The sequence below is a fragment of the Phoca vitulina genome, unplaced genomic scaffold (genome assembly GCF_004348235.1).
Source record: "Phoca vitulina isolate PV1807 unplaced genomic scaffold, GSC_HSeal_1.0 scaffold2, whole genome shotgun sequence".
Taxonomy (NCBI): Eukaryota; Metazoa; Chordata; class Mammalia; order Carnivora; family Phocidae; genus Phoca; species Phoca vitulina.
The window spans coordinates 70,180,481-70,252,569 of NW_022589705.1; the positions used below are offsets into that span (position 1 = coordinate 70,180,481).

Consider the following 72,089-nt stretch of genomic DNA (forward strand, 5'->3'; position numbering starts at 1 on the left):
GTCAAATGCTTTTTCTGCATCAACTGAGAGGACCATATGGTTCTTCTCTCTCCTCTTATTAATGTGTTCTATCATATTGCTTGATTTGCAAATGTTGAACCACTCTTGCATCCTGGGGATAAATCCCACTTGGTCATGGTGGATGATCTTTTTAATGTATTGTTGGATCCTATTAGCTAGGATTCTGTTGAGGATTTTGGAGTCCATATTCATCAGGGATATCAGTCTGAAATTCTCCTTTTTGATGGGGTCTTTGCCTGGTTTGGGGATTAAGGTAATGCTGGCCTCATAGAATGAGTGTGGAAGCTTTCCTTCTGTTTCTATTTTTTGAAACAGCTTCAAGAGAATAGGTATTATTTCTTCTTTGAATGTTTGGCAGAATTCCCCAGGGAATCCATCAGGCCCTGGACTCTTGTTTTTTGGGAGGTTTTTGATCACTGCTTCAATCTTGTTACTGGTTATTGGCCTATTCAGGTTGTCAATTTCTTCCTGTTTCAATCAGTTTATAGGTTCCCAGGAAGGCATCCATTTCATCCAGATTGCTCAGTTTATTGGCATATAGTTGTTGATAATAATTTCTAATAATTGTTTCTATTTCCTTGGTGTTAGTTGTGATCTCTCCCCTTTCATTCATAATTTTATTAATTTGGGTCCTTTCTCTTTTCTTTTGGATAAGTCTGGCCAGTGGTTTATCGATCTTATTAATTCTTTCAAAGAACCAGCTTCTAGTTTCGTTGATCTGATCTACTGTGCTTCTGGTTTCTAATTCATTGATCTCTGCTCTAATCTTAATTATTTCTCTTCTAATGCATGCCTTAGGCATCGTTTGTTGCTTTTTCTCTAGTTCTTTAAGGTGTGGAGTTAGTTGGTGAATTCGGGATTTTTCTTTTTTTTTTTTAAGATTTTATTTATTTGACAGAGAGAGAGAGACAGCGAGAGAGGGAACATAAGAAGGGGGCGTGGGAGAGGGAGAAGCAGGCTTCTGTTTTTTTGAGTGAGGCTTGGATGGCTATGTATTTCCCCCTTAGGACCGCCTTTGCAGTATCCCATAGGTTTTAGACCGATGTGTTTTCATTCTCATTGGTTTCCATAAATTGTTTAAGTTCTTCTTTGATTTCCTGTTGACCCAAACATTCTTGAGCAGAGTAGTCTTTAGCTTCCAAGTGTTTGAATTTCTGCCAAATTTTTTCTTTGATTGAGTTCCAGTTTTAAAGCATTATGGTCTGAGAATATGCAGGGAATAATCTCAGTCTTTTGGTATCAGTTGAGACCTGATTTGTGACCCAGTATGTGGTCTATTCCAGTGAAAGTTCCATGTGCGCTCGAGAAGAATGAGTATTCTGTTGTTTTAGGGTGGAATGTTCTGTATATGTCGATGAGATCCATCTGGTCCAGTGTGTCATTCAAAGCTCTTGTTTCTTTGTTGATTTTCTGCTTAGATGATCTGTCTATTGCTGAGAGTGGAGTATTGAGGTCTTCTACAATTAACGTATTTTTATCAATATGACTCTTTATTTTGGTTAACAGTTGGCTTATGTAGATGGCTGCTCCCATGTTGGGGGCATAGATACTTACAATTGTTAGATCTTCTTGTTGGATAGACCCTTTAAGAATGATATAGTGTCCTTCTGTGTCTCTAACTACAGTCTTTAGCTTAAAATCTAATTTGTCTGATATAAGAATTGCTACCCCAGCTTTCTTTTGAGGTCCGTTGGCATGGAAGATGGATCTCCATCCCTTCACTTTCAGTCTGGATGTATCTTTAGGTTCAAAATGAGTCTCTTATAGACAGCATATGGATGGGTCCTGTCTTTTTATCCAGTCTGCAATCCTGTGCCGTTTTATGGAAGCATTTAGGCCATTCACATTGAGAGTGATTATTGAAAGATATGAATTTATTGTCATCATGTTGCCTGTGAAGACCTTGTTTTTATAGATTGTCCCTGTAAATTTCTATTGTATATCACTCTTGGGGTCTTTCTCCTTTTATAGAACCCCCCTTAATATTTCTTGCAGGGCCAGCTTAGTGGTCACATATTCTTTCAGCTTCTGCCGGTCTTGGAAGCTCTGCATCTCTCCATCCATTCTAAATGACAGCCTTGCTGGAAAAAGTATTCTTGGCTGCATGTTCTTCTCATTTAGTACCCTGAATATGTCTTGCCAGGCCTTTCTGGCTTGCCAGGTCTCTGTGGATAGGTCCGACGTTATTCTGATGTTCCTCCCTCTGTACGTAAGGAATCTCTTCCCCCTAACTGCCCTTAAGATGGTTTCCTTGGTTCTAAGATTTGCGAGTTTTACTATTACATGCTGGGGTGTTGGCCTGTTTTCCTTGATCTTGGGAGGGGTCCTCTCTGCCTCTAGGGCATGAATGTTTGTTTCATTCCCCAGATTAGGGAAGTTCTCAGCTATGATTTGCTCAAATATATCTTCTAGTCCTCTCTCTCTCTCCACCCCTCTGGGATTCCAATAATTTTTTTTTTTTTTTTTTTAAGATTTTATTTATTTAATCATTAGAGACAGAGAGAGAGAGGCAGAGGGAGAAGCAGGCTCCCAAGGAGCAGGGAGCCCGATGCGGGACTCGATCCCAGGACCCTGAGATCATGACCTGAGCCGAAGGCAGACGCTTAACCATCTGAGCCACCCAGGCACCCGGGATTCCAATAATTCTGACATTGGAACGTTTCATAGTGTCACTTATTTCTTAGATTCTATTTTCATGGATTCTGAGTTGTTTTTCCCTGGCCTCCTCTTTTCCCTTTTTATCTATTAAATTGTCTTCCAGGTCACTAATTCATTCTTCTGCCTCACTTACCCTAGCTGTTAGATTATCTAGATTAGATTAGATCTCATTAATAGCATTTTTAAATTCTGCCAATTCAGCTTTCATTTCTGCCCTTAGAGACTCTATGTTGCCATTACTCGATTTCTCCATTCTAGCTATTGTCTTCACAATTGCTAGCCTGAATTCCATCTCCAACATCTTGGTTATATCTGAATCCATTTATAAATCTGTGGCATAAATCATAATCTCTGAGTCTTTCCTATTTTGGGGGTTCCTCCTCCTAGTCATTCTGTTGAGGGGTGGTTGAGGGAATGTATAGAGTCCAAATTATTGTCACAATCCAAGCAAGATGCACCTGTTTTCTAGGGACCTTAGGGTTGCTGGCCTCTTGTTTTCCCAGCCTGTCTTCTGGGGGAGGTGCCTGCCGCGCTGTTACTCAGGCAATCCTGTTTGGGCAGAGTTGCCCTGCCTCCTGTGGTGGGGGATGGGCTCAGTGGAAACCGGTTTTTGGGGGGCTTTTGTTCTCTGGCGGCTTTCCCTGGTGGCTTTCTGCGTCTCTTCTAAGAGTCAGAGCAGAAGAGACCGTTTACAACCCTCTGCCTCAGAGCAGAGAGATCGCAGACTGTTCTTCAGTGAACTCTCCAGCCACAGTCTCTCCGTTTCTGTCTGTGCTGCTATAAACTGCAGGGTCCTGGGTTGTGCGCCCCTCCGCAGAGCTCCCAGTCCTCGCCTCCAGGTCGGGGCACGTCTCTGCCCTTTGTGCTTCTAAAACCGCCAGCCACCCCCAGTTCACACAGGCGACCTCGCCACTCGAGAGGCTATCACTCACCGGCGGTGCAGGATCCCCTTGGCCAGGCTCCCTCCCACTGCCATTTATCCTCTGATATCTGCCCACAGAATCACGGCACCCCGCTTCGAACCTCGAAACCCACCACCCGCGATATTCTGTTTGTAGAGATCCAGATCTATCTTTTTACATCTGATTTCGTGGGTGTTCAGCTGGTAGATATCCAGCTCAATTCTGGGGACCAGTTGGAATAGGGTCCCCTACTCCTCCGTCATCTTTTTTCCAACCTCTCTCCATTCCTTTTTTTTTTTTTAAGGTTTAATTTATTTATTTTGACAGAGACACAGCGAGAGAGGGAACACAAGCAGGGGGAGTGGGAGAGGGAGAAGCAGACTGACATTAAATCTAAAATCTGTATTAGGTGCATCCATATTAATAAATACCACCATCTTTCTCTTCTTGATTGAACACCCTCACTATTTTCGTATGAATGCATTTTCTTTTTGCCAGTGACTGTATAAGCCCCTTCCTCTGTATTATTTGCTGCCTGGTGTGATATGATGTACCCAAAATAAATTATGAGATATTCCTGCCAACATATTTAACCTGAATCTAATTGGACCTCTAGACCTAATTTTCAGTTTCCAGGTAGATCAAAAATGTAGAACTTTCTACCAATTGGCTTGAGCCCTTCAAAAAGTTGATGGCATGGGGAAAAAAGATGGCACTGTTCCAAACTAAAAGAAATCAAATAGACATAGTAATCAAATGCAATGCACAAACCTAGATTAGATCTTGTTTTTTTTTTTAAAGCAACAAAAGACATTCTTGGGATAAGTGGCAAAAATTGAAAATGGACTGAATTTTAGGTGATATGGAATTATTTACAATGGTATGAAAATGGTGGTTATATAGACTGTATCATTCTTAGGAGGGGCATGCTCAAATATTTAGGGATGAAGCATCAGTATGCCTACAGCATACTTTCAAATGATATAGTGAAAAATGTGTTCAACCTGAAGTTTGTGAGATTCCTCTATGTGGTTGTATAGAACTGTAGTGGTTGTATAGAACTGTAGTTTGATCATTTCCATTGCTGTTTAGTATTCTGTTTATGACTATACCACAGTTTATTCATTTTTCTGTTGATGGACATTTGGACATTTGGGCACTTGTATCCGTTAGTACTCCCACCAGTTGTGTAGGAGAGTTCACCAGTTGTGTAGGAGAGTTGCTCCACATTCTTGTCAACACTTGGATTATCTTTTTCCATTTTAGCCACTCTGGTAGGTATTTAGTAATGTCTCACTGTGGTTTTATTTGTATTTCCCTAATTACTAATGAGATTGGGCATCTCTTCATATATTTGTTAGTCATTTGGGTCTCCCCCTGAAGTGGCCAGTCAGGCCTCCATTGCCTAGTTTTTACTAGGTTGGCTCTCTTTCTTATTTTGCAGGAGTTCTTCATATATTCTGGATACAAGCCCTTTATCATGTGTTTCAAATATATTCTCTAATTCTGTGGCAAGCCTTTCCACCGTCTTAATGGAATCTTTTGATAAACAGTTCTTATTTTTAATCTAGCCAACTTTATAAATCTCTTCATGATTAGTGCTTTTTAACTCCTGTTTCAGTGTTTTTCCTTCTGCCATGAATAAGATATTCTCTATTACCTTTTAGGAGCTTTACCATTTTAATTTCACATTCAGATGTGCAATCCACCTAGAACTAATTTTCGTTATGGTCTGAGGAAGAGGGTCAACTTGCACTTTCTTTCTATCTGTATATCTAATGTTCCAGCCTCCTTTATTTGGATGACTTTTCTTTCACTGCTCTGAATTGCCACTTCCATAAATCAATGTGTATCAGGCTGTTTCTGGGTTTTGTATTCTATTCTGTTGGTCTGTGTCTATTTTGTACCAGTTCCACCCTGTCTTACACTACTTTCATAACAAATCTTAAAATCTGGTAGTGTAATCTCCCCAAATGTTTGTTCTTTTTCCAAAATCATCATTCTATTTTAGGTCCTTTGCATTTCCATATAAATTTTAGAATCAGACTGTCAGTTCCTACAAAAAAAAGCCCAGTGGAGATTTGTTTTATGCACTGGTGGTAGATTGGCTCTTTCTCCTTGAAGTTCTATAAATTTTTGCTTTATTTTGAAGTTTTAAAAATGCATACTGGTTTAGAATTATATTTTCCTTGTGAATTGAACCTTTAATTATTACACAGAAATCCTGTTTCTAATAATGCTGTCTTAAAGTCTATTTTGTCAACATATTGATCCCTGCTTACTTTTGATTATTTGCCTGCTTTCTTTTTCCATTCTTTTATTTTAAACATTTTCTGTCCTTATACTTCAGGCAAGACTCAAAGAGACTTTCACTAAAGGAACTTCAAAGGATATACTTCAGTTGAAGGAAAATGGTCTTAGAAGAAAGGTCTAGGATGCCAGAAAATGGATTTTAATTATCCAATCTGACAACCTCAATATCTTAAATACTCCATTTATTGTATTTTTATTTTTATTTGTTCCACTTTTCTATGCTTACTTTGTAAATAAGATTTTATTTATTTATTTGAGAGAGAATGAGAGAGTGGGGAGAGGGGCAGGGGGGGAGAAGGAGAGGGAAAGAATCTCAAGCAGACTCCATGCTGAGCACAGAGCCAACCTGGGGCTCAATCTCACGACTCTGAGATCAGGACCTGATTTGAAACCAAGGGTCGGATGCTTAACCGACTGAGCCACTCAGGTACCCCTCTATGCTTCTTTTTTATTCTTACTTTGCCTGAAGCTTGCATTTTCTTATTTCTTATTCCAAGGTTCCCTCTTCTTTGGTTTGTGATTTACACACTCTATTTCTATTCTTAAGAGTAACTCTTAAAACCTGCCGTGTATATTGAACTGAATAGAGCCTGTTTCTCTACTTTTTCAACTCCTACAATTCACTCTTTAACCCACCATTCTCTGGCTTCTGGTCCCACCATTCCACTAAAACCGCTTCTGCAGAAGTTTCTAAATGCTGAATTCAATGGTCCTTTTATCAATCTGTATCTCAATGGATTTCCCTGCTAATTTGATATTTGTGATCATCCCTCCTTCTTGATATTCTAGTCCCCAGGGATCCTTGACATTGCACTTTCTTGCACTTTCTTGGGAGTTTTTTGCTTTGCTTTGCTTTCCTTACTTCTCTGACTCCTCCTCCTCATTCCCACACCACCTCGTCTCCTTCTTGGGCCTTTCCTCCTTAACCCTGATTAGAAATGAGTATTTCCCCCAAGATACTGTGTCCAGCCCACTGCTCTTAATTTAAAAATCCATCCTATATGATCCCCTCCACCCCCACGGCATCAATTACCAGCCTCCATGGGGCTGACTCTCAAGTTCATTTCTCCATCTTAGCTTCTTCCTTGAACAAACCTGAGATTCAAATCCATTTCTAGCTGGTCAACCAGACCTGGATATATCGCAGGCATTGCAAATTCAACATGCTTAAAACCAAATTTCTAATTTTCTATATCTCCCCTCTGAAAGGGAAAAGCCAGCTTCTCCTCCTGTAAATTCTCTCTCACACACGCTAGAAACATGGGAGATTTGATTCCTTCCTCTCCCTCCATCCCACATCTCATCTCCATTCTACTTCCTAAAATATTTTTTCTGGTTGTTTTTCCCAAATAGTATTCTATAGTTATTAGGTATTCCAGAAAAAAAAAAAAATTGATTTCATGGAAAAATAAGTCTTGGTAAATGCTAGAAAAGCCATGAAAAAAGGGTCTTTACTAATGAGAATGAGAAGACAAGCCACAGTCTGGGAGAAACTATATGCAAAAAAACAAAAACAAACAAAAAAACACCTCTGAAAAAGGACTGTTATCCAAAATACAGAAATAACTCTTAAAACTCAACACTAAGAAAACAACCTGATTTTTAAAATAAGCAAAGACCTGAACAGACACCTCACTAAGGAAGGTATATAGATGCCAAGTAAGCATCTGAAAATATGTTCAACATCAGGTCACTAGGGGATTGCAAGTTAAAACAATGACATACCACTATGCACTTATTAGAATGGCCAAAATAAAAAATACTGACAATGCCAAATGCTGATGAGGACGCAGAGCAACGGGAACTCTCATTCATTGCTGATGGGAATGCAACATAGTTCAGCCACTTTGGAAGAGTTTGGCAGTTTCTTACAAAAGATATCATACTCTTAATATATGATTCAGTGATCATACTCCATACTATTTACCCAAATGACTGGGAAAGTACTCCATACTATTTACCCAAATAAAAACCTGCACTTGGATGTTTACAGCAACTTTACAATTTTCAAAACTTGGAAGCAACCAAGATGTCTGTCAGTAATTGATAAACCATGGTATATCCAGACAATGAAATACTATTCAGTGCTACAAAAAAATGAGCTCTCAAGCCATGAAGAGATATGGAAGAATCTTAAATGCATATTTCTAAGTGAAAGAAGTCAATCTGAAAAGGCTACATGTTCCATGACTCCAACTGTATGACATTCTGAAAAAGGCAAAACTATGGAGACAGTAAAACAAAAACAAAACCGTGTGTGTGTGTGTATCTCAGTGGGTGCCAGGGGCTAGAGAAGAGGGAGGGATGAATAGGCAGAGCACAGAGGATTTGTACCACTGTGGCATGGGATGCCAATAGTGAAGGAGGTTGTGGGAATGGGGAATAGGGGGCATATGGGAACTCCATACTTTCCACTCAATTTTGCTGTGAACCTAAAACTGCATTCAATAAAGTCTATTAATTTTTTAAATTATTTTTCATATCATTACTATGTGGATAATATATTCTAGATGCACAAGAGGTGACAGAACATGCAGTCTTTCCCAAACTTATTTCAGCGTTTTTGTGGAACACCTTTTAGCATCTCACATGCCTCATAAGCTGCTTATGAGCTGCTGCTTTGAGCCACTCCATTCTCCCCTACCCCCACCTACCATGGCCCTAGTTCAGTTTTTGCCTTCTGTCTGCTCCTCTAGGCCTGGTCTTGTTCCCTCAAACACATTGTTCTCCACAATGCAAGGGTGACCTGCCTAAAACTCAACTCTGACAATGTCACTCCACCATTCATAACACTAAGGCCAAACTCCCTCCTAGGGTATATAGGAAGCACCCATGATCTGGCTTGGCCACACCTCAGTCTCCTCTCTCCCCACACCAACTCACATCAGACCTTACAAACATTGCACTGCTTGTGCTTCCCCAAATGAGTTGTGTTCTTGCAGATGTCATCTTTGTTCCCAGGGTACTATCTGTCTGGAATACTCTTCTCCCCACTCCCATCCAACCTGCTGGTTAACTCCTACCTCTCCTTTAGGACTCAGCTCAACGCCCTTATCCTTAGAGAGTTTCCCCTGATTGGGCTAGGAGCCCCTTAGCTCCCATAATCCACCATCTAAGCAATTCTAAGTCTGTTGCCCTGTGAGACTGTGAGCTTCTTAAGAGCAGGAACAATGTCAGATTCATTTTTCCTGATCTGTTGTTCCCGAATTCTAAAAGCTGATGGGCTCCCAAGGCTCAGTCCTCTTCTCACTATGCTTTCTCCTTAGGTATTTCATCTGATCTCATGGCTTTACATACCATCCATACCCTGATGACTCCCAGACTGATAGCCCCAGCCAAACAATTTCCAACGCAGACATTTACACTTGCTCTATTCTTTTTCCAGATCTCCACATGAGTGGCTGCTTATTCAGGTCTCAGTTCAAATGTAACTTTCTGACTACTCATTCTTAGCGGTCCCACACCCACTCTCTCCCCTTAACTTGTCTTACCTTGTATCTGAAATTAAATAGTTTACTTGTTTATTGTCTGTCTCTCCCACCATACCATCCCATGAAATTGGCAAGTATTGATTCATTGCTTTATTCCAGAGCCTATGACATATTTGGCACATTGTAAAAACACTTATTAAATACTTGTTGAATGAATTAATGCCCAACATAGGTCTGGCACATAATACTTGTTGACATTCGAATGCTAAGGGTCCAATACTGTGCAGAATGTACCACAGGAATTGCTTCATTTGACCTTAAATATGACCATTAGCTCCATTTTACACTGAGACCCAAGGGTTCAGTAGCTTGCCCGGGAAGGAACATGAATACTGGCAGCCTGATCCAGAGCTTACTTTCTTCACCACTGCGCTATCCTCTCATTTACCTCTGGAAGTATTTAAAAGATGTACTCAAAGGAAAGAAGGGAGGGAGGGAGGAAGGGAGGCAGGTCTCAGCTTCTCTATCTGGTGGGGGAGAAAAGGACTTCTAGTTTCGATGTTCTGTGGCTCTAGCAGGAGCAGATATCCACACTTCCCTCAGCTCACAACTCTAGACACCACTGGACAAAGGACAGGGGTCCCCCTTCTGACTGCCTGAGCCTGGTCCCAGTCCTTGGGCATCCCCAGTATAAAATTTTTTAAAACACAGGAAGTGGGGGAACTGCTCCTGGAAAGCAGAAAACCAAGATGTAACTCAACCTCCTCCATGAGTGATACACAGTAACAGCCAAGCAAAGGGTCCTTCCCTGCAATATTTATTAAGGAATTTACACATACACAGGAGAAAGGCAACCAGGAATTGTGGTTCCCACAGGTGAAATCTTTTAAGCAAAGTTTTCTCGTTTTAATTTTCAGGTAGGGTGAACAATGACTGACAGGAAAGCTGTCCAGGCTCTCTGCCTCACACACCTGGAGAAGGTGGGGAAACAGAGCAGCCTGGGATACACAGGCATGAAAGAGTGACTGGCAGATTGGGGCGGGGGGGGGGGGGGAAGGGAGCTATGCATGAGATTGCAATTTTTTTTTTAACTATATGAAAAAGTGGCAACAGTTTTAGGCTGTTGATAAATTAACTCCTCTCTGTGTAAACCTAAAACAAAAACAAAACACCCAGAGCAGATGGGGAAAGAGTGGGAGGTGAAACACACACACACACACACACACACACACACACACACACACAAGCAGTACACACATTAAGCTGTGCATTCCCACTGGAGGGGCTGGTCCTCCAGCCATAGAGCCAGATCCCACTGCAGGTAGGATGGAGGCGGGGCAGGGTGTGTGTTCTTGTGCAGGACCTTTGTAAAGTCTTTGGTGCTAATAAAGGCTGACTGAAGCCATGAGTCCTGAAGCCTCAGGTCCAGAAAGCATTTCAGGGCAAAGTAGAGTAATATTTTTGCTCATCCTCACAGGAGGGGGTTTGCCTCAGCCCAGGGCTAGGGCCAACCTGATCTAAGACCCAAGGAGTATTTAATTTGATTTCAGTACTTTCTTCATTCCCATAAATTATGGGAGCACGATGTCTCCCTCTTCAACCAAAAATTTAAACATGTAGAAATAGCTTAGCAACACATTCGGAAGTACCTCTGAACCCTCCCCCCTTTGCCTAAAAGACAACACGTCCAGACCTGAGAGTCTGATGGGAGGTTTAACCTCAGGGGAAAGATACTCAAAGGTGTGCACCTTTCTCCCAGTTTAAGTGCCTTCTGCCAACAATTCCTAAGGTGCTGGTACCAGGAGAGGACGGGTTGAGGCTGCAGAGGAAGTCGGGATGGCTAGGGGACACGTACAACATAGAGCAACAGAGAGGTCTGCGTGTCCGGGAAGCGGCTGGGCTGGGCAGAATGCCAAACCCCAAACAACAGATTGAGCAATTTCTAAACCAAACAGAGAGGTAGGAAAAGGGGATGGGATGGGGGAGTTGGGGAAAGAGGAAAACTGGGAGAGAGAGGGTTGATGAGAGTGGTAGCCATACAGGTGTTTTGTTTTTACTTCCACATCTGAGGGCTGAGAGTCTGATTTGCTGCCTGTCCATTTCCGCCGCTCATCGACTGTCCATAGCTCAGCACGCCATGGGCTCCACAGAAGTTCATCCCAGCCATCTGCTGGGTCATCTGAAAGGGAGAGAGGAGACTTTCAGACCAGGCTGTGGGCATGCAGCCAATTACTGCAAAAAGGCAGGGGAGGAGTCTTTCCGTCTGCAGGGAGGGGTTGAACAGGACAAAGGGAAACTGTTATGGTACAGATCTGCCCTGAACCTTAATAGATCATTTTGAGGGCTCCAGATCACGTAAATGAAGGACTTCTCAGAAGGGAGGTGTTGACAGAGACTAATGCTCAGGGAGGGAAAGGAGTCCTGGAGCTAGTCAACATCAAAGCAGCATGAGACGTTATTCTTTTTCCTTTCTAGTCTCTCATCCTAAAAAGAAGGGGCCTATTGTTAACTTGCCAGCCCCGAGAGTATGCAGACGAGCCCCCAGAGCAGCGCTCCTGTCTTATGTCCAGGAGAGTTATTACTGTCAGTGCCACTGAAAGTGGTTGTGCATGCTCAAGCCGAGAGAAAAGGAAAAAGAAACTGGACTGTTTGGAATGAACAAAGGAAGGCAAAAAAAAAGAAAAAGAGAAAAAAGACCAATGGGTCTTCGGTGTGTGAGAGCGGAAGTTGCTGGGAGAAAAGAACCAGTGGAATAAGGTCTGGATGGGGCTGGGGCCTCTTTATGAATGAGACTGAAAGACTGGCCTCTGGCAGTGAAGAGAGGGAACTATTTATCAAGAAAAATGCCTTAAATTTCCCAAGCCCGGGACATTTCTGTGTAAGTTCTTTTTCTTGAGGAGAAGGGCTATTTTTCTCCCACCAAATTTTTTTTTTTAAGATTTTATTTATTTATTTGACAGAGAGAGACACAGTGAGAGAGGGGACACAAGGAGAGGGAGAAGCAGGCTCCCCGGCTGAGCAAGGAGCCTGATACGGGACTCGATCCCAGGACCCTGGGATCATGACCCGAGCCGAAGGCAGATGCTCAACCGACTGAGCCACCCAGGCGTCCCGCCCACCAACTTTTTAAAAGAAAACCTCAAGCTTATAGAAAAGTTGAAAGAACAATATAATGGAACCCATGTATCCTTCCTTAAATTCACAACTGTTAACAGCTTGCCCCATTTTTTCTCTGAGATCTATATATCTTGTATGGGACCTTCATACATATATATGTGTACATGTTTGATGTGCACTGAAAACTGCAGATGTCCTGACATTTCACCTTTTAGTAAGTCAGGAGGCATCTCAGAAGAAAGAACACTTTCCTGGACCCACAATACAAGAAATTTAATATGAATACAATACTCTAATATAGGTTACATTTCATTTTCATATCTCCTTAGTCTCCTTTAATACAGAAAAGTTTCCCCACCACTTTTTCTTTCCTGACATTGTTTTTGGAATCCAGTCCAATTATTTTGCAGAAAATCCTTCCATTTGGATTTATCTCACATTTTCTCATGATTGGATCCAAGTTAAACATGAAGTGATATCGTGTCCTTCTCAGTACAAGATACCAGGAAGCACGTGATGTTCATTTGTCCCATTGTTGGTAACCTTACATTTAAGCACCCGCTACCACGGGTAGTATCCACCATGGTTTGTTTGTTTTTTTTTTATTGTAATTAGTAAGTAATCTAAAGGGTATTTCTTTGAGAATATGTGAATATCCTGTTCTTTCTACAATTACCAGTTGCCATTTTTCTGTAAAGAAGGCTTTCCCTCCCTCTTTCCTACACCCATTTCAAAAAATGTATCACTATGGACTCATGGGATTCATTTCCTTTAGTGTTATAATCCATCAGTGTCATTCCTATTGATGTTCAACTTGTCCCATATTTGGACAGTGGGAGCCTCCAGAAGTTGGCTCATGTGTCCTTTTGACATGTTCTCACCAGTTTCATAGCACTTCATTACTTATACAAATAAACATGAAGGACTGAAAATAGCAAATTAAAATCCCAACTATGAAAGCTAGAAAAAGAAGATCAGAGTAAGTCAAAAGGCAGATATAAAAGGAAATAATAAAGATAAACCAGAAATTGAGGTCAAAAACAAGCAAAGAAAAAATGTAGAATAAATAAAACAAAATCCGGTGGGTTTTTTATATATGTATATGTATAATTAACAAAATAGACCACTAGTTAACCTAATAGAAAGGGCAAGGGAGAAGGAAACCACAAACATACAAAATAAGACATGACAAGGGAGAAATAACCATTGAAACAGGAAACTTTAAAAAATCATGAGACAGACTGCTTGGCTTAACCTTTGATAAATGAATTTGAAACTCCTGATAAATTAGCTAATCTAGGTAAACAGAGTTTTCCAAAGCTGACTTTCATAGAACAAAGAGAGAATGCTATCAAAGAATTACTACATAAAAAAGCAGAAGGCCTGCACAATTGCACGTGGGAATTCTACCCAATCTCCAAAGACCTTTATTATATAAACTCTTCCAGACTACAGAGAAAGGGAAACATGAAAATAGTTTTTATACAGCAGGTGAACATTGTCACCCAAACCTGAGAAAGACAGCATGTGCACGCATACGTGTGGGCACGCACACATGCCACTCCGACTCTTTGCCCATCTTTGTGTTCAGACTTTAAATCACTTTGTTTCAGTGGATTTTTTTGTATCTAGTATAAAATTAGGCATTGCTTTGTAAGCCAATTTAAACATCTTTTTCTTTTCATAGAAGAGCTACCTGTTGATATGACTGATGTTTGGTCTTAATTCTATCATGTTACATTTTTACTGTGTTTGTTGTATTTGCTGTACTTCATAGTCTATGTATTCCATTTTGTTGTAAAGTATTCCTATGGTATTTATAAAGCTTCATTTTTTGTTCTAGTGGTTACCTTTATACTAATAATTTCTGTCTTTTGCTTCCTTTATTCTGTACTCAAGCTTCTACCATTTGGCGTGTCAGCTTATTACACCCTTTAACTTCCACCTATTTCCTATGCAACCATCAATTTATCCTACCTCCTCCTTTTTACCTTCTCCTCCTCTTTTTTTATCTTCTCCTCCTGTTACCATTGTTTGTTCTGAGTAAAACATATGATTTTCTATCCTTGTCATTACCTTAGTTTTAGTCTTAGATTCTCAATTAAACATTTATTCACCATCAGTCCTTTTGCCAAAATGTCCCCACTCATCTCTTAGATGGATGAAGCTTATCTTCTGGTAGATTGCACAGGAAAGATTTATAAGTATGATATTCTCTGATTTCTTGCATGTTTAAGATTTTTTAAATGCCTCAATCCTTGAAGGATAGCTTGTCTGGCTGTAAAATACTTGTCTCACATGTATGTGAGTATCTTGAAAATACTACTCCCATTGCTTTTTTTTTTTTTTTTTTTTAATGTTGCTGTTAGAAGTCTAATGTCAAGCTGAGTGTTCTTTTTTTCTTTAAAAAATGGCAGATCTGGGGGGATGGGAGGTAAAAAGAGGGTTGGAGCCCTGAGAATTTTTCTTGTTCCATAAAATCTAAAAGTTTACTGGGATGTATGTTAGAGTTGACCATTCTGGGTCAGCTTTTCCATACACAGTGGGCTCCTTCAATATTATATTGAAGTCTTTTATTTATAGGATATTTTCTTGTATTATAGATTTAAATATATTAATTCTGCTCCACTATTTAGTTTTTCTTCTTTGGAGTCTCCAAATATATTTATGTTAGGCCTTCTTTGCTTAATTTCTACATTACCTTCTCTTGGATTTATTTTCCTGCTTCCTATATTTAGTTTCCATTCTCTGACCTGTGTCATACCTTTCTCCAATGGCAAATATATTTTCAGTTGAATCTATTCTCCTTTGGCTAACTTGTAATTCAGACTTTATTTCTAAGATAATTGTGTCTTTCTTCAATTTCTTTCCTGAATTCAATAAAGTTTCATTTCATAACTTCCAGTTTTTTGTCCATTTTGGTTCTAAGTTTTTAAATTTCTGATTCAAGCTGTTTCGTCTTCAAGTGTTAAAGGACATTTCATTCACGTTGGTGGCTTGTGTAACAGTTTTCTTCTGTTCATGGATGTTTTGGGAGGGAGAACTTTCATTTCTTGATATGTTTTGATTTTCATTTTCTATTTTCTTCTCATAGCAGTTTGTATAAATGTCACCTGCCACTTTCTATTTATTTTGTAGTGCCTTATTTTTCCGAATCAGGAATAATAGGTGTGAGAGTTCCGGGAGGCTTACTAGATTTCTTAGTTCAAGAGCACCCTCTTCTGTTGGTATAGTGAAATTATTTGGAAGGAGGGGAGAGGATGGTTTATCTTCTCATTTTGTGATTCCTTTTTCCATTTCTCATTTCTTACTTTCCCTTCACTACCAGGTCCCCAAAGAGCACCTCTTCCTTCTAAGTCACCCCCATAGGGGAGGCCTGGGTGGCTCAGTCGGTTAAGCATCCAGCTCTCAGTTCTGGCTCAGGTCATGAGGGTCGTGAGATCAAGCCGAGTCAGGCTCCACGCTGGCTGGGCATGGGGCCTGCTTAAGATTCCAAGTCACCCAGGGCGCCTGGGTGGCTCAGATGGTTAAGCGCCTGCCTTCGGCTCAGGTCATGATCCCAGGGTCCTGGGATTGAGCCCTGCATTGGGCTCCCCGCTTAGTGGGGGGCCTGCTTCTCCCCCTTCCTCTGCTTCTCCCCCTACTCTCTCTCTCTGTATCTCTGTGTCTCAAATGAATAAATAAAAAAAAATCTTAAAAAAAAAAAAAGATTCCAAGTCACCCCCATTACCCTAGAAACAATGCTTTTCCAGAGCTACCACCTTTAGCCCCATATATTTCAAGCCCCTCATTTTCGATTCTCCACACAACTAGAGTTCTAATTGCTAAGTCTCAGACCTTTTCTCATCATGCCTCTAATCAGGGTAGGTCTTCTTTCCAGGGAGTGATTTTATCTATGTTCTGTCACCTCCAGGCCCTGCTCCCTCTGCTCTTTCCAGATAGTCACTCTTATGCTGGCTCTGCCGGATTTGGGTGTTTACTGCCATGTAATTTGAAGTTTGCAGTATTCTGTCTACTAGATGTGGCAGTCATGGGTTATGAGTGGTTTTATTTGCATTCCTTATTTACCTATATAGGGTTTTTAAAATTTTTTTTTTGAGGAATGTGTGGAGAAATTTAGATTGAGGCAATTACCCTCATTCTACAGTAACCCAGAACTCCTCAGAAAGTCTGACATTAGGTAGACCTTCTAGGAAAAAAAAGGGTGGGGAAGGGTGGCAAACCTAAGAATGTCTCTGCATTATCTCCTTTATGTTATAAGGGTTCAAAGGATAAGGGAGTGATGACGTGAGACAGCCTTGAGGAAGGCTCAAAACTCTTGTCCCGAGGAAAATGGGGTAGCTTACCTGAGTAAGGTTCCACTGCAGCTGCTGAGCTGGCTGAACCCCATACATAGTCTGCGGCACAGCTGCCATGCCTGCCATGTAGCCAGCCTGCTGGGTGGTCATCATTCCGTTTGGCACACCCATCATTGAAGCCTGCATGCCACCCATATAGCCTGCAGGCATGGCCATGGGGGCAACCATGCCAGAAGCTCCTGGCTGAGCTACCATGCCTACTGGCGGGGGCATCATGCTCCCCATTATGCTGTTAGGAGGTGTGACCCCAGGGAAGCTGGGGTAGGCTGTGGGATACGCCATCTGAGCCGGAGCCATGAACATTGCTGCCAAGAAAACAAACAGAGAACTATTTAAGAGGAAAGTGTACCAAGTCAGTCCAAACCCACTGGCTACTCCTTTCTGGCTAAAATTTCTCAGTAGCATTTCTATTCAACTCAGAATGCTCTTTTACATAGCAGAACACTTAGATTCCCTACAAGACTTGCAGTGGCTTACCAGTGGACTGCTGACCTAGCCACTTTCCTTTCAGAGTCTGGGTCCAGACCTTGAGTCAGACTTCATAGAGGTGTGACACCAGACCCCACAAAAGTATGGCTCTGAATTACATTAATATCTACCTCCTGACACTTTGTAGCTTCACAAAGAATGTCATGTTCAGGCCTGTTTAGGGTATAATGTCCTGGGCCCCCAAAGCAACTACCCTCTATTACAACAAATAATTCCTGCACATAAGTCCTCATGTCTCTATCTAGTATAATGCCACCACCCCCATGAAACCTACCTTGGGCAGGCATTTGAGGTGTCTGGGATCCATACAGTGAAAGGATGGAGTCTTTAGAGAGTTGTTTCTTGCCTGTTTCTTCTGATTTGCTCCCTGGCTCTGGAAACAGGTTCAGGTTTTCAGGAACAGAGCCAGCACTCCCTGGAGTTGGCATGGAACCTACAACCTTAGGGCAAAGAGAGCAGGGGGAGAGGGGAGAATTGAAACGGTCCTCACAGAGGTCTCGGTAAGGACCGCCCTCATTTCTCTGCTGCTTCTACATTCATGGGCAAGTGAATAGCTTCCTGACATTTCTACCACACAAATATTGAAAACACCTGATAGTTAAGCTCTGGTACCATTCTTTATTCTACAGTCGAACAATGTGATTTGGTGAAAAACAAACAAACAAACAAAAATCTACAAATGACGCAGTCACAGAGAACTGAGTTTAGATCCCAGCACAGCCATTTACTAGTTGCATAACGAGAGGCTAGTCATAACTTTTCTGAATTAATGTTTCCTCATCTATAAAATACCCATTTTGCAGGGCTGTGGTAAATATTTTCAGTTATAAAAGAAATATGCAAATGGATATACAAAATCGCCTAGCGCTGTGCCTGGTTATAAGCAGGTATTCCACAAATGGTAGCCATTAACAGTTTCAAGTCTTTCACACCTCCAAATTCTCTGGCAGTAACCCTCATGCTGGGGAGCTGACCTAAGTACCATCCTTTACAGTGTGACACACCTTCAACAGAAGCCCACTCAAAGGACCCACTTTTTGGGGGGGCAGGAGACAAAATGGAATGATAGTAATCCTAGGCTGTAACAGAGATGACAGGGTTAAGGGAAGAATCAAGAATTAAGAAAACCAAAGTCCAATTCCATCAAGGAAGTATGAACTGGTTCCATATTATCAAAATTATTCTTTTCAGAATGTTCTTTAATTCTAAGGCACCCACATGACTCACCTTTCTGGAAACTGAAGAAGAGGGGGATGGAACAGAAGCCAAAAGGTCTAAATCCTTCTCTAGGGTATTGCTGGTCTTACTGTTTGCCATGGAGCAGGACACGGGAGCATCTGGAAAGAGAGAGCAAAGCTCAACTGTAGCACTGCTCATTAAGCCCATGCCTTCCTTCTATTCTAGACACAAAGCAGACAGAGAAAACCTATATGCTCCATCAGGGACCTGGAAATCTAGGCTTCAGAAACCATTTAGCTTGGATGGGGCATCTCAAAAAAGGCTTCACCTTACCTTCCCAGGAGCATGCTGGAGAAGCCTGTGGCCCAGCTGTCTGGCATGGGGCAGCAGAAACCCAGACCTGAAGGCTATATCAGCCTCCTAGCAAAGGGGCTGGCTGGCTCCCTTCTGGCTATATGAGGCAGAAAGCTGTGTAGCTTTCATTTCTTTTTTTCAGAGATAAATGGAAGGTATAGAAATTATAAACCTAAATAGCCAATAACCCAAATCAGCAGAAATGCACTGAAACCAAAGTACAGCCGTGATATCTGCGAAAGATAAAGAATAGGTTCTATTTCTGAAAGGGGCAGAACCACTAGTTCAGGGTTTCAAAGGTTTGGAGAAAAATAACCACAAGGTTAATAGGCCATCTCAGAAACAGGATGCACCCGAAAAATGAGAGGGATGGGGACATGGCTCCTGGGTGCTGGTTTAGTGAAACTTGCTAACATTTACTGAATGCTTAGTTTGTGCCAGGCAAGGGGCAAAGAGCTTGAAAGGAACGATCTCATTGAATCCTCCCAACAACACTTTTGAAGTAGAGATGGTTATCATCCTTATGACACAGATTAGGAAAGCAATGTTCAGAGGTTAAGTAAACTAACCACGGTCACAAAGATAGTAAGTGGCAGAGATGGGACTCTGACTCCAAACCACTACGCTATACTGTCGCTCTGAAAAGTGTAAACACTTCTTAGAATGACTGCTCAGATGTAAAACAACAGGAAAAACATGAGAGAACAATCTTAGCGATGAAGACACAAACTGAAGAATCCCATCACTACCTATCTTCCCAGGGTGACAGAGAATTCATCATAATGTGTAAGATTATGGAAGTGGGAAAAGTCTGACTCTTACCAAGGCCCAACAAATCCATGACAGGGGCTGAGGATTTCGGGGAGCTTTTCCGAGGTAGCTGTGGATCTTCTTTTTTCTGTGGCTAAGGTGAAAATATGTTAAAGAAAGAAATAAGCAGGTGTTTTTGAACGCTTTTTTTCCTTCATCACTGTAAAGCCACAGGTGTTCTTGTGGTATTCCTCAGAGTTCCAAAGAAAGAAAACTCAGGAAGTGTCAGGCGAAAGAATCACGTCAGGAAGCACAAGTGCATAAACCAAACCTAAAGTGAAAAAGATATCATCTGTGCTTGTTTGGCTTTCTGAAACCAAGACAACCACAGATCAGGAGAGCCAACAAAAACAGCAGGTTTTGATCCCAGGAAAAGCTAAGAATAAAGATAGGTGTCTGGTGGTGTAAGAGCCGAGAGCCAACAAATCTCCCAGTGATTAGAAAAACTTTAATACCAAAAGGGAGATCAGTTTAAAGATTACCTAATTCACTCTGCCCGTATCATTAATGACTGGGTTCTGCAGACAGTACGATTCAGAATGATAATCAAAGACGCTTCCTTAAGCAAATAGTAAAAAGTCCTCTCTCCCAAGATGCCAAGCTCTTATATTAGAGTATCCACTACTACAGCCACAATGTCCTGTGAAAAAAGAAAGGTGTCTACTTCAAGATGACAAAGCAAGAATACAAGAGGGATTAAAACGGATCAGTATGGCCTGGCTTCGGACTGTTCTTAACTGCAACAGGAAAATGAGGTAGAGAGCGTCTAATGAGAGGATGCATGTAGCATCTGCCTCAGGAGGCGTCACACAGTCACGGCATTCTGGCATGGACCGTGCCTCTTGCTCAGATGGGACAGATGCAGTTCCCAAACCCCCAACTGGCCCCAGAAAGAAGCATCACGGAGCAGATCAGGCAACAGCAAGGCAATGGGAAAGCATCAGAAATGGCAGCCGGCAATCTAATCTAAATGTGGAACCCTTTGGCCCCAGGTAAAATGGTGCAATATGCTACCAACCCCACCCCACCCACCAGAAAGCCTCCTTCCCCTCCCCTCCGCATATAAACACATCCGAGGCCATCCACCTAGTGCAAAAACTTTCCCACTTACCATTTTAACTTTCTCAAAAACAACAGGTTCCATTTTTTTCTCTGGAGCTGGTTCACTTCCTCTTTTCCACTTGTCATCTTTTTCTTTCTATATAATGATTTAACAAAATAAGACAAAGAACACAGGCCCCATGGTGACTAACAGTTTGACAAATTATTAATTCCAAATGTGCAAAAAGGACAGAAAAAGTTCCTACTGAATCTGATGCAGGAGTCTGACAAACTTGGGGGTTTCTTTGTACGGGGCATTGAGAGCTGGTCTCTTCCACATTAGCCTCAATACTGTAACAGGCATCTTTCACATCTCATTAAGTACCTCCTTGTTCTAACTCACCTATGACTCCTGAAATGTGAGTCCAGGCTACCTACAGAAGTGAAAAACGTTTCACCAGTTGGCTGCCCCTTTGGGACCCAAGTTTAACTTGCTCATCCTTTGAGGGGTCCCCCCTCATCTTGGTACACCAGTAAATAAATTCGTGTTCATCTTGACATACATCCTCTGTGATTTTAAATTCAATCATAAGTCCTCTCAATCTTCATCTCCTTTTTTTAAAATCAGAAAATAAACTGTAATTTCAAGCTTAAAGATTAGGAAAACAAAAAATTAAGGAAATAAGGCAAAAAAAAAAAGAGTAAAAGGATTAAAGTATCCCTTTTAGGGTGTCCTGAATGAGTTGCCTGAATAAAATAAAAAAGCACATCAAAAATAAAAGGTTAGAAAGTCTCAGTTTTTGTTACTTCCAGAGGCAGTTTCATAATACTTTCATAGATTATAATGTTATTGGTCTCATTTTTAACATCAAATGAACATCTAAATGCAAAACAGAACCACAGAGTAAACTTAAGAACACGGACCTATAAAAGGAAGTACATTCAAAAAAATATTCAGCCTTGCCAATGATCAAAAAGTGAGATTTAAAATACTTTTTTGAGGGGAGAAAGATCTCAAAAATAATACCTAATGATAGGGATGGAGTAAAACTAGCTCTCTTCTACAATGCTGAGAAGACAGCATAAAACAGTACAACTTCTGGGAAGTATACTGGCAAAAGTAGGAAGAGACAAATACTGAATCCCTTTGACCTCGATAATACCATATCTTGTAATGTATCTTAAGAAAATAATCCAAAATATGGAAATATAACCTTATGCACCAAGAACTTCATCCCAGAATTATTTATGCTGAAGAAAAATTTAAACAACCTTTCTTGTCTTCTATATTGTCTTCTCCACAGAAGGAGAATGGTAAAATATACTGTGATCTAGTAACTCACTGAAGGGTGCAACAATTAAAAGTTATGAACATTATATAAGTAACATAAAAATACATGATATGCTAAATTGAACGAAAATAGTAGACAATCTATATAACTATTATAATTGTGCCTCCTAAAAGTAACTACAAAAAAGAGGTTACACACCAAGGTGATCATCACTGGTAAAGATGATAAAGGTAGGCATGGATTTTCCACTTTAATTTTCATATTATCTGTAATATGATATTATAATCACAAAGAACACATGTGACTATGTCTGTTTCATACATGATGTAATGCTTTAATACAGAACACTTTATTTCTTGAAGTGAAAAATGCTTTATCTGTCCATTTAAAAATAATACTCTAACAGAGCCACTTTTTTTCAATTTGATATTAACTGTCTTCACTTAGCAAATATTAATTCTTGGCATATAAATCTTCACAAGAATATTTTTAAAAACTAAGTACATCAAATAAAAATTCTTGGGATAGCTTTTTGGTAAACAGGAGGTATTTCTTTCCTAAGTGAAAACATTCAGTGAGTAAAACAGGCTGTTTACATGGGTACAGTACACCAGCAACATAATTCTGAATGAATAGTATCTTCACATGGCAACTCTTCCCTCCTCCCCCATCTTCTGGAGTATCTCAGATACTCTTTTCTGACCTCATCTGATTTCATATCTTTTGGTACAATGAACAGAGCTAAGCAGACAGACTACAATTTTCTATAAATCAAAGGAAATGTGTGTGCTTTGGTTCCAAACTCTTTTTGATGATGCCATCCAAGCTGTGGCTGTACACTGGGTTGATTCTTTCGTGGAACAGTTATGACAAATTCCAAGTCCCTTTTCTGGATGACTATGAAGTAAGAGTCCTTCACACTAAGTTGAGAAGGAATTATCTTTACTTAACTAAATGTAGTACCTTGCACTTACTTGCCTACATTGAAACTCACCTACTAGTTGATGCCCCTTTTCACACAAGCCCAAAAGATCAATCTGGAGCAGATTCCAATTAGTTTGACTTTAAATAACCTGGAAGGACTTAGAGCCCTGTATATCCTCCGTTAAAATACAAAACTAGATAGATGATAGATAGATAGGACTCATGCTAGAGCTGGAGAATCCCATACTCTCTATACTTCTGTAGCTAAAGAAATAGTCAGTTATTCCTAAGCAAGTTTACTATAGAATTTATCAAAGGCTTTTTTAGGTTGTCATACTGGTTCCTCTTTAGTTGTCATTAGTCAGGTGCCTTTTCTTCTTCCGGAAACTTTTTGTATTTCCTCCTGTATGTTATACTTGTCCTAGTTACACTGTATTTCAGAGCCTAACCACAAGCCTAGGATGGAAAGTGAGCTTGGCAACTGGTAGTCTCTTTCTTTCTTTTTTTTTTTTAAGATTTTTTTTTTTAAAGATTTTATTTATTTATTTGACAGAGAGAGACACAGTGAGAGAAGGAACACAAGCTGGGGAAGTGGGAGAGGGAGAAGCAGACTCCCCGCTGAGCAGGGAGCCCGATGCAGGGCTTGATCCCAGGACCCTGGGATCATGACCTGAGCCGAAGGCAGACGCTTAATGATGGAGCCACTCAGGCACCCCTGGTAGTCTCTTTCTAAAGCCCTTCTCAGGAACAGGGTCCCACTGTGTCCATTGACACACTGGAAATACACACTGGTCAAACTGAAGAAAACTTTGGTGATTTAATTAATTTTGTTGACTTCATTTACAGAAAAAAATACATATATACACAGACATTTATACAAATATATACACACACATATTACAGCTTGATCCAGTATGCCCAACATGTCCATTTGAAGAAATAACTTGGAACTGGGAATCACTTGCACCTAAATACAGATCAAGGCAAAGAACTCACTGATGGTTTGCCCTGTCTGTCCCTGACACAAAAGTCTGCTCCATGATATCTCATGGCCTTGATTCAATAACTGGCTTTTTTCTACTTTTTTTAAATGATTCTGGAGTATTTCAGTAGCTCTTCTCAAATTCTTCCCTGGCCTGATTTATAAGCAAATTACTCATTTTGAACAAAGCTTGAAAGATTTATAACCAACCCTAAAGGCATTGATGTCCAAACTTCGGTCCATGTATTTCTTCTTCTCATATTTATCTCGAATAAATCCCTCGACAGCTCTGCAAAAAGCTTATTAAGGATAAATCAAACAAATCTTTCCCACAGTATGACTCTAAAAGGTCCATCTGTATTCATTGGAATGTTGTTCTCCTCTCTCCCTCCTGCCTGGTTTCTCCATATGGCTCCTGTTTCTTCACATGCAGTTTCCCTGACCAAAACCTTAAAATGCTCCCTTCACAGTTACTGCAGGGAATCACCATTTCCTATGATTTTCCTTCAGGATAATGATAGCAGCAAATGGGATTAATCTTCATATTGACATCAGAGGAACCCGTGGCTCTTCTAGAATACAGGTAAAGCAGTCAATTATCTATTTTAAAGCCCTTGGGTCAAAGACCTTAAACAAAGGCACATGAGTGCCCCTTAAAACTATAAGCCCTTGAGCCCCACTACCAGATTCTGATCAGTGTCTCTTCTGCAGGGCCCCAAAACTGCATTTTAACAGGTTCCACCAGTACCCAACAAAAAGCTAACTCTAACAAGACAGTCTACAAACCATATTTTAAGAAGCACTGCCTTTAGGGGGTTTGGTTTTGTGAGTAGGGTGCTATCCCCTGTTGAGGGGATGGGGGAAGAAAGTTATTGATTAACTGGTCAATAACAGTTCATTCTTTCACATAGGACATAGAAAAGGTATTAAAAATGAATGGTAGTTTTGCTGATTCAATACAGCAATCTATTCTTTTTAGCACACAATATTTTCAAAGATCGAAAAACTATCAGACATGTCACTTTATGGGAGAATTCACAGTGAACCACTGCAGTCTTAATTCCTGAATGAGTCTTCCCCATGTGACAGCACCATTCCGATATTAGAAAGTATAAATATGCTTTCTGTATGTGTTGGTGGCAGGAGAGAGAAAAGCAAGACTGACTAAACCACATAGAGATGGCCCGGTCAGATCAAGGGGCTTGAGTCTTGTGACTCTCCCAAAACACAAAAATACCAGTTAGCCTTCTAAGTTGCTCCAGAAAAGATACGGGTCTATTTGAGGTCGCCGAAAAGTCTCAGGAAGGTAGGCTTCATAAAGCCGGTTTGCCTTTCCATTCCCCATCTCTTGCATGCACTGCAATCAAAGAGATGTGGAAACATGGAATGTCAGATGAGGAAAGACTTGAAAAATTTCTCGCCCAACTGCAGCATTTTACAATTGAAGAACCAACCTGACAGTGGCAGAACCAAGATCTATGTGCATACTCTGATTTCCAGTCCACAATTCTCTCTACTCTATTGCCAATCATTTGCCTCCACGGTTGTCCTTCCCACCCCCCACCCCCGAGTACTTTTTATTGAAAAATTTGTCTGACAAGATATATTTAATTCAGTAATAACTCAAGACTCCATTTGAAAGCCCAAGACACATAACTACCAATTAAAATGTCTACTTGATAGGCAATAATCAGTACCTAATCAGGTAGGCAATAATTGAGCAATAACTACAATTCTGAGTTTATACTATTAATTAATCTATTCAGCTTTATTACGAAGAAGTGTGTTTCCCATTAGGCCTTTGAAACAGATTCCTTAACGCTTGTGAGGGACAAATCCCAGAATTTTTTAAATCTTCAAATTTCCAAATACCTCCATGGCATGTAATTTCCTTCATAAGATACAGTAAAGTGTAACTGAAAAATACAACTAATCTTTTAGACTTTTAGTGAATCTATAAAAGCAGTCTAAAGTAATTTCTAAAGCCCTTTTCTGGTTAAGAAAACCTCTTATTTCCATCACCAACTTTAGCAACTGTTTTCCTTGGATCCTTTCTTCCCACCCCCAAACCCCCCCAAAAAAAGAAAAAAAGTTTTAATTACTTTTAAAAGTTTTGATGTGGGAAGAGAATAGAGAAGAATGAAGCCACATAGAGGTGCAGATCTTAAGCCAGCTAGACTCGCTAACTTAAGTGTCTTACTCCCAGCCCACCAACCTAACAGCAAGCAAGATTCATACACATATTTTAGCGATAAAATATTATTTTTTTAAGTTGGAGGATTTGTGTGTGTGTGTGCGTGCGTGACTATATAAAACTACAAATGTTAGATCTGCACATGCCAGGGGCCTTAGAAAATAATCCAAAGATCCCCCTATAAACCTTGGGGGTATATCCATGGGGTCCTAGACCATAGACTTTGGGTTTTGAAGGAGGTAACATATGGGTAGAATAACTTATATCTTAAATAGAAAGAGTAAAAATTTCTCTATTAAGGTATAAGAATCTGACATAAGTGTTTCACAACTAAATTTTTCTTTATCTTCACCTTTGTGCCCAGTATGACTGAAATTCATATGGAACTACTCTTACATGGAAATACGGGAGCAGCTGACTCACTGTTGGGCTATGTAAGTACCTGAATCTGTTCTTGAGTCCACTGGTCGAGGTTAACTGATTTTACCCTGGATATGTGCACCCCCAGATTCCTGTGGATTCCAGCACATCGAATGCAGATGAATACACCAATGTTCCAGGAGGCCCATCGTGGCCCTGTGAAGGTGAGGAACAGGGCAATAAAATACAAATTAAAACAACATTCAAGGCCCAAGCTGGAATACTTAGATTATCAGACAACATTTCTGCTAGAACATAAATGAGAGAAATGTTACCACATTCACCTTTTTTATTGGTTTTGTTCACTCCTCCATGGATCAGCGCTTTTTTTTTTTTTAATTTAAGTTTAGCTTAAATTTAAGGGTACAGTACTATGGTTTTTTTAGTATATTCACACAGTTGTGCAACCATTACCACTATTTAATTCCAAAACATTTTCATCCCCCCAAAAAGAAATTGCAAACCCATTAAAAGGCACTCCCCATTTCCTCTCAATTCCTCCCCACCAGGCCCCTGGCAACCACAAATCTCTCTGTCTCTATAGATTTGCCAATTCTCAATATTTCATGTAAGTGGAGTTATGCAGTATGTGGGCATGTGTGTATGGAGCAGCTTTTTACAGTGTCCGATAATGTGACTGCTAAAATGCAGATGTTATAATACTGTACTTATATAAAAAAAAATCCCAGGAGAATAGTGCAAAGTCATGTCACATTCTATTTAGTATCTTGCATGAATAGCCTTCTCTCAAGAACCTTTTCAATGATTGTGGAGCCTGGATTCAGTTTTCCTACTAGGAAAAAAGATACAGACATGCCATGCCAGCCCAAGTCTCAGCCTGAAATTTAAAACTTTGTTTATCTTCCCCTCCCCACCAGGCCTATAAAATATGCATCCTGATTAACTTAATAGGATCCTCTCCCCTTGAGCTGCTGTCCCTAGTTTACCCAACTACATAATTATCTCAATTCAAGACTGTCAAATAACAAAGATGCTTATTGCAATAAAAAAGAAATCTCAGGTACACATTTTAATACAAAACTGTTACATAATCTCCCATCCCTTGCCAACTTTGTTTATTCTAATAATCACTCCGGAAAATCATCAAACTCCTCTCATAGTTTTTATACAGGAAAAAAACAACTTGCTTTTATATGATACCTGCCAAAAAATTACTGAAAAACCACTAATATTTCCTTCTCCATCATTCCACTAGGCAGAAATTTACCACATAAAATAAGCATGATATCAAAGTCAGAGGTTGCAATATAGTGAAAAGACACCAAATGATTTTTTACAGAGATAAACAGGATCTGTTGGAAGAGCCAAGGGTACCAGACTTCAATTCTGCCAGACACAATTACTTGGTTGGTCTGCAGGTTTTGACAGCCATTTTAATGAAACAGTGTTAGAATCATGTGGCAGAAAATTATTCTTAGAAATCTGAATTCACGATTATTATTAATAAGAACGTAATTTTCTTAGTATCATTCAGATATTATGGCAAATACTGTAAATACAGAAAGCTCAAATCCTCCCTATAACCACCAGGTGGTGTACTCTGCCTGAAATTTTATCCCAGTATCTTCTGATTGCTACTATCTTTTTTTTTTATTATGTTATGTTAATCACCATACATTACATCATTAGTTTTTGATATAGTGTTCCATGATTCATTGTTTGTGCATAACACCCAGTGCTCCATGCAGAACATGCCCTCCTTAATACCCACCACCAGGCCAAGCCATCCCCCCACTCCCCTCCCCTCTAGAACCCTCAGTTTGTTTTTCAGAGTCCATAGTCTCTCATGGTTCGTCTTCCCTTCCGATTCCCCCCCCTTCATTCTTTCCCTCCTGCTATCTTTTTTTTTTTTTTTTAACATATAATGTATTCTTTGTTTCAGAGGTACAGGTCTGTGATTCAACAGTCTTACACAATTCACAGCGCTCACCATAGCACATACCCTCCCTGGTGTCCATCACCCAGGCACCCCATCCCTCCCACCGGCCCCCACTCCAGCAACCCTCAGTTTGTTTCCTGAGATTAAGAATTCCTCATATTAGTGAGGTCATATGATACATGTCTTTCTCTGATTGACTTATTTCACTCCTGATTGCTACTATCTTGATAGGCTCAGATTTATCTTCTAAAAAGACCTTCAGTCCCTTGAAATCCCTAAATGGATTTGCATAGCAGGTCTGCCATACACTTGATACTAGCAAATGATGAACACACATCTTTCACTGGTGGGAAACTATATAAAAACAAAATAAAAGGCCTCCACAGATATGAATGAGGTTTCTTAGGGTGTTGTGTGTCTACATCGGGCTACAGTTTTCATAAAGGAATACAGGTAAGATTTAAGTTATATGGGATTAAAAATGGGACCAAAAGCTAATATTTCATGTTTCTTTACCATTTTCTCTTTGCTCTAGATTCTAGAACACATAACGAGATAGTTAAAATATATTTGTTTGCTAACACAATCAGAAGCCACAACACTAACTAAAAGTTAGCTATGGAATGTTACGCTATTTGCTTCCAGGCCCTAAGTCCACAGAAGGTGATTCCCAATCATCTAAGCCACTGTCACAGCTGTGGAATTTCTCCAGCTCCCATTACAGAGTATGTAAAGTCCCTTTGCCTCTGAGGAATACAAGACCAAGACCTGATACTCTGGAGCCACTAACAAGGCCTCAGTACAAAAATGCAGGCAATAATATTTTCATGAAAATTCGGAGAGCCTCCTCTACTCCCCTCCCACATCTGTCCACAACCTTTTCCCAGTGAAATAGTGATAGTTCTAGCTCAGACACTCAGCCTCCTTTAGTTTTAAGCCACTAGATTGATTAGTCAATAACTACATGCTCGCTCCATAAAAGATTATGAAACTGGATAAGAGGAAAACACAAAAGACAAAAGTTACTCTATATGGCTGAAAATGTGGAAAACGGTGTTATTAAAAGTACAATTTTTGCATCCAGAAAAAGCTTAGGTTTGAATGTTAGCTCCATTAATAATTAGCTGTGTGACCTTCAGAGAGATACTTAAACTTGCTAATAAGCCTCAGTTTCATCATCTATAAAATGTGTACCTCACAGAATACAGAGGGATAATAATAGAAGAGAGCTACATGTAATAACATGGTATAGCATGAGATTTCCAGAACCCACTTCCCATTCATCATCTTCCCTGTAAAGGCTAGTTAACTCATTAATATGCATATACCAACACTCTATGCAACACCACAGAATGCTTCTTTTTAGACAGGAATAGGAGTTCCAGTCTTAAAATGTTAGAACCAAAATTGACTGACTGAACATCTGAAAGAAAAAATTTGCCCTGGATCCAATTTCAAATCTTCTAAAAAACATGAAATTTTATAAGCAAATTCCTTTATCTCCCTGAAAATATTCCTTGAAAATATACTATTTAACCCCCACCTATTCCCCTTCCCTGCTGTACTCCCCCACCCTGCCTTTGTGCCCACACATGTATTCACGACACATACAAAGGCCCCAAACTGTCAACCTGACATACCTGGATTCCACGGTACCTGGGATTGCTGCAACAGGCCAGCCTACTTAAATCTGGTAAACTTGCAAAGATAAAAACAATTGTTCAATACACACTGGTCATGGCAACGAAGGAGGAAATACAAAAGATACCCCTTCGAAGCTGAAAATGGAGACTCTGAGAGGCAATATTCTCAACTATTTTGAAAGCAAACAGGATAGAGAAGCGATATAAACTGGTAGTAATTAGCATAACACAAGAACAAGGTCATGACTAAGTGAGCATATTCCACAGGTGCTGAAGAGCAGGTTCCAGAAGCATTAAGTAATGGTAAAAAAAACTAACATACAACCACTCTGCAGTAAGCAATCAGTGAAAATTTTAAAAGTATATGGATTTGGTTGATCTGTCAAGAATTTGACTGTGGTAAGTACCAGCCCAGGATCAGGGAAATCTGGGCTTACACTGAGTAGTTGCATATGTTCTGACAAGTCTCTCTAGGGCTTATGTTTCCATTTGTAAAACGGAAAGCATGTAAGTAAATCTTATTTACATTCAACTACTGGACAGCTTCTACATACCAACTGTTGCTGCCCCGCTGTAAATTTCCTTTGCTGCTGTAACTTCCCCCACCAGCAGACTGCTAGTCTTAGAGGGTTCTGGACTTGAGAGGTCAGTAGAAAGAAAAAAAGTAGAGTTACAGACAGCTTGAAGCTACTATTATAATAATTACAGCTTGTTGATCTCTAACCTATGGAGTTCCAAACAAATAAATATTGAGCAAAGGAAAAACACACTGATACATCGATGGCTACACATACTGAGACTTGCCAGCATTCTGGAGCAGTTGAAAAGATCTTCAACAGGAAGGGTCAAGGAAGAAAAAAATCCCTTCCATCTCACATCCAAGCCCTGTTGAATCTACCCTGGAAACTCCCCAAATCTATCAATCTCTACTTAAACCTATCTCACCTATAAACATTCATTCTTTGAACATTATTTACTGAGTACCTACTATGTGTCAAACACTCTGCCTGCTTACGTACTAGGGATACAAAGGCAGAGACAGTACAAATGAGATCCCCTGATTCAAAGAGCTCACAGACTGACTAACTGGTCTCTAGCCTCCTACCAGAATAATCTTTCTAAAACTCAAATCTGTACACATCAGAACCCTGAATATAAACCTTACACAGGTCTCATATAGAGATGAGAAAATGTAAACTGGTGCGAATTTTCTGAATGGCATATTCCAAACTAAGCTCTCAATCTCTTGCCACAAAACCTGCTCTTCCTCCATCCTTCTTAGGATCTTAGTCAATTACACCTCCACCCATCCAACTGCATCAGTCAGAAATGTATACCTTTCTCTCTCAACCCTCCATATCTACACCATCACCAAGGCTGAAATCTCTCTCAGTTCAGTTTCCCTTCTCTCCATCGGCAACCCTATTTCTCTAATTCAAAGTCTCCAGATCTCCTGGACTAGTGCAATATCCTTCTGATGTCTCTCCATTTTTACTTTGATGTTCTCTTCCCCTCTAGCCCCAAACCAAAACCATTCTCCACAAAATAGCCAGCTTGAACTCTTAGAGAAGCACAAGCAACCTTGTCATTCAGCTGTGTAAAACCTTTCTGTGAAAGGCTTCCTACTATCACTGTTGGATTAAAGAACAAAATGCTTAACATGGTCTCCAAAGTCTATGTGATCTGGCCCATGCCCACTTCCCCAGCCTCCCAATTCCAATACCAGTCTTCTTTCATTTCCTCAAAGCACCAACATGTTCCTTACTTAGGGCTTTTGGCCTTTGTACACACGGACCCCACTGCCTGAAAAGCTCTTTCCCCAACCACCATCCGCCACTTGTAGCCTGGTCAACTCCTATATATATCAAAGGTCTCAGCTGTAAAGTTTCTTCCTCAAAGGAACCTTTCCTTGGCCCCCCAATCTAAACCAGATGATATTCTCTCTTCCGTCTTTTCTTCTGGTTTTTGCATTTTACTATAGAAAATTTCAAATGCACAAAAGCAGAGTATAATTAACCATCACCTTCTGCAATTATCAATCTCTGGTCAATGGTTTTTCAGCTATACTCCCACACTTACCCTTTCTCCCAACCTTGGAACATTTTGAAGCAAATCTCAAATATCATACCATTTGATCTGCACATAATTTGGTGGAAATCAGTAAAAGATAGGACTTTTTAAAGGTTACAAACTTTCATTTACCATTTGCTTTTTCCTAAGTCGTACCACACTTTATCATATTTTTATTTGTGTGATGGTTTAACACATTTTTTCCACTAAACCATGAGTGCCACAAGAGCAGACAGCAGATCTGGGCATACATACCACAGTTCCTCAGAGAGGTAAATATTTAAAAGTAAGTAAATCCTTTGACTCCCCCCTCCCAACCCATTCAATTCATCAGGGAAAGAACAGGTAAGACTTCATTAGGGAAACAACAGGTCAAGAACACAACTATATTAAGAACATTCATTAATATATTAAGAATAATTTAATAAAAATTAGAAACGACAGATTACATAAATGTAACTTTCTAATATATAAGTATTTCCATGTTATACTATTTTTTTAAAAGATTTTATTTTTAAGTAATCTCTAACACCCAACATGAGGCTCAAACCCACAACCCCCAGATCAAGAGCTGCACGCTCCATTGACTTGAGCCAGCCAGGTTGCCCCCATGTTATACTAATCTTAAAATCCAGGTTTTTTTTTTAAGATTTTATTTATTTATTTGACAGAGAGAGACACAGGAGAGAGGGAACACAAGCAGAGGGAGTGGGAGAGGGAGAAGCAGGCTTTCCGCTGAACAGGGAGCCCAATGCAGGGCTCGATCCCAGGACCCTGGGATCATGACCTGAGCCTAAGGTAGACGCTTAACGACTGAGCCACCCAGGCGCCCCTGTTTTGTTTTTTTTTTTAAAGATTTTATTTATTTATTTGAGAGAGAGAGACAGTGAGAGAGGGAATACAAGCAGGGGGAGTGGGAGAGGGAGAAGCAGGCTTCCCCCTGAGCAGGGAGCCTGATGTGGGGCTCCATGCGGGGCTTGATCCCAGGACCCTGGGATCATGACCCAAGCCGAAGGCAGATGCTTAACGACTGAGCCACCCAGGCGCCCCTTAAAATCTAGTTTTAAAACAGTATATGCAGAACAATTCCATTTTAAAGAGTGTGATTAAATATATACATATGCACAGAAAAAATGTCTAGAAGAACATATGTAAAATATTAAAAGCTATTATTTCTGGGTAGTAGGGTTGTGAAATATCTATTTTCTTCTCTATATTTTTATGTACTCACTGAATTGTTTGCAATGAATTTCTATTACTTTTGTAATGAGAAAAAAGAGTACAGATATTTGAAAAACAACACAGCCATCCATGACTTCTTATTGGCTGCAGGAGAGGCTGAAACACCTTAACACGACATATAAAACCCTCTAGGAACTTGTGCTTTACTCATGCTGAGCAAATCATCATTCTGAAATTTGACATGTACTCATACCTGTTTACCGACACCTTTCTTCCTACCTGGAATGGCTTTCTCCCTATATCCTGCTTCACAAACTTCAAAATCCAGTCCAATGTCCCCTCCTCTGTGAGGCCCTCTAATGGAATAAATCTTGGCCTTTTTTATGGCTAATAGTCACTGTATGCTTTGCTCTTCTAATATTTAATATCCTATTATAGCTAGTTGCTTACAAGTCTCTTTTGCCCTAAATAGACTGTGAGCTCTAGAAGGCAAGGACCATACTCCTTCATCATTTATCCCAAATGTTTAGCCCAATACTTGCAAATAGTACATCCAAAATTAGTATTTGTTAAATGAAGTCCTCAATAAGATAAAAGTATATATAATTTTTTTCCTGTTTTGCAAAATGAAGGGAGATGTTTTCAAACACCTTAATGGTGAAGCTACCACACAGAAAAGGGATTAGGTTACTTTGGTGAGGCTCCAAAGGCAGAAGTAGCACCAGTGAGTAGAAGTTAATTTTAGCACAGTCTGGGGAAGAAATTTGTAACAATCAAGGCTGTGCGAAAACAAATGCAGCCTATCCAGAGATGGTAGAATCCAGTGAGTACAGGTGTTGAAGCAGAGGCTGGATGAGCATCTCTCAGGGACTGCAGAGACACGATCCCTGCACAGTGGATGGGCAAACCACGAGCCCCAAGGTCACTTCTACGCCACAGTTCTACTAGCTGATTTGTAGGTAATTGGTGGGGGGGGGGGGGTCCCTTCCTGCTTGACATTCAATGGCTCTGAAAATGCAGCATGAGATAATCAATTTATGAAGATGTTAGGTTTTGATGAACCTAAAGAACTGAATCAAATTCAGTGTCTGGAGCCTGTGACTGGCACTGAAAACTGGTCTGAATGTGATAGACACTTGAGGAAGAAGCTAAATCAACAAACTCTGGTTTGAAAACAGAGGTTATTTGACTTGGCCCATCATTAACTCCAACACAAAATTTGGGAGTCAAAGTGATGAAGAAGCAGTGATTATGTGAAGAACAATTCTCAATGATAGTTACCTCAGTTCCAATCATCATGTCCCTTCACCCCCTGATTCACTACAAAGAATACACACAAACACCAGGGCCATCTTGGAAAAATTAAGTAAGGCTGCTGAGAGGTACATTCACCAGCCTATTTTCATCTCTACAAAAGAAAATTCACTTAGTTCCCTTTTCTAAAATAACAATAAACAGTAACTTTTAATTGTGTATGTACAAACATTTTAAGGAACCATCAGATCAAAATAAGGGCTTACTCAATCAACCTCTGCTCTCAGGATGTTCTGCAAGAGAAGTTCCTTTCCATCTGGTCTGTCTTACAAGAATGCTGTTTCCTTTTACAAAAAGAGACACTGTCCACATTCATGTACTTGAAAAAAGCAGAAGTTAAGCTTTTTAAATGTTTGAGACAAAGCAAATTGAAACTTTTCTGAGATTGATTAGAGAATAAAAGTAAATACTACACCAAGGAATTTTAAATTGAGAAATCAGAGGTAGAAAGAACCTTAGAAGTCACTGAGTCTAATCCCTCACTGAATGCAGGAGATCCTTCTACAGGAGACCACCTGGGTCCTCCTTGAACAGCTCCAGTGCTAAGTCAGTTATGTACCCACTTCAAAAGGTAGTCACATTTACTGTTAGATGGCAATCACTATTAGAGATGCCTTCCTAATACTGAGTCCCATTATTCTGCATTTTTATCTCCTGGTGCTGCTTCTAGACTCCTCCTGTATTTATATAAAATAACAAGGTATGCAAGATAAAGATGGAACTTAAGATAGCAGCTACTCAGGGGTGCTTGGGTAGCTCAGTCAGTTAAGCATTTGACTTTTGGTTTCAGCTCAGGTCATGATCTCGGGGTCCTGAGATCAAGCCCCACATTGGGCTGCATGCTTGGTGCAGTCTGCTTGTCCATCTCCCTCCCCCTCTTCTCCTCCCCGCTCTCTCTCTCTCTCTCAAATAGGTAAATAAAATCCTAAAAAAAAAAAAAAAAAAAAAAGATAACATCTACTCATGCACCCAACCAAATACGCGACAGATGAACCAACTCAATCCAGGAGGTCAGTGATAGAACAGAGACAGCAATCGGATTGCTATGACATCAGTGGAGATGAAGCAAAGCGACATTATCCTCCTACCAGGAAACCCAAAAAGGGTTAGTTATGTACAACACTAAGCACTCGTTGATGAAATGATTAGTCAATCTACATCTAAACTTATTTCAGCAGTTAAAATGTCTTTTCTCTAAGACATTAAAGCTAAGAAATCAACAGGGAAGCAGACATTCTTCATCTTTCCGTAGGTGTTGGCAGTGCTTACAGACCTGGATTTGCCTTGACTTTGCTCAGCCCTGGGCAAGGGAGGACCAAAAAATTAAATACAACTGAAAAAGAGCCTAAAGGAATCAGTCCAAAAATAATAACATAGCCAAAGGGCCAGGGGCCAAAACAAGGCACATGTCTACAGCTGGGTGCAGCAGCTTTCCTCGGCAACTTTATACGGTGGCTATTCATTTCCTTGATATCCTAGCAAAACTAGTACTTGCTCTGAACTAGTCCAAAACATGCTTGTACGTATCTCATGTTATTTACTTAGCCCTGGCTAGCCACACAGTTAAAGATAGGGGTTATCTAAACTGTGCCACTAATCAGCTGTTTGACTTCAGGCAAGTCAATTCACTTCTCCAAGAGTCAATTTCCTTACCTAGATAAGATTATCTCTGAAACCTACCTCTTCTCAAAGGTAGTAACAGTATCTCTAAAATTCATTGAGCTACTCTGAAAAGACTCAAAGAAGGGCAGTTAACTTTTAGTTATTTTAGGTCCGCACCACTCTTACTTTCCTGGTTAGTAGTAGGTAGGGATTCAATGTAGTTTAGGCTGTAACTCTTCCTTTCTGTCTGTCCCAGCAGTGGAGAACTAGTGCATACTTAGGTGATGTTTCTGGTAATAAAAAACTACCAAATCAACCAATCTGTACCATTATTACTCAACTCTTCAGAATACTTCAGAAGGGAAAGGGCAGGTCCTCCTACGGCCTTTTTTTTTTTTTTACTCTGAAAAGGACATTCTGGCAAGGTATGTTCTGATGATGTTATCACCCCATTCAAAGACATGTAACTGGACCCCCATGGCCAAGTGAACTTTAAACTCCTAAGTGTAGCTTAAATTTTTGCCTGATCTGGGCCTTTCTAGAATCAATTCTTATTACTCCTCTCACCTCTATATACCAATAACCTTAAAACTGTGTGTACAGGTACCAGCTGCTATGTTCCAGCCACACACAGAAATGTCTGAAGGTAAATCCTACCCACAGACACCCAGAGGCCTTTTTCACATTCAGGAACAGGACACAGGCAGAGGGACTCCTGGGTGAAGTGAGTCCCTGATTCCAACCAGAGGGCCTCCAGCCAGTCCTGGAATGGCTGTGCAGTATTCTTGGTGGTGCTGTCTGAAAGCTTGAGACAAGGTCCAAGTCTCTTGGGGTTTCCCTGGGAGGTTCTGGTATGTGCTGCTATGATTGTTTTTATAGTAAAGAACCAACACATTTTAAGGAGGGAAAAAGAGCTAGTTAAAAGATTTTCTGCCCGGGGTTGAAGAATCTCATAAAGTCAGTGAGAAGATTCAGCTGATTACACAAGCTGATGCCTCCAGTGGAGGCCAGTCCTCTGATGTTACAAACATAGAGTACGGCAAAAAAAAATTAAAAAAAAATAAATAAATAAAAATGGCCACCTCTTCACTTAAAGACAAAATAATAGGCTTTCTTGAAAAAGAACAGAAAAGTGAGCCCCCTAAGCTTTCATTTCATGCAGGGATGACAGCTTGCCTTCAAGGACAACACATGGTCACCCAAAGATACATCAAAATCTCTCCAATTCCTACTGACTAGTGCCAAAAACACTAAAAGCATCTTGGAAGAATGTAAAACAACTTCAGAGGAAAAGAATGGATGGTATGGTTGAAAATACTTATCTTCAGGAAAGCCTAGAGCTGCTTTCCCAGGAAGCCGCAGGGTGGAAGCAAAGAGCGTGGGAACAGAAGGGAAAAAACGCTTGAAAACTCAGACACAAATGAAATAGGTTTTAATGATACAGAGAGCCAGCTAAAAATCTCTGAATGAAACTGTGCTGGAGATGATACACCTGCCTGCTCTCTTTAGAGATGCATGAATGACGGCAATTTGGGATTAGACAAAAAGAGTGGATCAGAAAATGGACCACCTAGATTTTGAGTCCAAAGTCGACTGAAGAAACGCCTCCATGACTTAAATGTCCCCTTAAAAAGGCCTGAAGGGAAAAAGCTAGGAACATTTAAAAAAATTATGTGAAGAAAATCAAATGAAAAAAGAGCTTACACATCCAACGAGAAATTTCCAAACTGAGCAAGCATCTTTGCAATTTGAAGATTCACAGCTTGGAAGTGAAATTCAAGAGCTTTAGCTGAAACTTCGAACACTGACCCAACTACAGCAAGAACATATAATGAAACGTGCAGAAAGCTAATCCATGAGGTAATGTACTGCTTAGAAATGAAGAAACTTCCCAAAGTATATGAAAACACCAGCGGTATACACCAGAAGTGCAGCTCCTATGGAGAGAGGGCCAAAGACCTAGAGAGAGAACTGGAAAGAAACACTTCCTCTGCCAAAGATGGATTATGTCCCATGAGAAAAAAGCTCAACAAAGTTGGTTGGCATCCCTGTCGACTGAGAGGAAACCTCAATGAGCTAAGAAAAGAAACTGGTCATAGCAGACAAAAATTGGCTAAAAGAGAGTTTAAATTTCAACTTCCCCCCAGTGGCTATTCAACAAGCAGAGGCCTGAAAGGGCCAGGGCATCCCTCTCCTTCATCAGGTTCCCCAGAAAGGAGGAGGGTTAAACCATGAGGCCAAAGGGACTCAGGGTCACATGCAGGTTTGATTTAGCTTCTACAGCAGCTGCCCCCTGAACATCCACAGCCATCCATGGGACATCTGCCTATTTCTCTCTTTAAAAGTAATTCTGATTTATCTCTTTTTAGGAAATGGCTGTTATTTAATGGATGCTACATTTGCTCTCATTATAATTCCTAAGATACTACTTAATATCATTCTTAGGAACATGTTATTTCCAATTCATTGGACTCTCCAGAATTGGACCGTACGACTACTGCACTTTGATGGAAATAAAATATCCACTATTACTTAAACCATTAAACTGAAGTTTGACACGACCACGTAGAGATACTTGAAACAATACAGGAAATGCAATGAGCTGTTATTTAAAAATCTACAAAAGTAACTTAACATTTATCTCAATAAATTTTGATTAATTTTAAAAAACAACGCAACACAGGGGTGCCCGGGTGGCTTAGTCAGTTAAGCATCTGACTCTTGATTTCAGCTCAGGTCATGATCTCAGGGTCGTGAGATCAAACCCCAAGATGGGCTCCATGCCCAGCACGGAATCTGCTGGAGATTCTCTCTCTCTCTCCCTCTGCCCCTCCCCCCTCTAAAAAACAAACACACAAAAACAATACAACACAAACAAAAAGTAAACGACACCCCCAGCTAAACTTAGTAATGTTTATATTCGTTTAGCCCTAAATTCATAGATGAATTTAGGGGAATTAACTTCTTGCAATTATTTGTTTCTTTCTTTTTTTTTTTCTTTTAAAGATTTTATTCATTTATTTGACAGAGAGAGAGACAGCGGGAGAGGGAACCACAAGCAGGGAGAGTGGGAGAGGGAGAAGCAGGCTTCCCACGGAGCAGGGAGCCCGATGCGGGGCTCGATCCCAGGACCCTGGGATCATGACCCGAGCCGAAGGCAGACGCTTAACGACTGAGCCACCCAGGCACCCCGCAATTATTTGTTTCTTAATTTTTAAATTTCCTTTTAACCATTGTTACTTCATTTAGAATGTGCTTTGCTATAAAAAAAAATATGCTTTGCTGTTTAACTGTTTTTAAATTTTAAGGTAGTCAAAATAAAAGTTTTCCCTTCTAAAAGAAAAACCAGTAAACACAGTTCTTGTTAAATAAATGCTCCCATGAGAGAGCAGTATACAAGTTGTCCTACATACTGCTGGGCCTCCAAGTGGGCAGCCCCACTCTTTCTGGAGAACTTTCATTTCCACTTGGAGGATGAGGTCTCTTACTGTGTCAACAACCTCAGGAAGAGGCCTAGATGCCTAACTACAGAGAAATGAGTAAAAGAGCCCCATGTGAGCAGCAGCACAAAAAGGCTAATTTGGCTTTTACCTCAGGTCAAGTTCTCTAGAGAGTAAACTCCTGGGTGGTGGATCCTTAGATAGCACCTTTCTCCTGGAGGAGAGCGTGGTGCTCAGCAAAAAGAAATCAAGCAAAGTAACCAGGAAGCTACTCTGGTCCCATAAAGCTAAGGCATAGAGACCTCAGGATCAGGAAGTAGAAGAGGGACTAGGAACAAACCAAGGTAGGATCAACAATTAAATTTTGAAAGGGTAGGGGCGCCTGGGTGGCTCAGTCGTTAAGCGTCTGCCTTCGGCTCAGGTCATGATCCCAGGGTCCTGGGATCGAGCCCCGCATCGGGCTCCCTGCTCCGCGGGAAGCCTGTTTCTCCCTCTCCCTCTCCCCCTGCTTGTGATCCTGCTCTCACTGTGTCTCTCTGTCAAATAAATAAAATCTTAAAAAAAAAATAAAAAAAAAAACACGGTTTTTGAAAGGGTGATTATTTTTTAGTCCAAAAATAGTGGATTATTTTTTAGGGGTGTATATTTTGTAATAAATTCCCTTTTTTGTTCTCCCTTTGTACTCAAAGTTCTAAACAGTCCTAACAGGGTTAAAGGGAAAGAATCAAAGGAAGTGATTTGTGTCTGTATGAGCCAGAGCTTTAGAACAGAGATGGCAACATGAAGAAAGCATCGCTAATCCAGAAGAAGCAACCCCAAGTGGGGAAGAGAAGCAGGACACATTGGAGCTGCCTGGGCAACCCGTCATTTCTACTTTGGACTCTCCTTCCTGAATTCATATTTTGGAGGTTCTAAATTTTGGTCAGTAAGGAAAACTGGACTACTTATACTTTCCTGATTAACTTGGGATCTCTCACAAATAGCTGTACCTGGGATATTACTTGTATTTGCAAAACATCATTTTGTGAAAATCTTGCCCTATCCACTTTCCCAATCAAGCCTCTTCTTCCTGCCCTGGTTCCCAGAGAATCTTGTTGTCCTGTGGCACTCATCTATGGTTTTTTGTTGTTGGGTTTTATTTTTATTTTTGTTTATTTCTGTAAGCTCCTTTATGTAACAACTAATTTAGTATACTTTTTTAAAACCTAGTATTTTTCTTATGTGGACTTGAGGTTTAAATTGCTTATTACTCAGAAAATCACACAAAGGTAATTTAAATATCCTACATAGAAAGTTAGGGAAAGGGTATCCTTAATGCTCTTTGCCTCCTGGTTAGCCCATGATATTTTGGCTCTAGCCAATTTCCTCTGCACAAAGACTCTGCTTAAAGCATTTATGAATAAGATAGAAGAGTGGCAGCTGAGACATGGCGTCTCCAAAAAGGGAGGGAGGAAATAAAAAAATAGCTGCTTTCATTGGGGGCAGGAAGGAGATTGTTTCATTAGGAGCTAAACAGTGAGACTATCTCAGTACGAACAACTGTTTGGCTTGAAGGCTCTATGTGGGCAATTACTCCAGCAAAGGCTCAGCTGGGATGGAACACGGAGCCTGCCAGGACCGAGGGATAGGGACTGACACAGGCTTAAGTGTCTCAATCATGGCTTTGGGATCCCACAGCATCCCAGTAAGGATGCTCACAAAACATACTCTAACCCAGTCGGCAAACAGCATCATTCTGTACCTAACCCAGTCAAGACCGGATTTGCAAGAAATGAGGAAAAGATGGCACCGGGGGCAGGGGGGATGCAAAGTTATTCAACCTAAAATCAACATATTACAGCAAAAGTAACAAGTATTAAAATTAGATCTCATAAGATAACTAGTACATTTCAATCACTACCTCAATGGCTAACAGCAGGTTGTGGGGAGGAGGTGGTGAGGGAGGGATCACTGAGCTAAAAGCTAGGCAATCATTTCAAAGTCGGCCAGGTGGACCTGATATTTCGAAACTTGATATTATAATTAAATGAATTTCCTATCACTCATGACCTAACTTCAGGTAACAAAAGCTCACTTGATTCACTAGAAGTCATTGTCTTCATCCTCTAGGGACATTTACTTCTGTACATTTTTTAGGTTCTTTCAGGTTAAAGCCTTAACTTCCTCTTGGCAACAACCAGCATCTACTCAGATTCTGAAAAAAATACTGAAGATGCAAAGTGAGCCTGCCCAGTTAGGAAAGGCGTATCTTGAAAAGAAGCCACTAAAGAAGAGTGATATAGCTCTTGACCAATGAGGTTGCTCTTCATTCTCCATCCCCAGCATGGGTAATAAGCAGAAGAGGAACAATATGAAAATAGGTAATTAAAAATAGCCCACCTTCAAACACCACCACTCTCCTCTTTCTGAAGCAATGCCTCTCAACTGAAGCAATTTCCCCCAAGGGGCAATGTCAACGTCTGGAGACATTTTTAGTTGTCACAAGTGGTGGGGGGTGGGGGTGGGGGCAGAGAATGCTACTGGCATCTAGTGGGCAAGGCCAGGGATGGTGGTAAACATCCTATGAGGCACAGGACAACCTCTCAACAAAGAAGTATCCAAAATATCAACAGTGCTGAGGTTGAGAAGTCCTCTACAGGAATCATTTCTAGGCCATTTAGTTTGAACATTTAGATATAGAATTCCAAAATTGGAAAGAACTTTAAGGATTATCTAGTCAAGCACAGTTGGGGAAACTAAGGTCCAGAGAGGCCAAGTCATTTAACCAAGTTCATAGAAGAAATTACCAGGTAGGCTGGAATTAGAATCATCTTTATACACCCCCAAATATGTGTTATACATGGATGCTCAATAATGGTCGCTAAATTGATATCCTGCTCTTTAGGTGGTCTTTTCTATTATAACAAACAATTCACTCTCTGCTGCCTGGAAGCCCAACATCTGAGATTGTGTATGAAGGCTTATTCACACCCCTTCTTACCCATATTCTTCTTCCTCAAAGGAAGCCCAGAAGTGGAGAATATACTAGAGCTCAAGAACAAGTGGCCAGGCAGAATATGCCTTTCAATTATTTGAAGGGAGGCTCATGCCTTTCTGCCAGAAGGAGGCTTTTTACACAAAACCTGAGTCCACAAACAAACCCTTGTGCAAGACCACGAACACATGACGTTCTCTCCCCAACGGTGTGCAGTAGCTTTCCTAACACATCAGAGGAGCCCCAACCAATGGCAAACAGATGGAAAATCAGTGCCAGTTTAACTGAATCACAACCGTATCCAAACAAGCTAGAGGACTTTCATTTCCAAACAAACATTAGACTAGAAATTAATTCTGGGATCAAAGTACAGACGGTCGCATGTTAGTCATCAAAACAGCCCTGGCTTAAGGGAGGAGAACAAAGGGTGAAGATTTGGCTCTTTCAAAAAGAAAACACTACCATGTTTAAAAACTAGATATTTCAGAATTGGGTATAATGAGATTCGGGTCAGGTGTGGTGCAAGGGGGTGGGCCAAATATTAGCGGTACGGATAGAAAGGTCCTGCAAAAAGAACAGTGTGTAGAAGAATCCAGGGTAGGTCTCTAGGAAAAAAATCACAGCTTCAAAAGAGCTAAAGTAAGGTTCTTCAAATTAAACAAACCTGTTCCAGTGGGTACAAGAAGAGCTTCTAAAACTGCTGCAAGGTTATTATTAATTTCTGCAGCACCTGAGAACAGTGTGTAAATATTTACTCCCATCCCACAAAAAGGCTAAAGGAGTGCTTTTTCAGCCTCCTGTTTCACACCCCATGCTACATTTCTCCCAAGATGCAAGATGATGTGCCACACTACAACCTCCTACTGAGAGGGCAGAGTACTAGCTTCGTGACTGGCTCCAGCTTTCAATGTGGCACGGATGCCAAAAGCATAAAAAAAAGAAAGGGCACAAAGAAACTACAACAAAGCAACCATGAAATTCACCTGCTTGGCTTCCTGGAATGTCACAGATCTTCAAATATCTGAGTTAACAGCATGAGAATAACTTTCAGAAGACAAAAAAAGAATATGATCTGAACACACATTAAAAGAATAACAGTGTTCACGATGGAGGCATAGACACTATGTGTCAGATGCTGCCCATTAGGCATACAGATATACATGGGACACAGTCCCTGTCTTGATGGAATTTATAGTCCAAGGAAAGCTCTTATTAAAAAAAGAAGCAGGGGTGGGGCGCCTGGGTGGCTCAGTTGGTTAAGCGACTGCCTTCGGCTCAGGTCATGATCCTGGAGTCCCAGGATCGAGTTCCGCATCGGGCTCCCTGCTCGGCAGGGAGTCTGCTTCTCCCTCTGACCCTCCTCCCTCTCATGCTCTCTGTCTCTCATTCTCTCTCTCGCAAATAAATAAATAAAATCTTTAAAAAAAAAAAAAGAAGAAGCAGGGGTGCCTGGGTGGCTCAGTCGGTTAAACGCCCAACTCTTGGTTTCGGCTCAGGTCATGATCTCAGGGTCTGGAGATTGAGCCCCACGTCGGGCTCTGTGCTCAGTGCAGAGTTTGCTTAAGACTGTCTCTCCCTCTTCCCCTGCTCTCTCTCAAATAAATAAATCTTAAAAAAAAAAAAAAAAAAGAACTAAAAAACCCCCCAAAACAAACAAAAACACGGTAGTATTAACCCCTTTCTACCAATGTAGGACCTCTAATCCATCTTCCCAGTGGACTGGTTAAGTGAAGGAGGACTGTATGAACAACATTAAGATGCTGATCAATACACAACAATATTTCCATATATCAACCATATAATGTGGAAGACTATGCATGAGATAAGAATATATGTTGGCCCATCTTTCTGTGATCATGTTCCATAAATCTGTTCCTTATGGTCAAGCCAGGATTCTCCACAGCTCTCCACTCTTTGCCTCAACAGATGTCCACTACAGTGAAGCAGTTCAGAATGACAACCCCATAGCAAGGTTGTCTCTGCATGGGCTCAGCCCAGAGGACTTCCTGACAACTTTTTAAAATTAGAGGGCCCACGTGACGACTCACCTCTGAACACATAATCCATTAGTCTAACAGCAATACAAAAATTTACATTGTACCATTGTTTATAATATTGAAAAACTAAAAATTCTAATGTCCAACAATTGGGCAAAAGTTAAATAAGTAATGACATATTCAAATGATGGAATATAATAAAGGTATTTAAATGTTTTTAATGTCATGAAAAATGCTTATAAATGTTAAGCAAAACAATAATGACATAAAATTATTATGGAATAAGCGCAAGTAAAAAAAAAATGGATGATAGGGATTTTGTGAAGTATCTTCTCCATCATTATATTTTTTCATACTTCACAAAGATTTTTTTCACAAATGAGTAATTTTCAAAAGCAGAAAAAAATAAAGTGTTCGCTTTTTTAAAAAGATTTTATTTATTTATTTATTTATTTATTTATTTATTTATTTATTTATGAGACAGAGTGCTCGGGAGTGGGGTTGGGGGGGATAGGGACAAAAAGACTCTGTGCTGAGCGTGGAACCTGAAGGGGTGACAGAATGGGGTGGGGTGGGGGGTGCTTGAGCCCACGACCGAGATCATGACCTGAGCCAAAATCAAGAGTCGGCTGTCCAAACTACTGAACCACCCAGATGCCCCAAAGTGCTTTTTTAAAAAATAGCATTTAGGGGCACCCGGGTGGCTCAGTCGTTAAGCGTCTGCCTTCAGCTCAGGTCATGATCCCAGGGTCCTGGGATCGAGCCCCGCATCGGGCTCCCTGCTTGGCGGGAAGCCTGCTTCTCCCTCTCCCACTCCCCCTGCTTGTGTTCCCTCTCTTGCTGCGTCTCTCTCTGTCAAATAAATAAATAAAATCTTTAAAAAAATAAATAAATAAATAAATAGCATTTAATGATGTTTAGCTAATAAGCGTAAGGATGATCACGCCTCCCCACTCCCCAATATCCCACAAGACAAAAAATAACTGGTCTATGGTAATGAATCTTTTTTCTTCCTTCAATGCATTAAGAAGTCTAATGAAACTGAGCCCTATTTTTACTCTGCCCACAGTATGGATCCTTGATTTGAGTCACTTGTGTCAGACTCCTGTTCAGAAACGAGGCTCAGAACAAAGTCAGAATGCTCAGAGGAACTGCTTTGGAATCTTCCTTCCAATGCTGCTTTAAGGATTCTTCCCTTCTCTCACCTACAAGCTGGGATGTTAACATAGCACTCACACTTCAGGAAAGAGTTTTTCTCACAATTCTCCTCCGTCTAAAATAGCTCCTCTAACCAAACTCCTCAGGCCTACCTTCAGAGAGACAGGGTCCCCGGTTCCAAACAGCTTTCTTTCAACAAATATGCTTTCAACATAGCAGAAGAGCCTGAATCTTTCCCACTCTTTCTTTCTCAAATCAGCGGTCACACTTATATTGGTTTCCATTAACTGTGCTGTTTATTGCTATTTTGAATAAAAGTGTCATGGTAAGAACAGGGAATTTCCTTCCTATTTCTCACTGAAGGGCTTGTGACAGTTATAACCCAAGTGGTAAAGTATCAATAAGAAGACACCAGCACCCTCTCCTTTCTGAGCTTTATACTGCAGCATGTTACCCGCTCACATAGAAAATTCTGTAAGATTATTTTTTGGAGGCATAAGAACAAAAGCAACCATCTAAACAATATTAAGACAAAATGTTTAACTTAAGGCTTGAAACACCAGAGAACTCATTTCTAAATCTACACACTGGGGGACTTCCAGTAAGGCAAGGAAAGAGGAAGAAGCTGAACAACAAAATGTACTTTCAGTGCACTTCAGGAAGTAATGTTGTAGGATTAATATCAGTAAACCTGAATTTAAAGATGTAAGCTCTGCAGTAGAGGCTTGGGGATTTTATGGTCTTCCCAAAACCAGCTGTGAAAGACAGTATGCTTGTTTGAAAAAAAAAAAGAAAAAGAAAAGGTTCTCTATTTTCTCAAATCACTATGCTAGGCCAGGCTTATCGACTATAGCTGAGTGGAGGTCTCTCTTACTCCTGCTTTGCCTTATTACTTTTGACACATCATAAAATGAGAACATTACACATTTATTTTTTGGGTGAGGAGAAAGGACATGGAGCCTGAGGGATCCAGTTCTCATTGTTTCAAATTAAGAAATTTCTTTTTGAAAGTCCTGACTTGAAATTAAAAAAAAAAAAATCAACATTCTCCAATTGGGCTTATGAAATCCAAAACTTTCTAAATAAATTGTATCCTACATGCATTTAAAAGCACCCAGAATACCCATAGGAAATATGCAAACTGGGGCAGCGGGGGAGAGGGCTATGGTCAACAAAAATGGTCGGAGAACTACTTAACATTACTTGAAAATGAAAAGTAGCAGCAACATTAAAATCTTATTACTACCCAGTGATATGTTACAAAGGTGGGATTCCAGGGCAAGTTTCAGCCACACATGAGGGAGGATGGGGAAGGGGGGCGGGGCAGAGGAGTGTTAGACAAACTGAAGACAACCGCCAGGGCAACCTTACACTGATGGATGGCCACAGCTGAAGGCAGATTTGGCTCATCTCTGGGGTTTTCCACTGGGAAGGGACCAGCAGTTCAGTCATCAATGGACCAGCATCCACAAAGCCTGTGGGGAAATACAGGAGCCAGAAGAGTGGGGTAGGGAAGGAGAAAGTTTGGAAAATGGAAGAGTCAAATACAGTAGCAAAATGTTGTAATTATTAAACATGAGGCTTCAAAAATGCATAGATGTACCTCTTAAACTGAAATGAACTGGCTGAAAAGAACTGGTACTCTGGGAAGCAGTCTGATACGCTTTTTAGAACCAAATTACTTTTTAATGACATCTGTGAATTATACCTGCCAAGAGGAAATTAATTTTTGGAGGAAAGAGAAAAACAATGAAACCTACGCAATTTTTATAGATGGTAACTTTACTCAGAGTCCTCTACATGTGGCCCCTGTGGAAAATAACAGCCTAAGAAGAAACATACTCACACTCTACTGAAAACCTTCGCTGGCCTAGTTCCACCAAGTCCATTAATGTAGCAGGGGCCCAAAGGCAGGTGACCTGATTGACAAAAAAAAGCCCTTCTAGAAAGTGCCAAACTTCTATCACGTAGCTCATTAAACACTTTATAATCAAGAAGAAAACTACTAGCGATAACTTGGAAAGCTTGGCCTTGAAATGGGGCAGCAGCAACCTCCCTTGTAAAACAAAAAATACTTTTCAGGTCCAGAAGAAAGTTGATCCAGTGGTCTTACCTCCCTCCCCCAGTGCTAACCTACCTAAAGTCGTGGGGGAAAAACCCCAGACAAACCAATAAGACTAGTTAAAATGATGTGGCACAAGGAAAATTAGGTCTATTGCAATTACCTTAACATTAACTGTCAAAGAAAGTCTAATCTGTACCACGAGGCTGCAATCCTCAAAACTCTCTTTGTACATCTTATGTGTTGACTCAAGTCTTTCAGTTGTAGATAGGACAAGCTCAATGTATGTGTGTACATACATATATGTACACACACACACACACACACACACACAGTCATGCCCAAGGCATCCCAAAATCAACAGGATGGGAAACTTATTTCCTGAGTAACCAAATTGATAAACTGCCCCTGGAAGATTCAATAGAAGCCAATTTTCCTAGACACACATCCTAATTATTTAGGCAATGACTGAGTTGTTACGTTACTTCCTGGGACTAATTATTGTTTCAGCAACAGTTAAGATTCTTTAGAAGCACAAGAGGTTGTATCTGCCTGAAAACCCTTCTTATCTCTGGTCCAAAATAACTCAACTATTACCTCCAAGGACAAAGAATTACATCTTGGGAGATTTTTTTTTTTTAAGTGCTTTGTGCCTCTGCCTGTTTCCACTTAGATCTTACCCTTGCTCCACTCTGTCAGTGGGAGCTACATCTCCCAGGCTCCCCTGCCAACCAATTTCTGGGTAAGTTCCATCAATGGGAGGTAACAATAAGGATAAGATGGAGGAGGAGGAGGGAAGCCAGGGTAATGCTCTCTTAACAGGGTCACAGTTCCAGCTGCCACCAAACGGCTTTTCTTTCCATGCTTCTAGCTCGCACCAGATAGCTCAGACTTCAGGCCTTTGGTATCACCAGCACCTTCTAATTTCCTTAGGGGCACACTAGCTCCCAAGTGTTGTTAATCTCTGGGTTGCCTCACCAGCCCATTTACCTTCTAGGCTCTTATATCATCCATGTAACCTATTCTGTATATTAAATTCCCTCTGTTTGGGACGCCTGGGTGGCTCAGTCAGTTAAGCATCTGCCTTCGGCTCAGGTCGTGATCCCAGGTCCTGGGAATGAGCCCCACATTGGGCTCCCTGCTCAGTGGGGAGTCTGCTTCTCCCTCTCCTCCCCGCTTGCTCTCTTGCTCTCTCTCTCTCTTTCAAATAAATAAATAAAATCTTTAAAAAAATGAATTCCCTCTGCTTGTACTATCTACAGTGGGGTCTGTTTCTCTGCTAGGTCCCCAACTTTAAAATATGTTTTAAAACTTAGGTTTCTTAAGAATTAAACAAATATTCAGATAACCTGTTAAAGATTTCTTCTAGTAAGAAACAAAAGATTTATAGATGACAAGATCAATTCATTCATTCAAACAAATATTTACTAAGAGCTACATCTATACCAAGCACTACTCTAGGTGCTGGAAATACTACAGTGAGTAAAACAGGCACAACCACCCCTGCCCTCATGGAGCTTACATTCTAGCAGACATGTTAACAGTGGCACAGTATAATTTTTTAAAAATTTATCAATATAGGAATATTTCTTTAACAACAGAGGAATTTGGTTAAAGTAAATTAACTTTAAGGTGTTCTACTCTACATAGATTTGGTTCCTACCTTTTCAATGTGGTAAGCTGAACTGTCACATTCCAGGGGCCAACACAGAACTTCTTCAAAATTAGTATCTACTTAAACTGTCCACTTGCTCAAAGAGAAGTACAACTGTGATAAGGATTTAAGCAGACACAATAACAGAAGTTAGGCACTGTACGCTTAGAATGTAAAACATATGTGTGCTTTATGCAGATTCCTGCTTGGCATCTCTACAGGGATATCATTTGGAGGAGTTGAGTCTGAGTCCATTTAACAAGTCATTTTGTCCCTTGTCTGTGCCATAGGTAGGGTCCATCAACATAACATACAGAGCCAGCTGCAATGTGGATAATGAGTAAAGTGCAGCAGTCACTAATTGCATGACGTCATTTCCAAGATGGAATTTTCAGGCAGAAGAATAGAAACAGACAATGACTCATGTGGTGAACAGTTATATAGACAACTGTGCCCAAGAAAGCTGCCACCTACATATCATAATGACATCAGATGAAAAATGCAGAAAGTAGTTTTCTGATTTATTGGAAAGCAATAGGTTTGCTGAAAAGTATACTGAGAGATCAGGCTGCAGCTACCTGCTTACACCTCCTAAGCACTGAGCAACCAAGAGCACACATCAAATATTCAGCACTCTTAGACCACTTGAGTATTAAGCATGCTCAGCCTCAAAAATCAATGTCAACTCCAGAAGTGACATATCTACCGCTGGCATTTCACTAGACTTTTCTAAGATAATTTAATGTACTTGCGTACACTTCCATGTTGGTCTTGTGGGCACAATACTGAGACCGTTCTTACTACTCATCAGTTAGAAAACATTTCATGTCTTTAATACTTATAATTTCATTTGAGTAGTAGGTGGACTTCCAATAGTATGGGCTTCTTACACAATAGAGAGTCTAAAGCATATTCATAATCCCAATACTATAAAGCAAATCAACTACAGGGCTAGAATTTTAACCTTATTGGCCCCTGCCTACCTTTATCCCTTGCCACTCCCCAACATGTAGTTAAAATATACTAGAGAATCCTCCCACCCACCCACACACTCAATACCTTGGAGGCTTTGCACATTCTGTTTCCTCTGCTTCCAAGGCCAAGTTCCCTAAATTCACCTGGCAAAGTCACGCTTATCATTCAAGACACAGCTTACTTGTCTCTTTGAAGCCATGACTTCCTGAGGCAGACTAGTGTGCTTTCTCCAGAGCTTTCATTTCTCCCTGCACACAATGCCATGATAATACTACACTGCATCATTTATCAGTTTACACATCTGCTTCCCCATTCAACTGTATGATCCTTCGGACCAAAGACAGGGCCTTTGAATCTACCACATATCCTGATACGGTGTCTGACACCAAGTAAGTGCTTAACAAATATTTTCAGAATGAATATATATAGTGTGGGATTGCAGGCTTGCAGAGTTCCCCCTAAACGATAAGGCATTTTCTATTCTCTATCCCACTGCCACAGAATGATATTTAAAGGACAAGGAGAACAAATAGGAAAGTATCTCCCAGGGAACAAGCTTAACAAGTTGATATTAAAAGACAATCTAATGAGGACTTTGATAAATTACTTTCACTGTAACTGTGTCAACCCAACCATGACTGTTCGAGTTAAGGTGCATTAGCTGTAAAAACCCAGAAAAGGGGCGCCTGGGTGGCTCAGTCGTTAAGCATATGCCTTCGGCTCAGGTCATGATCCCAGGATCCTGGGATCAAGCCCCGCATCAGGCTCCCTGCTCAGCGGGAAGCCTGCTTCTCCCTCTCCCACTCCCCCTGCTTGTGTTCCCTCTCTCACTGTGTCTCTCTCTGTCAAATAAATAAATAAAGTCTTTTAAAAAAATAAAAATAAAAATAAAAAACCCAGAAAAGTTATTTGATCTTGGCTGGAGAAGGGTGTTTAACAACTAGAGATGGACACAAAACTTCTGTTGTCTAGATCTGATGGAATTTTTTTCAACCTCTCAAAAGGTGCCACAGATACAGGTAAAATAATTAAAAATTGATAGGAAAGTTCATGTTCTAAGGAATGCTAGTTAACAAGCAATGACTTAGCTATCTATCAACACAAAACAAATATAAAGCAAAGCTAGAGATTAATTTACTGAAGTTAAAATTTAGGACTACTGTAGAAAATTTGTACACAAAGATTCCCTGGTCTAATCTTTCATACAAGTTTAAAGAGTGAGGAAACATCCAAAGACCATCCTCAAGGGTACCATAAAGTACATTTGCAAAAGTGCCAGAACCCCCATATATAGGAAATGGTTTTGGCTTAAAGACTAGGGAATTACTGGGTGAGTCATTCTAACCATGGCTTCCAGTAACCAGAGTACTTAAGGGAATAAAGTCATAAAGTGAAACAAATAAAACCAAGATAGAATAAATAAGACCAGCAATGGTGGTAATAAGTAATGCTTACATTTGTGTAACACTTTAGTTACCAGGCACTTTCATTTTTCAAATGAGGAAAATTAAACTGAGAAAGTTCAGTGCAGTACTGAAGGTCACAAAGCTAAAATAAGCAGAGTGAAAGAGTTTAACTGGATGTTTCAACATCAAGTCGACAGCCCCTTCCATTACTTTGCTTCTGTGCCACCTGAAAGGTGGGCTTATTTGAGCTATGGATGGGCCTAGGACACTTTCTAAGATGACTTCATCAAGAGCAGATGTTTCCAAATCACTTAAGCATCTCTTTCAACTTAATCAAGATAACCTAGGTATAGCCTTAGAACTGCATGGAGCACTGGGTGTTATACGCAAACAATGAATCATGGAACACTACATCAAAAACTAATGATGTAATGTATGGTGATTAACATAATGTAATAAAAAAAAAGAAAATCCCTTGAAAGAATGAAGAAGCTCTTTAATGTGCATGGAGAGAGCACTTTCATGCTTTCCACGTTATACTGCTGATTGAAAAATGCAAGGTGCCGTGGACTGTGAGCAATACACTACTACTTGCATAAAAGCACTGCAAAAGAATATATTTAAATGTAGTTGCTTGCCTGTGCATATATTATCTCTTAAAAGTCCCATAAGAAATTACCAAAAGTGGTTACTTCTAGGAAGGGAAAATGGTGGCTAAGGGACCAGGAATAAGAACACAACTTTTCATTGTATATACTCGCCTTTGAACCTTTTATATTTTGAACACATGAAAGTGCTACCTTTTCCGAAAAGCATATTTAAATCTAAGAGTATGTAGTGGAAACTGGAACAGAGGCAATAGTTAGGTAATTCAAGGTAAAACATTTCAGAGGTATGATGTAGCAGAAGGGAAAAGTACAAAATATTACAAAGTTTCTGTCAAACTCCAGAATTCTAAGTGGTGTTTCACAGTCTGAAGTATGAAGTAAATATTCCACAAGACCATCAAATCTCTTATATTTTAATTCTTTGTTCATTAAAAAGCTCTCAAATTCTTACAAACCTTGGTACTGAGAAAGTAATATCCCAATAGTGGACACAGGTATCCAGGTCATCAGAAAGACAGATCCTTACATGGTAAATAAGATAGTGCCTAGTTTAAACCAGTCTCTGAAGAGGTTGATTAGCAGCTATTCCAGGCACACTGATAAAACATGGAACCGCAGAGCTAAAGATTAAGCCTTGGACTAGTACAACCTCACAAGGGTCTATCCAAAAATGGGACCCAGCCTAAACTATGTAGAGTTACCACTGACATATCTGTAATTTTTAGTATGTTTGTCCTTTGTCCTATCACTACTTAAGTCAGTCCAAAAATTTACCCTAAAGGTCACAATGTCTTTGGGTGATGAGGAAACCGTATCTTTGGGCCTAAAAGTAAGTCAAAGCATTTTTTAAAAGGCAATATCTAAGCAGCTTTCTCTGCCACACAGGAATCACTTCAGTGCCTTAGGGATCCCAGAAACCCGTGAGTCTTATGCTCAAGAGAGTTAAAAATCCCAGGATCAACAAAACTTGTACTATGTAAAGAAAACACATGCTTGTTCTCTACTCTGATGTTCACATTACACAACCAAAGATAATCACATCCTTAAACAAGTGTATTTAAAAGAAGAGCCATTGCCAAAGGGTTATTTTAGAACATCAGAAAAATACTGCTCATAGGTCTGCAGTCCAGGGCTACATCATCTGATTTAATATTAATAGATTAGCATTCACTCACCAGGTCCTGTACAATTAGCTCTCAATTTTCTAAGAAACAACATGAGACACAGGGATAAACTCAGATCCAAATCTCATTTTCCAAACCTAATAGTTTTTAAATACCTCTTCCCACTACATGTATTTTTTACCAGAGCTAACAGGTAACTTAATCTGATATGAGTGTCTCTTCCCACCATGATCCAGTAGTTGTCTGTATGATCATTATGACAACCAAAATTGGGGAAAAGGAGGAGGAAAATTAGTGAGAAGGGTTGAAAATGTGGAAGGAGTTAGATAATACACAAACTGGATAAACTGAGGCCTAAACAACATGTTATTTAACTGAATTGAAAGATGACTGACACCTTGTCATTTCATGTTTAATACAATGGCCAATTCACTGAGGCCACCAAGCCAAAATGTAAAACTAATTTGTGAAGAGAAATCATTTCAGGAACCAGGATTCTACCATTGACAGCAGTTAATAAGGTTTACAACCCAGCAGTTACTAGTTCTCATCAAGAATTAACTACTGTTTCATTATCTGATCCCCAGTAATGCTATTGATAAAAAGCAATGGAAAATTTGGGGGAAGAAGTGATGAATCAAGCTCTCTCTTCCATATGTTATATTTCATTGGAATATGAGTAAGTATGAGTGGTAGGAGAAATGGGATGTTGGGGGTAGTCATCAAAATGGCATTTGACTCCCCAAATGTAGCAATGCTCACTCTAGTAGGTTGCTTCACTGTGACTCAAGATCTGTCAATTGAGGTCATAAGGGAATTTGAGTAAAGCCAGGAAATAATACTCCTAAACTTTAAACTGAATCTTCCAAAATGTCTAGGACAAGATTTAACAAGAGTCAACTATAAGAAATTAACCTATTCAACATAAATGGATTCTAAAATATTTTTTAAATCAAATTCTTGCTAAGGCAAAAATGCAGGAAAGAAGTCTGGGCACATGGGGCGCCTGGGTGGCTCAGTCGTTAAGCGACTGCCTTCGGCTCAGGTCATGGTCTCAGGGTCCTGGGATCGAGCCCCGCATCGGGCTCCCTGCTCGGCGAGAAGCCTGCTTCTCCCTCTCCCACTCCCCCTGCTTGTGTTCCCTCTCTCACTGTCTCTCTCTCTGTCAAATAAATAAAAAAAAAAAGAAGTCTGGGCACATGTTTTCCTAAAAGTACATGCCATTTATTTATTGGCAGAGGACATTAAAATATACTACTAGATGTTTAAATCAATGTATCGTTCCCCTGTTCTCCTTACATAACCTTATTTTTCTAAAATAAAAGGTAATTACCTAAAGGCATCAATTAGGCTTCCTTTCTCAATATTGATAAACACAAACACATTTGAATCTTTGTTGTATACTATGCACCCAATATGCTACATGCCAAACGACTGTGGTAAATCCACTGCATTATGAACAGAAGCAAATTAACAATAGCTCCCATAACTATGCCCTTCTCCCCAAAGGGAAAAGAATTTTCCCAACTTCTCCAATTACATCCCAAAGAATTCAGAAAGAAAATAAGGAAACAAAATATTTACGTAAGTTTGTATCTATAAATTCTGAGTGCTAATAACCAAGCTTTCACTTATAACCAAGCTTTCCTATCGTACTGATCTTTAATTGGATCAAATCATGCACCTTGGAGGGCACAGCACACAAAGATTAAATGGCTCTAACAATATACAATGATCATATTTCACCTTTGGAAGGGTAATGACCACGGAAGCAACAAATCTGATGCATCCCCTGCCTCCTTCTCTCCACTGATTAAACGGATCCTGCACTACAGCCACAATCTGCTAGTTTCAGCCACCGCACGCGCGCGCGCGCGCGCACACACACACACACACACACACACACCGGCTCCAACGCACTCCACCGCCAGGGCTAGGCTGTCTAGAAATCCGCACTGTGTCACTGCATAAGGCAGGTTCCCACTTCACACATCCAGGAAGAAGAAAGCCACCTATGCACTCTGTCAGATCTCAGCAGGACTGTAAAATGACACAAGGAGCTGCTAAGCAAATAGCGGGCAGCAACAATCACCACCTTAAAAAATTATTTAAGCGGTTTTCCTGCCGTCATCTCACTTCCCTCGTCTCCCTCTCTCTTCCTCCCCCTCTCTCAGCCTCTTCCCCCCCTCCCCGTCCCCGCCTACACACACACACACTGCAGTTCATCCCTCAGCTTTGCAAGTGGAAGGCGGTGAGCTCCAGGCTGCCTCTGGGAACGACAGCCGGCCCAGAACTCATTCGGAGCCCTGACATACCGACATTCTCACCTGCACACACCACCCCCACCCCCACCACCACTGGCTCCCCCTCCCCCTAAGCACTCACACTCGCCCTCGCAGCCTCTCCCCACACAGATCGCGGCGCCGCAGAACACCCAGCAGCCTCCTCAGCCAGAGGAGCACGCCTTACCATTTAACAGGATTCGGGCGGCCTAAGCTCCAGAAACCCCCTCCCCACACAGGCCACGTCCCAGGCACGGCCGGAGGCTGGACCCCTCGCCCGCCGGGAGGGATGCGCTACCTTTGGACTGGCAGTCCGCACAGAACTTGTTATCCTCCTCCAGCAGCAGGTTGGCCAGGACCGCCTGGTACCGATCCACGTCCTTCACCGACTTGCCCGTCATGGCCAGGGTGCCGGCGGGGGCAGAGGGCGACGCGCCCTCCCCGCCCCCAGAAACCCCTGCCTCAGTCGCGAGGTGAGGACTCCCGGTCCCCCACCCAGGGGCACCTCCTGAGCGGGGGAAAGCCCTCCCCACCCCCCCGGGCCAGGCCCGGCGCCCCTTCTCTCGTCAGGCGCGCCCGCCCCCCACTCTGCAGCCCCTCAGTGCGGCGCCCCCTGGCGGGCTCAGGGAAAGGCCCGAGTCCAGAGGAGGCTGCCGGACTAGAGACCTTCAGCTCAGGCAAACGGGGCGCGCAGAGACGACCCCCTCGCCGGCCTGTCTGCGGGCCGTGTGTCCCGCGCCTCGGTTTCCCTGGCAGCTGCCGCCTGCTCGGCCACCACCTCGGCCGCCTACTTCCGGCAGCTCTTCCTCTCCACCTCCACCCAGCCCAGCCCGCGCATGCGCCCCGCCCCTACCGCGTCGCACAGGGCTCTTTCCTCGGCTCCGCCTCTCAGGAACCAATCGGGGCAGAAGTGAGGGGCGGAGCTTGGGGGTGGGTGGAGGGAGGAGTGGGCACGCCTCTTGCATGTCCTTGGAAAAGAATGAATGGAGCCTGGCAGAAAGCGAGTGTAGGGAGTGGAAGAAAGTGAAGGAAAACAGCAATTAACATTTGCTGAGTTCTTACTATGTGCCAGGCTCTGTGTTAAGCGCTTTATATGAATTATCCCAATATAATCCTCAAAACGTCTCTATGAGTTAAATATTTATCATTCTTATGTAACCTGAGGGTTGTGGCTACTCCAAAGTCATCCAGCTTATTCTTTTCTTCAATAGCCAAATGGAGGATCCAACCTCCTAATCCAGGATAAGGGGGACAGCACATCCTCCCCAAGTTTTCAGAGGATTCTGGTCACCTCTCACTGCTCCCACTGAATTCTGGGTTCCTGTTCATTACATTTCCTGCCATCTTTGGACATTGTTTACCTGGTGCCTGGATACTTTCTTTCATCTCTTAAATCCTCCCCAAACAGTGCAGTTTTGTGCAGCAGACTTTCACTGAAGGTTATTTGGAGGGATGTGGTGGAGAGGAAGGGTGATTACAGCAAAACACACAATAGAGAACTACTTAAAATGACTAGTAAACATCAGTGTCCAGGGACGCCTGGGTGGTTCAGTCAGTTAAGCGTCTGCCTTCAGCTTAGGTCATGATCCCAGGGTCCTGGGATCGAGTCCTGCATTGGGCTCCTTGGCTCAGTGGGGAGCCTGCTTCCCCTCTGCCTGCAGCTCCCCCTGCTTGTATTCTCTCTCTCTCTCTCCCAAATAAATAAATAAATCTTTAAAAAAAACAAAAATAAAAAAATAAACATCAGCCCTCACTACTCAGAACTCCTCCACAAAAGTCCTTTTCTTGGGGTGCCTGGGTGGCTCAGTTGGTTAAGCAGCTGACTCTTGATTTCAGCTCAGGTCATGATCTCAGTGTCCTGGGATCAGCCCCACATGGGGCTCCGTGCTCAGTAGGGATTCTGCTTGAGGTTTCTCTCTCTGCCCCTCCCCTCACTCACCCTCTCTCACTCTCTTTCTAAAATAAACAAATAAATCTTAAAAAAAAAAAAGGTCCTTTTCTTTAGGGATTCATCTGCTCCCTGGCAAATGTTTTCATTCATTCATTTACTCAGCAAATTGTTACTGAGAAACTTCTAAGTATCAGGCACTGGACTAGGGGAAAGGGACCAACATGATTCAATTAATGGTTTTAAAAGAGCACTCTGGCTGCCATGGGAAGAATGGATCAAGGAAACTGATTAAAAACAGATGCTCACAGTTCTCTTGAGTGAAACCCTCCCCTCCATCTTTTTACTTTCTCCCAAGCCCAAGCTTCCCTCAAAACTTCCATCTCATCAGAGGAAAACCAACATTTTCTATTACTTTATTAATCAAAATTGTTTAATACTCCATCTAAACCTCTTCCTTTCTAGCCATGCCTAGGAGACTTGATTTTCGTAAACACGTAAGTTCATTAAGGTATTTTTCCTAAACAAAATCTCAGTTATTTCTCTAGAAGGAATTTTGCATTTCTCCTGAGCGAATTTTCTCAACCTGCAACCAGTTTGTAATCAACTTTCTTACTTTGACTTATTTAACGTTTCTGACTTTAACACGTGTTTTATAAATGAGCAAACTGAGACTTGGAATAATGAACTCCCTCATCTAGTGAGTAGTAGAGCTGGGATTTTTAACGCAGATGTCTGTAATTCCAGAGCCTTAGTACTGTCAGTTTTTGCTTATGTTATTTTTATAATCCTCAGAAAAACCCACTAAGATAGGTATTACCATAATCATGTTTCAAGAAATGATGAAACAGAGGCTCAAGCTGATGGAATGGAGGCTCAAGATTACCCAGTTAATTGTAGTAAATGTGCCTTAGTTCAATCCTCCTCATCTCCATCCCTTCACTATGCAAATAGCCTTCCTGCCTTAGGCTAACCCTAGTTCAATTTGATTTTTCACCCCACTCTCTGGAGAGCACTTTCTCAATAGCAAATCTGATTGAATCACATCCTCCTGCTTAAAACTCCTTTAGTGACTCTCAATCATCTCTGACCATGCCTCTCAAATTTTCCCATCTAGTGAGAGACTGCCGTCTGTTTACAGGACCAGAATGACTGGGTTTAAATCTTCAGCTTCATCTTTACAGTCTATGTGACTTTGATCAAGTTACTTAACCTCTCTGTACCTCAGTTATTTCATCTATAAAATGGGGATGATGATGATATTAATAGTACCTATTTCATAGAATTATTATGAGGCTTAACTGAGTTAATGACTATAATATATTTAGAACAGCTCTTGCCACAAAGTGAGTGAGAGACTATTAATTCTCTTCAGTAAATATTGCTGACTTTCTGCCTTCTGGCCACATGGTAGGATTTTATTTCCTGGCCCTCTCATGGTTGGATGTGGCCAATGAGTTTGAGCAGAAAGGACACGTGTCACTTCACACCCAAATCATTTATTTGCTGCTTTGAGACTCCTCTGATTCTCTTTCCCTCTGGCATGGCAACCATCGACATTCAAAATGGTGGTTGTCTTAGTTCAGAATGCTATAACTGTAGACCGGGTGGCTTATAAACAACAGAATATATTTCTCACAATTCTGGAGACTGAGAAGTCTGAGATCAACATACCAACAGATTTCATGCCTGGTGAAATCCCCACTTCCTAGTTCATAAGCTGTCAATTTCCACAGCCTGACACTCTTGGAAGAGCCTTGATTTTCCAATGCTGATGGAGCCCACTAAGAGAAAGCTGGTGTCTATGTCAACAGCACTACTTCTTGGTATTCATAGCACCAGGACTCCTCGGGATTCCAGGCAATCCCTTGCCAAGAAGGAAAGAATGACCTCTCCCCAACTCTGTGTCACACATTGTCATTTGGGCCCCAAACTACTTGTGTGCAGCATCACAGTCTTTGTTAAAGACAGCTTGGCTGGCTTTTGAACCTCTCCCTCTAATCTAGGGGATCAGGCCCATCACCAGGGACCCGAGGAGCCTAATGGGAACAGACTTCATGCCATACCAACCTGCTTCTTCGAAACAGTTTGTGCCCCCTACTCCTACTAAATATCTCCCCCTTCCCTCCTCACCCCTGGTTCTACAATATCACCGCCCATTACCATCAGCCAGCACAGATTCTGGGAGAGGGAGGAGGCAGAGCTGTCTGTAGTGTTGTCTGAATCCCAGCCTAACTCAGCACCATTGCAATCTTGATGTATTGTCCCCAGGGGCATACTAATGACCAGACATCACACATGAGCAGTTGCATTCCAACTATGTACTGATGCAGGAAAGTGGGCACCTATAGCCATATTTCTTGCATTTTCAGGGCCTACAAGGGACTGAGCAAGTATATACCTGGCCTGGGCCTACTCTGGGGACCCTGTTGTATAATGAGAGAAACTCACCCCTCACCACATAGCAGGACACTGGGGGAAAAGACAAGATCTTAAGTTTCCAGGAAGGAAAAAACAAGTCACATGAAAAGGATCAAGAGGGACACCTGGGTGGCTCAATCGATTAAGCGACTGCCTTCCACTCAGGTCATGATCCCAGGGTCCTGGGATCAAGCCCCACATTGGACTCCCTGCTCAGCGGAGCCTGTTTCTCCCTCTGCCTGCCGCTCCCCCTGCTTGTGCTCGCTCTCTCTCTGACAAATAAATAAATAAATAAATAAATAAATAAATAAAATCTTAAAAAAAAAAAAAGAAAAGAAAAGGATCAGGAATCAGAGTGGCACAGAGTTCTCAACAGCAACTCTGGGAGCCAGGAGACAATGGAACATTGCCTTTAAAATTCTGAGGAAAAAGAGTCACCAACCCAGAATCCCATGCCAGCCAAAGCATTCCTCTAGAGGCAGTGTTGAACAGAGACACTTCTAGATACACTAGATTTCAAACTTTCACCTCCTGTGCTGGCTGTGCCCCCTTGCCCCTCCACATCCATTCCACTCTTCACCCTACTCTGTGCCCCCAGAGGCCAACTCTGTGTGAGACATGCACTCGACTCCAGGGCAGGCTCCTTCTGATTGGCTTCAGCCAATAGGAGGCATGACTGGGAAATCAGAGGGCAGAGGTGGAGAGAGGTTGAGCTCTTTTCTCTGCTCCCTCCCTGCTGGCAGAACCATCACATCCCTAAATGACAGCTAGAGTCTTGTGAGCATGGCCCTCTCTTACAGCTGAGGTTCTTCTGGAAATACCCTTTCCTCTTGCCCTTTCAGGCTTTGGGGATAACAGCTTTTGGCTGTTGCTAGCCCCAACATATATCATGTCCCTTGTTGGTGTTTCCAACCCTGCCCATACTTTTTTAAATGGTCCTTTCTTTAGGGGTGCCTGGGTGGCTCAGTCAGTTAAGCATCTGACTCTTGATTTCAGCTCAGGTCTTGGTCTCAGAGTCGTGAATTCAAGCCTTACATTGGGCTCCGTGCTGGGCATGGAGACTACTTAAACAAACAAACGAACAAACAAACAAACAAAACCCTGGGGCGCCTAGGTGGCTCAGTTGTTAAGCATCTGCCTTAGGCTCAGGTCATGATCCGAGGGTCCGGGGATCCAGCCCTGCATCGGGCTCCCTGCTCAGCTCCCTCTGCCTCTGCCTCTCCCCCTGCGTTTGCTCTCTCACTCTCTCTGTCAAATAAATAAATAAAATCTTTAAAAAAAAAAAAAAGTCCTTTCTGTAAACTCTCTTCAATTGCCTCTTTTGCATTGGCCATATGATTCCTCTTGGAACTCTAAGCAGGTCACCTCCCTTGCATATCTTGTCAAAAATGACAGAGTAAACCAAGAAAAAGGAAAACACCAAATCCGGAAAACACAGCACTTAGCACAGAAAAAGACCCAGTGTGCTGGTGAAGGGGGATTCCAGGGTGATGGTTATGCAGAATGCCTGCTCCTGATTGGAGCCGGGGACAGAAACGTTAGAACAGACAGCATCAGGAAGAATGAAATGTATAGATGAGCTGATGTGTGGGGACTAAAAGGAAGTTCTCTTCTGTCAGAGGATACGTGGATGGATTAATCAGAGGTTCGTAGAAAATGAAGCGAATAAAAAATGGGGTGATTATTGACTCCAAGGGGAAAAAAGTCTAACCAGAAAAGAGATGTAATCAAAGTTTATCTGTCAATACTATTTAGTCATAATATTACAGACCTCAAGCATTAATTTAACAAAATGTGGGAGAGGAAGTTTATGGCACAGAAAGGGGGTAGAATATATAAAAAGAAATCTGAATTCTTATCTTCCATAGCAGGAAGTGAATAAACAAAGATGAAAAGGTATATAATGGTAGTATAAGCATGTCATTTAGGTAAATTTGTAAATTCCAGAAGAAATTTACAAAAGTTGAGAATGGTTGCCTTGGAGGAGTAGGCATCAGGGTGGGTAAGGATGGGGCAGGGCATTATCACGTGTCATTATACGCCTTGTATAACTACTTGACTTTTTAACTATGTACGAGTTTCACTTTGATTAAAAAAATTTTAATTAACCTAATATTTTTAAAACCCCACAATCTTACCATTATGAATGCTCATTGATGCTAAGAGATGTTTCAAACTATTTCCTGTTGAGGCAGTTTTTACTCCATGCTAAGTTAGCCTTGGATGAGCATTCCTCTGGATTTTTCTCTCCTTTTGCCCATTCCACAGTGCCCAGCTCTCTGTAAGTCCAGAATGCTTTTGAAGATACATCATAAGAAACCCAACTAACCATAGCTTAAATAAACAGTGGCTTTTTGACAGAACAAGAAATCCAGAGGCAGGGCAGTTACTTACATTTATTCAGCTTCCTGACAAGGCCATCAGCATCCAGACTCTATCATCCTGTTTTGCCATCATCAGCCTGTGGAATTTTCATCCTCATGTTCAGTGGATCTCATAGTGTGTTTCCAGCCCAACAGCAGCAGCATCACCTGGAAATTTGTTAGAAATGCTCATTCCCAGTCCTACTCCAGACCTAGAAACCAGTAACTCTGGGGGTGAGGCATAGCAGTCTATACTTTAAGAAGCCCTCTGGATGGTACTGATGCACACTCAAGTTTGAGACCACTGTTCATGCAAATCGCCTCATGGTCACAAAATAGTTGCCACAGTTCCAAACATCACAACATCTTTGAAGGCAGGAGGAAGGGAAAAGGAATGTCTCCAAATCTGGTTGTTCCTTTTATCAGGAAAGCAAAACTTTTCCTAGAAACTCCCAACAGACTTTCCCTTAGGACTCCTGGGCCAAAACTAGATTTCATGGCTCAACACCTAACTACAAAGGCAGCCAGGAAAGCATGGATCTAGCTTTCCAGCCCCTTCAGTGGGAGGCAGCAGGAGAGAAAGGGCTGGGAATGGCTGTGGCCAGCCAGAAGACAACATCTGCCACAGGGCCTATGGTTGTCAGGGCCACAGATAACAGCATTCCTGAACCCCACCTGGGAGAACAGCAAAAGATCTTAACACTCATCTGCAAAAGTAGGCTTAGAACTTCCAAATTCTTCCAATGGGAAAATCTAAGACATAGAATCTCATTCTTACTGATGTTATCTGCCTCTCATGGAATAGTGGCTCTGATCATAATTCATTATGTCAAAAGAATCCCTTTCCATCAGAAATGAGCAGGGGAAAGAACAAGAGGGAAGAGAGGGAAAAAAAAAAAAAAAAAAAAAAAAAAACCCTGTCCAGCCACATTGGCTTAAAGAAAAACTTCTTATATTTTAACATAGAGATTTGACGTTGTGACCACTTTGATACCATTGACAAAGCAGCCCATCAAAATACCCTGTTTGGATGCACATCACACAAAAAAAGAAGTGCTTAACTCTGCCTTAATAGAGTTAATCACAGTTTCCAGGCAATCAGGGAGAACATGCCAGGCAGGGAGATTAGCATGCATGAAAGTGCAGAAGTGAGAAAGGAGAATTGCAAATTGTTAGGGAGGATGTATGTGGTGAGCATCAGGAGAAGCTGGAGAAGAAGCAGAGGTCAGATCACAAAGGGCCTTGTGTGCTGGGCTGAGGTTGGACTCCACAGTTTTCCTAATATCATTAAAGCTCAGAGAGTATCTTTATCTGGGTCCACAGATGGACTTTGGGACTTTGTCAACACTCTGCAATTCATGACAAGTTTCATGGCTGTGTGGGTATATGTACTTTTCTGAGGAGTGGGTGCTAGATTTGCAAAGACATGTGTAACCCAGACTAATTTAGGAATTACTTCTTTAAGGAGTCAAGGAATTAGTCATTTTTTTTTTTTATCACCAGAATAAATTCAGACTCTAGATTCTAGATCCAGGTTAACTAGAAAAGGACAGAGCTCAGACTAGAACCAGGATTCCATTTTCCCATCCAGAGCCCTCTCCTTTGCAATTTTTGCAATGGACAATCTCCAAGAAGTGCCAAGAGAAGGACAGGTTCTCCTCCAGTATGTGAGAAATGCTAGCCAGGTCACAGAGTTCCTTCTCTCTCCAAAAACCTCTCAGTCCTGTCTCTGTCACCATTCCCATACAATGAGAAAGGAAGGGATGGGACATCTGTGAAGAGAGATCTACTGACTTTCCATCACAGCTGGGACACTCCAGAATGGCACCCCAGGAAGGCACCACAAAATGGAACAGGAGTGGATTTTTCCAAGGGAAGTGGGATGAGTGCAACGGAATTTGTCCATGATTTACCCCTGTGATTCCTGGCAAAGAGTAGGATCACTGGGTCTGCTCCCAACCTTGAGTCTTCCGAAGTCTCATCTCTGGAGGCTTGCGATCATTATTTGTAATGAGTGGGCAAGCACAGTGGGTGGGGCAGAATATTATCACTTATTTTTCTTAACTCAAAAAGAAATTACTTTACAAAAATCACGGTGAACAACAGAAGTTTAAAAACATTTGTTTTAGAAGAGGACACAGAAATGTCCTTCACATGACTAAACCTGCTCACCAATGATGTTATTTTGGTTCTTTTGGATTAATCCCTGAGTTTTATGTTCTTAGCCCTTTAGGTACCACACTTTGGGAATATTCATCCAAGTAGACTCAACAGACCTCAACAGTTAGTGCCCTTGATTAGGTAGGAACAACCCCTGACCCAGCGAGTCGGGGCCCTACTTACCCAAACATATGACAGAACTAGTGCCTGAACAGGAAGTGGCCCAGATTTGCAAACTACCACACAAATTCTGTTTTGCACCGTCTTCCTCTTGGTTTTGTCTCTTACCAGAAAGACATGTCAGCCCACTTTCCTCTATTCCCAAAGTCCTCACTGATTCCTGGACCTCTTCTGGTCATGCTCTTATGGTGTCATGGGGTAGGGACCTCAGGTTTGTTCATTGCCCTTTGTACCCTTTGCTAATCTCCAACATGGTGTGATGCGTCAGATCTGAGTCCTGCATATCTGGTGCTAATGCACCCTGAGGCACAGCTGGTTCTGTCTGGGTACGCTGCTGATCCCTGCTGAACGTCATGGCCGGGGAAACCAGTGATTTCTCTGCTGGCTCACCTGGCCTGGTCTCTGGTACTAATGATGTGCGGCTATTGGCTTCCTCCTGTGGTGCACTCAGTACATTCAGAGCACCTAGCTGGGCTACCATTCCATGGCTTTTTGAGACTGGGATCCCATGGCCAAATACCTGCTCCTCCTCACTAGAGGGAGATTCACCCCCACAGCCTCTCAGAGGGCTGGAGAGTCCACCCCACCAACCTCAACCCTGTGGAATGGTTGAAGACAACACTTCTCTTCTTTCTGACTTACCAGCCCTCTGCCGTTTCCAACAGCTGTCTATGAGCTACCATTTTGGGAAATGTGTACCTGTAAGTGACCTGAGAAAGGATGGGGGAAGGGTGCTGGGACTGCAGAGAAAATATCATGAGGATTAGAAATCATAAAGAGCCCCCTCCATTTATTCGATGTGTGACCTCAGACAAGCAAGTTACTTAACCTCTATGTGCCTCAGTGTCCTCATCCTTAACATGGGATTAGAAGAGTAGTTACAAAAATTTGAAATAATATATGAGATGGATCTGGGATATTGTAAGTATTTAACAAGTGATGTCTATCTTTATTATTAACTAAGAACAGCAGAGCTATTTTGCCCTCCACTTTATCACTGAAGTCATAAAAGCTTATGCATTAAACAACACAGCAGCAACATCAACAACAAAAAGCAGAAATAGTGATCTCAGAAAGATTCACAGAAATGCATTTGTGAGAGAATTTAATAAATTAAAAGTCCCAGTAGAAAAGCAGGGTAGGTGATATGAGCAGGCACTTTGATTAAAGAAAAAAAATGATCAATAAACATGAAAAAATTTGCTCTCACTAGAAAGAGATATGAATTAATGGAATAATAAAATCAGTTTCATCTGTCATGTTGGCAGAAGTTTTAAAATTATGATACCCTCATCTGGGCTGGGAGATAGAAAACCAGTAATCTTATATATCGCTGGAGGGAGGGATATGTGACTTATTTACCCAAATCTGGCGAACAATTCAGGAATATATATTAGATGTCTTAGAATAGTGCATATCCATGATGATTACAGTTTTAGGAATTTATCCTAAAGCAGTAATTATAGCTGAATGCAAGGATATTCTTTAAGCACTATTTATAATACTGAAAAATTGGAAACACACCAAAATCAATTTTTAAAAGGTGACTATCTAGAGGTTACTACCACAGAGTTTCCTAAGGATAAAAACTATAGTAGAATTCACATGTACAAAAGAATTAAATCTATATGTTAAAAAATCAAAAAGTATATTTAAAAGCAAGCAACAAACTGGAAAAATATGTACCACAAAATTGGCAAATTAAGATCCTACCACTACAAATTAAAAAGCCCTCATAGAAAAATAGACAAAGAGTTAGTTCTCTGAAGGCAATTCACAGAAAAGGTATAAATGGTTAATAAACGTAAGAAAAATATTTAGCCTTATTAAAAGAAAGGCACCAAGTCAGCAAAAGAAGTTTAATGATAACACCCAGTGCTGTTAAGGATATAGGGAACTATATACTTTCACTTATTGGAAGTTTAAATTGCTTTAAAAATTTTTTCTGGAAAACCACCAGCAGTATATTAAATAGCTTTAAAAAAAAAATCAGACCCTGTGTTCCAATGCTAGCACTCTACAAAGGAAACGATCCCAAAAATCCATAAAGAATTACGGATTGTAACTCTCCTCACAGCATCATTCACAGTTTTGCAAATGTAGAAGCTAGTTAAGTAATGTATTTCTGTAGGGGTGGAGGGGGAGGGCAGGGAGACCAGTTGCATTGGTCTCATCTAGCGCCTCATACATATTCTGGTGGACACCACAGATAGATATAAAAATGATTTGAGGGACGCCTGTGTGGCTCAGTCAGTTAAGCGTCTGCCTTCGGCTCAGGTCATGATCCCAGGGTCCTGGGATCGAGCCCCGCATGGGGCTCCCCGTTCAAGGGGAAGCCAGCTTCTCCCTCTCCCACTCCCCCTGATTGTGCACACGTGCTCTCTCTCTCAAATAAATGAATAAAATCTTTTTAAAAATGATCTTAAAAGTATGACATATAGTAAAAATACCAGGTGTGAAGACTATTTTTCTTTTTTTAAAATTTTTTAGAAGATTTTATTTATTTATTTGACAGAGAGAGACACAGCCAGAGAGGGAACACAAGCAAGGGGGAGCAGCAGAGGCAGAGGGAGAAGCAGGCTCCCAAGGAGCAGGGAGCCCATTGTCGTGGGGCTCGATCCCAGGACCCCGCGATCATGACCTGGGCAGAAGGCAGCCACTTAAAGACTGAGCCACCCAAGTGCCCCTGAAAACTATTTTTCTAATATGATATATAAGAGGGAAAAACTCTAACTTCACACTTTTCCCCTCCCCCTGCCTTCCAGCCAGCTGCAATTTCAGTTCTTCTAAGAGTCAGGATTCTCCTCCCCTCTGGGCCTCCATTTGCTGTTCCCCCTGCCCGGAAGACCACACCTTACTCCACACCCCTCATCCTCACCTCATCTCTCCTCTTCCTTTGGCCAGCTTCCACTCAGATCTAGACCCCAAATCATAACCCTAAACCCTGGAAACATAAAGATTGGTTGTATTAAAAAAAAAAAAAAAAGTCAAACTCCTCTCAAGAATACTGTGTGTAACTCATGGGTGGGGATGGAGGGTTTGAGACTCCAAGGTTTTGCTCAAGTAACTACTGAAGGTGATGCAAACAACTTCTTTTTTAAAAACAAAGATTTTATTTATTTATTTGAGAGAGAGAGCAAGCAAGCATGAGCAGGGGGAGTGGCAGAGGGAGAAGAGAAGCAGACTCCCCACTGAGCAGAGAGCCTGATGCAGGGCTCAATCCCAGGACCCAGGTATCATGATCTAACCTGAAAGCAGACACCCAGTCAACTGAGCCACCCAGGCTGAAAGCAGACACTTCACCAACTGAGCCATCCAGGCACCCCGCAACCAACTTCTAAAGAGGATGGGTGAGGGGCGCCTGGGTGTCTCAGTCAATTAATCGTCTGCCTTTGGCTCAGGTCATGATCCCAGGGTCCTGGGATCGAGCCCCGCATCAGCCTTCCTGCTCAGCGGGGAGCCTGCTTCACCCTCTCCCACTCCCCCTGCTTGTGCTCTCTCTCTCTCAAATAAATAAATAAAATCTTAAAAAAAAAAAAATAAAGAGGAAGGGTGAGTCTAGTCAATAGCAGAACTTTTGTTTTGCAAGTTTGGGGCCAGAGCTGAATTGCTTAAGATATAATGAGAGAGAAAGAGAACACTTGCCCCAATAGGCCTTCTTCTCCAACCTTTCTTTTTATAGTATTCATCCTCTCTGCTAAATAAATTTCTGAATAAATTTAGAGTAAATATTTAAAGACTCTTGGCTTAAGTGGTGCCAAATTAATATCCTGCCCCAGACACTCAAGGAAACATCCAGTGTGTTTCTGTTTATCTGCACAGTGCAGCCAAAACATCACTTTCATTGTTGCAGGCTCAGTACTGAGCACTCTAAAAAAAGCTTACAGAATGAGTAAGTAATGGGATGCAGTAGAATGGAGACATGACTGGTTCTTTCAGAGAGATGTAATAGGAAACTTGGAACCTAAAAAAGAAGACCGTGACATAAGCCCATTTTGTAAACTGGGGTGTTCCGTTCTCAGCCGGCTGCTTCCTGCCGTAGGGGGGCCAGCATGACCCGGTGGAAACAGCTCAGAACTGAGATTCAAGAAAGCTGATTTCTTTCTTTTCTTTTCTTTTTTTTTTAAGATTTTATTTATTTATTTGACAGAGAGAGACACCACGAGAGAGGGAACACAAGCAGGGGGAGTGAGAGAGGGAGAAGCAAGCTTCCCAAGGAGCAGGGAGCCCAATGCGGGGCTCGATCCCAGGACCCTGGGATCATGACCTGAGCTGAAGGCAGATGCCTAATGACTGAGCCACCCAGGCACCCCAAGAAAGCTGATTTCTTTCTTTTTTTGAAATTTTAATGCCAGCATTAACATACACAGTGATTCAACAATTCCATACATTAGTGCTCATCATGATAAATGTCCTCTTCATCCCCTTCACCTATTTCACCCATCCCCCTACCCATCTCCCCTCTGGTAACCTCGGTTTGCTCTCTATAGTTAAGAGTCTTGTTTTTTGGTTTGTCCCTTTTTTTCTTTGTTCGTGTGTTTTGTTTCTTAAATTCCACATGTGAGTGAAATCATATAGTATTTGCCTTTCTCTGACTTATTTCACTTTACATTATACCCTCTAGATTCATTCATGTCATTGCAAATGGCAAGATTTCATTCTTTTTTGTGGCTGAGTAATATTCCTGTGTGTGTGTGTGTGTGTGTGTGTGCACGCGCACATATACATACCACATCTTTATCTTTTCATCTACCGATGGACACTTGGGTTACCTCCATATGTTGGCTCTTGTAAATAATGCTGCAGTAAACATAGGGGTGCTTATCTCTTTTCAAATTAGTGTCTTCATATTCTTTTTTTTAAAGACTTTTTTATTTTATTTATTTATTTGGGAGAGAGAGAGAGCACAAGAAGTAGGGTCAGAGGGTGAAGCAGACTCCCTGCTGAGCAGGGGGCCCGATGCAGGACTCAAACCCGGGACTCCGGGATTATGACCTGAGCCAAAGGCAGTCGCTTAACCAACTGAGCCCCCAGGCGCCCCAGTGTTTTCATATTCTTTGAGTAAACAGCCAGTAGTAGAATTATCGGATCAAATGGTCTATTGTTAATTTTTTGAGGAATCTCCATACTGTTTTCCACAGTGTCTGCACCTCTTTGCATTCCCACCAAAGGGTTCCTTTTTCTCCACATCCTCACCAACACTTATTGTTTCTCATGTTATTGATTTTAACCATTCTGACAGGTGTGAGGTGATATCTCACTGTAGTTTTGATTTGCATTCCCCTGATGATGAGTGATGTTGAGCATCCTTTCGTGTGTCTGTTGGCCCTCTGTATGTCTTCTCTGGAAAAATATCTGTTCATGTCTTCTGCCCATTTTTAATTGGATTATTTGGGTTTTTTGGTGTTGAGTTGTATAAGTTTTTCATATATTTTGGATACTAACCCTTTACCTGATATGTCATTTGCAAATACCTTTTCCCATTTAGTAAGCTGTCTTTTAGTTTTGTTCCTTGTTTCCTTCACTGTGCAGAAGCTTTTTATTTTGGTGTGGTTCCAATAGTTTATTTTTGCTTTTGCTTCCCTTGCCTCAGGAGACATATCTAGAAAGAAGTTGCTACAGCCAATGTCAGAGAAATTACTGCCTGTGCTCTCTTCTAGGATTTTTATAGTTTCAGGTTTCACATTTAGGTCTTCAATCCATGTTGAGTTTATTTTTGTGTATGGTGTAAGAAAGTGATCCAGTTTCATTCTTTTGCAGGTAGCTAGCCAGTTTCCCCAACACCATTTAGAGACTTTCTTTTTCCCATTGCATATTCTTGCCTCCTTTGTCATAGATTAATTGACCATATAATCATGGGCTAATTTATTGTATCTTCCGTTCTATTGATCTATGTGCCTATTTTTGTGCCAGTACCATACTGTTTTGATTTCTACAGCTTTGTAGTATATCTTGCAATCTAGGATTGTGATACCTCAAGTTTTGTTCTCTTTCAAGGTTGCTTTGGCTATTTGGAGTCTTTTGTGTCATACAAATTTTAGGATTATTTGTCCTGGTCCTGTAAAAATTGCTATTGGTATTTTGATAAAGATTGCATTAAATGTATAGATTGTTGGGGCCCTCGGTGGCTCAGTCTGTTAGGCGGCTGACTCTTGATTTTGGCTCAGGTCATGATGTGGTTGTGAGATCGAGGTGAGCCCCATGTCAAGGTCCACACTCAGCTTGTCCCTCTCCCTCTGCTCCTCCCCCACTCATGCTTTCTCAATCTCTAAAATAAATAAATAAATTTTTTTAAAAATGTGTAGATTACTTTGGGTAGTATAGACATTTTTTTTTAAGATTTTTTTTTATTTATTTGACAGAGACAGCACAAGCAGAGGGAGAGAGAGGGAGAAGCAGGCTCCCTGCTGAGCAAGGAGTTCGATGTGGGACTCGATCCCAGGACCCTGGGATCATGACCCGAGCCGAAGGCAGCCACTTAACTGACTGAGCCACCCAGGCGCCCCTCCCCTTTCTCCCTCCTCCACTCTTTCCTTTCTCTTTCTACCTTCTATGTTTTTTTTTTTTTATTTATTTATTCATGAGAGTCAGAGAGAGAGAGAGAGAGAGGCAGAGGCAGAGGGAGAAGCAGGCTCCCCGCCTAGCAGGGAGCCCGATGCGGGACTCGATCCCGGGACCCCGGGATCATGACCTGAGCCGAAGGCAGACGCTTAACCATCTGAGCCACCCAGGCGCCCTCTCTTTCTACCTTCTAAAGGCTTCCCACATCCCTTGGCTCGTGGCCCCCTCCACAACCCAGGGAAGGCTTCCGGAAGAGGATGATGCCTAAACTTGACCTGAAGAACAGTAAGAGTGAGCTAGCTGAGCCGTGATCTTGATGGCATCATGGAAACTGCGAGGCTGCCAACAGCCAGTGTGGCTGCCAAGCAGGGTGCTTGAGGCGCGAGGGAGGGAAAGGTGGGAGGTAGTGTTTAACAGCAAGAACAACCAGATCACAAAAGTTGTTCTAGATCAGCCCAAGTAGGAATTTGGTCTGTATCCCGAAGTCCATGGGGAGCCATTACAAGTTTTAAACAGGAGACAAACATGACCAATTCTGTTTGGAGAGACCACATTGGCTAACACTTGGAGGGTGTGTGGGCACAAAAATGCTCCTTCCAGATGTCCATGTCCCAGTCCCAGGAACCAGTGAATATGTTAC

The 72,089-nt window shown here is 41.3% G+C and overlaps 1 protein-coding gene across 4 annotated transcripts; it reads right to left on the reverse strand.

Moving 5' to 3' along the window:
* Positions 1 to 10,121: 10,121 nt before the first annotated feature.
* Positions 10,122 to 56,454, reverse strand: SMAP2 (small ArfGAP2). Of its 4 annotated transcripts, XM_032431916.1 has the most exons (12): positions 49,491 to 49,577; positions 47,612 to 47,684; positions 47,137 to 47,240; positions 26,508 to 26,641; positions 25,143 to 25,228; positions 24,082 to 24,160; positions 20,744 to 20,830; positions 19,645 to 19,726; positions 18,517 to 18,626; positions 17,564 to 17,729; positions 16,789 to 17,105; positions 11,057 to 11,504 (listed from the first exon to the last, which is right to left on the reverse strand). In XM_032431916.1, the coding sequence occupies exons 5-12, from the start codon at positions 25,223 to 25,225 to the stop codon at positions 11,379 to 11,381; spliced, it is 1,050 nt and encodes a 349-aa protein (XP_032287807.1). In that variant the 5' UTR covers positions 25,226 to 25,228; positions 26,508 to 26,641; positions 47,137 to 47,240; positions 47,612 to 47,684; positions 49,491 to 49,577; the 3' UTR covers positions 11,057 to 11,378. The 4 variants fall into 4 exon arrangements, with proteins under 4 accessions (XP_032287783.1, XP_032287807.1, XP_032287799.1 ...); XM_032431908.1 differs by lacking the exon at positions 49,491 to 49,577 and having other exon boundaries at positions 47,369 to 48,881; XM_032431892.1 differs by lacking the exons at positions 47,137 to 47,240; positions 47,612 to 47,684; positions 49,491 to 49,577 and adding an exon at positions 56,175 to 56,454 and having other exon boundaries at positions 10,122 to 11,504.
* Between the last annotated feature and the right edge of the window lie 15,635 nt (positions 56,455 to 72,089).

Coding starts and splice junctions, on each gene's coding strand:
- SMAP2 (XM_032431892.1), bottom strand. CDS start 56,277: ATGACGGGCAAGTCGGTGAAGGACGTGGATCGGTACCAGGCGGTCCTG. Junction 26,642..56,174: donor TGCGGACTGCCAGTCCAAAG/GTAGCGCATCCC, acceptor TCACCTTCACAG/GGCCACGATGGGCCTCCTGG. Junction 11,505..16,788: donor TGCAGTGGAACCTTACTCAG/GTAAGCTACCCC, acceptor TCTCCCTTTCAG/ATGACCCAGCAGATGGCTGG.